The sequence below is a fragment of the Oncorhynchus mykiss genome, chromosome 32, assembly GCF_013265735.2.
Source record: "Oncorhynchus mykiss isolate Arlee chromosome 32, USDA_OmykA_1.1, whole genome shotgun sequence".
NCBI lineage: Eukaryota > Metazoa > Chordata > Actinopteri > Salmoniformes > Salmonidae > Oncorhynchus > Oncorhynchus mykiss.
In genome coordinates, this window is record NC_050572.1 from 5,009,374 (window position 1) to 5,079,793 (window position 70,420).

A 70,420-nucleotide genomic window follows, 5' to 3' on the forward strand; every position below is an offset into this window, starting at 1 on the left:
TGTGCAATCTGAAGTGTCTCTCACTCGCATGGCTCTCCGTCACGTGATCGGGTCTTTCTCACAGGCTACAAGTGAAGACAGACACATCAGGGACGTAACTGTGCGCATCCTTACCCAATTTATATAGATTTTTCTATTGTGTTATCTCGACTGTACGTTTGTTTATGTGTAACTCTGTGTTGTTGTTTGTGTCACACTACTTTGCTCTATCTTGTCCAGGTCGAAGTTGTAAATGAGAACTTGTTCTCAACTGGCCTATCTGGTTTAAATAAAGGTGACATTAAAAAAAAAAATCTGAGGTGAAGATATTGGAAGAAATGTCCACATTTTTCTTTTTGTCAGTCAACAAGCCTAACGAACAACAAAAGCACTAGCTTTTCAATCAATCGTCAATCTACTGTCCCCCATAGTAGTGCTGGGCGGTAATACCGTATTTTAGTATAAAGCATTGATACAGGGACCGGTTTGAGTTCTTACTTTACCTTATTCACCGGTATTTGAATGTTTGGTTTGTTAAATGTGATACGCCATGTGTAATGTCCATTTTTATAGTTTACTTCGCTACCTGAGTCATCTCTCTCCGCTCTTTCTCTCCGTGCCACTTTCCACACAGACCTAGCCACGCACCCTGTCTCTCAATGAGCACATTTGATTATACCCTTGCCGTATTGACTCCATACCCTTCTGTCATAGACTATTGACTCATCACTGGGTTTTTACCAACCAACGTTTTCCCATTCACTAAAGGACATCTGTACTTTTTCAAAGAACATAAATGTACCTGACAGTAACTCTCGAGGATGAGAGAAGAGAAGAAGCATGGTCATTTTCTACAAATCACCTGGTGTGGTTACCAATACAACCCTAATGTTGTCAGCTGTAGACCTGCTGTGAATTCATGTATTTTCTCTCCTGTTTTATACCAGACATGTTTGACAAGACCAAGTCTGGCCGTATCGACCTGTTTGGGTTCTCAGCCCTGTGGGTCTTCATGCAACAGTGGAGACAGCTGTTCCAACAGTACGACCGCGACCGCTCCGGCTGCATCAGTGGCACTGAGCTACACCAAGGTAAGGCGTGTGTGGATGGGGCCTGTGTTCAGTATGAGGTGAATCTTTACTCCCACTTAAATAGAATTTTCATTTTGACGTCCCCAATGACGTGACTTAGTGAAAACTCTCTGTGACGACAATGTAAGCAGAAGACATTTTGATTGATGGAGAAAATGAAATAAAAACATTCTGTTTGTCTTATTCTATTGGTCTTTGTCCTCCGTCTCTCTCCCTCCCTCCAGCCCTGTCCCAGATGGGATATAACCTGAGTCCCCAGTTCACTGAGACGATAGCGGCTAAGTACGCTGTGAGCTCTGGGCGTCCTGGTTCCCTGCAGCTAGACTCGTTCATCCAGGTGTGTACACAGCTACAGAGCATGACGCAGGCCTTCAGGGAGAAGGACTCCGCCATGACAGGAAACATACGCATGAGCTACGAAGACTTCCTCTCCACCACCGTCAACAGGCTCATGTGAGAGGGACAGATGGTGATGTTCACCTCCCAGTGGTGGCTGGTGACATTTTACATGGGGTGGGCACAGGCTTTTATAGTATCATCTTTTTGATTTACTCCATTCCAGTTGTTATTTTGAGCTGTCCTCCCTTCACCAGCCTCCGGTGCCAGCCACCAATAATAGGCAAAAAGGGTCCACCTAAAGCCAACACCCTGAAATCAAGATGGAGGACAAATGAGTCAAACTGAGGATGAGGAAATGGAGGAGACTAGGGGAGAGGAGGAGATACAATTAATCACTCTCTTCGTCTCTCTGTGTGTGTGTGTGTGTATCACACACAAGGGTATGGAGTCATATATATATATATATATATATATATATATTCCTACTGCAGACCTGCTCACAAGCATCCTTAATATGTCAACTCCAGGACTTGATTTGCATGATGGAACTTGATGTGCCATTTTAACCTCATGTGTAGTGTCAATCTCATAGGGCCAGTTTCCTGAACCAAGATTAAGCCTCATCCTGGACTACAAAGCATTTTCAGTACAGATTCCCAATTGCCAATGCTTTTTAGTCCAGGGCGAACTCTTAATCTTGGTCTAGGAAACCGGCTCAAAGTATAGCTGGGTATCAGTTACATTGCATGTATGACACTCGGTACACCCGAATAATGCGCCAGAGCCAATTTTTTAATAATTTTGACAACATAGCTTTACTCCAAACCACTACCGTATCTGCTGGTAGCTGTGATGGTTATGACTGTTGATGATCACCGTTGCACATTGTCGCACAGTTATATTTCAGCCATTGGATAGTTCAGGACCAATCTGTCTTTGAATTATAATTTTTTTTAAATTAAATGTATTGTTTACTGCCATAACTTGAAATTGTATTCTAATAAAGTTTTCAAAACTTGAAATGCAATTTTTTTTTTTTTTTAATGAAATCCCATTGGAGCTAAGGTGCCATTTAATGAAATCCCTTTGGAGCTAAGGCACCATTTACTGAAATCCCTTTGGAGCTAAGGCACCATTTACTGAAATCCCTTTGGAGCTAAGGCGCCATTTAATGAAATCCCTTTCGTATTTCTACTTTTTTTCCTCTTTCCTCCTACGGCTTGGTATGAAACGTAGCCATAATGCCACGGCACTCACTATGCGCTTAAACTATTGATGGTTGCTAGGCAGCGCCCATGAACCAGCCTCCTGCCAGTTCCAAACTTTGCAAGGACACTTTGCCCATTTTTTTATTTATTTTTTTGCATATCCCACCACTAAGCATGCACTGTTTTCTGAATGACCCAAATATTGGAATAAAGTAGGCTAATGCAATTGAAGGCATGTATCAAATGTCATTCAGTCTTTCTGTAATAAATCTGAAGCGATAGCCTATCCGCCCGCGTGTGGTCAACTACACTGATCAAATATATAAAACGCAAAAAATAACGTTTTGGTCCCATGTTTCATGTGCTGAAATACAAGATCCCAGAAATGTTCTATACTAACAAAATGCTTTTTCTCTAAAACGTTGTGCACAAATGTGTTTTCATCCCTGTTAGTGAGCATTTCTCCTTTGCCAAGATAATCCATCCACCTGACAGGTGTGGCATATCAAGAAGCGGATTAAACAGCATGATCATTACACAGGTGCACCTTGTGCTGGGGTCAAAAGGCAATCTAGTGTGCAGTTCGGTTACAAATCAATGCTACAGATGTCTCAAGTTTTGAGGTTTTGAGGTGTCATGCAATTGGCATGCTGACTGCAGGAATGTCCACCAGAACTGTTGCCAGGGAATTTAATGTTAATTTCTCTTTCTTCTGGAAGCTGAACATGTCCCAGTTCTTCCTTGGCCTGCATACTCACCAGACATGTCACCCGTTGAGCATGTTTGGGATGCTCTGGCTCAACATGTACAACAGCGTGTTCCAGTTCCCGCCAATATCCTTCAACTTCGCACAGCCGTTGAAGAAGAGTGGGACAACATTCCACAGGTCACAATCAACATCCCTGATCAACTCTATGTTGCGAAGGAGATGGTTCGCTGCATGAAGAAAAATAGTGGTCACATCAGATACTGACTGGTTTTCTGATCCATGCCCCTTCTGTGACCAACAGATGCATATTTGTATTCCCAGTCATGTAAAATCCATAGATCAGGACCTAATGAATTCATTTCAATTGACTGATTTCCTTATATGAGCTGTGACTCTGTAAAATCTTATGTGGCATGTTTTATTTCTGCTCAGTATAGATAATTTTCTTTTATATTTTTGCTGGGGGCTCCTTTTGATAAATCAATACATGTCAGATTTTTAGTTTAGGCTACAATTTTTAAAAAAGGCTGTGGAAATGTTAGCTAACTTGAGGTGAGTGCTGCTCATGATCATCTTGTCTAGTCGGCTCATTAATTACACGTTGCCATGTTGTGTAGTTTTAACAAGGGTCATTTATTTTTGCTCTTCAGTCACTTAGTAACCGAGGCCCCCGACAAAAACACTTGACTGGTCTGACAATCAATGTGATTTTGTTTTGACGGAATCTCTGTATAGGCCTTAGTTTTCTGTCCGGGCTAATACGCGGAGGTGATGAAAGCTAATCTATTCGTTTGCTCATCTAGCTCTGCTCAGAAACAGTCAGCATGCTATAATGTAGCCTAAATCAAGTATAGGCATATTTTTTGCTTCATCGCGTATATAGGCAACTCCAAACCCCTGCGACAGTTATGAAATATGAAGCGCGTATATAGGCAACTCCAAACCCCCTGCGAAGGTTATGAAATATGAAGCGCGTATATAGGCAACTCCAAACCCCCTGCGAAGGTTATGAAATATGAAGCGCGTATATAGGTAACTCCAAACCCCTGCGAAGGTTATGGAATATGAAGCGCGTATATAGGCAACTCCAAACTCCTGCGAAGGTTATGAAATATGAAGCGGGACACATGCTTTTGAAAACAGGATTGCTATTCTTTTTTTAAATTATTATGATGATGACGGTAAGACCCTATGCCTGCTCCCTAACAAAGTGGAGTGAGGATAGGAAAGAGATGAAACATGGATGACACAAATATAAGCATTGGATTGGGCTCTGTTTTGAAACAACTGTTGTTGTTGTTGACATTGTTCCAGTGACAAGTGAGGGTCAAAATGTTTTTTTTCTTCTGTTTATATTTTATTTTTACTATAAAATACTTTGTGTTGACTATTATTGGGTAGATGAGTCTTGTCTGTTTTAATGAACAATTTCATTTCATTTGGATGTCACAGCCATGGCTGCACAGATCCATAGCATTGGCCTTATTCAACTAAAAATATGCTTTTCTTTTCACAATTATTTTGTTAGTCATAATGTTTCTTAGGACCTGCCTAAGTTAATTAACAATGAATTTATATTTTAATGGGTTTATTCAAATAGAAGCCCACCCACATCTGCGCACCACTACTACCACTTGTCCCCGCCATGCGCATGGGAGATATGAACGATGTGTGCAGTCAAGAAAATGGTTAAAATCGGCCTGTTTGTACGAGGGTCATATAAATATTTCCCAATTGTTTTGTTGTTGAGGCTAAATACCGTAAAATCAGTATCATATTCATATTGCAGGCTTTCAGCAAAAAAACATTTACAGTTTTTCCAATTCTTTTGTTTGTCACTATGACCGCTGAATGACGTCCTAGCTCAAAGGAACGCACAAGTGATAGCGATCTAAGGATTGGATATGAGGTTCCCGTGTAGAGCCAATCACAATCATTTGGAGGCGCGGTTATCAAGCCATACGGAAGTTACTGCGCATTCCACGTTTTCGAAGGTGAGTCAGTTTTATGTTGTTGAACAATGTATTTTTTTTTTTTTTTTTTACAAAAATCACAACGTGAACATGGTCATTTAATGTGCGCAGTAGTTACTGTTTTACCAGTGAATGAAGTGTGAGCTTCAAAAGAAACAAGCGTAGTTTACAAGCTGTAGTTGACAGCTAACTTTAGCTTGCTAGGTCCATTGGTTGACTCCAGTACCTTTTGCATTCTGGATGACATGACGAGTTTTACTGTCATGTAGTTAATCTATGTAACTAGTCGGCTCATATAAAAACGAACTACCTATGTAATCCGAAGTTTTGTAACTAGCTACTATTAACTAGCTATTGAGGCCTATTTGTGGTTGTGACTCAGTCAAGTCGTTAGCTAACTAGCTAGGCTGGATACCCGACCTTGAATTTCTATGTCGGGCATAAATTTACGTAAACGGTCCTGAGAGTAAACAGGGCAGAATGTTTAATATAATTCTATTTTAACTCACTTTAGCAGTTGTATCCGTGTTTGGTCCTTTCACAGGTAGGAATGTGAGATAATATATCCACAGGAAAGAATAATGACATTTTATATTTTCTCAGTGTCTTCAAATGTGTATTACCTGAATCATGCACAGAACCATGTAAACGCGTGAGAAGTCAGTGAGAGGAAACTGTCCTGATCCAAACGCTAATTTATCCCTGCTGTTGAATGTGTATATTTAACCTTTATTTAACTAGGCAAGTCAGTTAAGAGCAAACTCTTATTTTCAATGACGGTCTAGGAACAGTGGGTTAACTGCCTTGTTCAGGGGCAGAACGACAGATTTGTACCTTGTCAGCTCGGGGATTCGATCTTGCAACCTTTCGGTTACTCGTTTTGACGCTCTAACCACTAGGATGCCCCAAATCCAATGTAATTCAACTTTGGATCTACAGGCTACTAACCAGCTAAGTAACTTGCATATATAGCTAGTTTTATTGTGCAGTTTCATTTGATGTCAAGTCTTTTTGTGTGTGTGCCATTCACCAAAAAGTAATTTAGTTTCAATAAAAGGTCAACAAAACAGTCTTGTGTTGATATGTAAAACCTGTGGTGCCATGCTGTCTCTCCTCGTACTACAGGGAAGGGAAGACCCAGGTATTTAAAAAGTCCTTAGTTGAACCCTCTCTGTGTTTTCTCCCAGGCTGAACACATCCTGTCACTGAGCAGTGGCCTTTCTAGATCCTTGAATGAACAAATTAAAAACTGCCACTGCCATCCTCAGTTTGTTTCCTTTTTGTAAACCTGAATTACCACAGCAGCTACTAACTCTCTCACTCTCTCTCACTCTCTCTCACTCTCTCTCACTCTCTCTCACTCTCTCTCACTCTCTCTCACTCTCTCTCACTCTCTCTCTCACTCTCTCACTCCCTCTCACTCTCTCTCACTCTCTCTCACTCTCTCTCACTCTCTCTCTCACTCCCTCTCTCACCCTCTCTCCCTCTCTCCCTCTCTCCCTCTCTCCCTCTCTCCCTCTCTCCCTCTCTCTCTCCCTCTCCCCCTCTCTCCCTCTCTCCCTCTCCCCCTCTCCCCCTCTCCCCCTCTCTCCCTCTCACTCTCTCTCACTCTCTCTCACTCTCTCTCACTCTCTCTCACTCCCTCTCACTCTCTCTCACTCTCTCACTCCCTCTCACTCTCTCTCACTCTCTCTCACTCTCTCTCTCACTCCCTCTCTCACCCTCTCTCCCTCTCTCCCTCTCTCCCTCTCTCACTCTCTCTCACTCTCTCTCACTCTCTCTCACTCTCCCTCTCCCACTCCCTCTCCCTCTCCCACTCTCACTCTCACTCTCTCTCCCCAGTGAGCCAGCCCCAGTTAGGTCCAGTCATTATGTGGCCAGTGTTATGGATGTCCATGCGTACCTACGCCCCCTACATAACCTTCCCGGTGGCCTTCGTGGTGGGGGCGGTGGGGTACCACCTGGAGTGGTTCATCAGGGGGGACACCACCCTTAAACCTGGGGAGGAGAAGAGCATCGTGGAGCTGAGGGAGGATAGGAAGCTGGAGGAGGGGGCAGGACGGGACAGCACCCAGGTCCTCAGTCTCAAAGAGAAGCTGGAGTTTACCCCCAGGGCAGCGTTGGACCGCAACCGACCCGAGAAGAGCTAACCGTGCCTGGGGTTTAGGCTGACTGGTGTCCATCACTCCTAGTCCTGGATCAAGGGGTGAAGGGAGTGGAATGATGGATATAAACCCTGGTTTCCTGATGCTATGTAATGGCCAATGAGAGGCGTTGAAGCCACTGGTCGGCCATATTGGTACTCCCCAGAAGAAGCAGTCCTCTATAGGAGTGAATTCTGCAGTATTTCAATGACATTTTTCAAGGAGAAAATTAAATGTTTTAAAGTATTTTGTTGTTGTAGTGGGGACAGTAACTTTAGAACTTTCCAAAAAAATTATACTTTAAGAAAATTATATTATTTTTTTATTTTGTTTAGTTCACATCATTTGAGAGTGGATTAAGGTGTCTGTAATGGAATACACGTGACGAAAACAAAGGGGATCACAATAAAGGCATTTCTATAGCAACCAAAAATATTTTCTACAATGGTGGAGAAACAGTGCCCCCTGTCAGTCATCTAGGGTGTGTGTAAATCTATCATTGGTGTTGAAGGTGCTTACCAAAGGGGATCGGAGTCATCTTCTCCTCAACATACACACTCCAGCCAATCGTTGTCACTCGTATGCCCAAAAGCACTGGCATCATACTGTACTTGAACATCATTGGCTTGGGCACCTGTGGTGGCACTGTTCTGTTTGAGACTGGAGGATCATGGGAAATGGAGTCTTTTGTTTTAGGGTGCTGAATATCCACGAACCTCATTAATGATTTATGATTCTCTCGCTGTCTCTCATATGTATACACCCACACACAAATATAGGCTACTGGTTATTCAATTTTCATACTTGTGATCATGTCCACCACATAAACCATTGGAGAATGTTGGTCTGTATTTTCAAAGTTTAGTAAATAAGTTTAGTATATAAATCCCTGGGCACTCAATCTGATGACTACCGCTGGGGTAACTCCTGATAAGGCATCGCTCTCTTCTGCTCCTCAGATGCTGATGAAAGAACAAAGAACCCTTATTGTCTGCGTGTGCGTGAGAGACTTTCAATGTGTCTTCATATTTTAAAATATCATGAAAGAGAAGACCGCGTCATAAAATGACTGAATTAAATTTGAATGAACCCGAGTGCCGATGTAGAATAACACAGAAGGGATGAAGAAAGAGAACAAGCTGCTCCTTTCATCCTCCTCCGTTCTCCAGAAATAAAAATAATAATAAAATGCGTTCCAGTCGGCAAGCATGACGAAGGGAGGAGTGTTTGCTCTCATCTGGTCGTTTAACCTCGTTATTTTGACTTTTTCTCCCTCTTCTGTTACTTGGATTCAATAGCGAGAAAGACTAAAAGTCTCTATTAGAGAACTCAAACGGGTATTTTTCCTGTCTTTTCATTTACCTGGTATGCTTTCATTTCGAAAGTCTGTGAAGGTTCACTGGTTCATGTGTTTCATGGATTAAGATATTATATTTAAGGATTTGGATGGGAAGATACAAAACGTGACAGTCTTCGTCGCGTATGACCGACCGACCGCTCATGCTGTAACATGCTTGTATGTTATAAAAATATATAATAAATATGAAATGTGTCTCACAACTGTTGATATTGTATTTCCCTCACACGACAACGTCGACAGACCACAAAAGATCCGAAATAGGGAACGAGCGGAAGTAGACAGCCCAGAACAGAGGATGATGGAGAGGAGACGTCCATGGCCTGTGTTCCTTGGGGATCAACAACAGATGTACAGTGGGGCAAAAAAGTATTTAGTCAGCCACCAATTGTGCAAGTTCTCCCACTTAAAAATATGAGAGAGGCCTTTAATTTTCATCATAGGTACACTTCAACTATGACAGACAAAATGAGAAAATGACAAAATGAGAAAATTAGAAAAAAAATGACAAAATGACAAAATGAGAAAAAAAATCCAGAAAATCACATTGTAGGATTTTTTTCTGATTTGCAAATTATGGTGGAAAATAAGTATTTGGTCAATAACAAAAGTTTATCTCAATACTTTGTTATATACCCTTTGTTGGCAATGACAGCGGTCAAACGTTTTCTGTAAGTCTTCACAAGGTTTTCACACACTGTTGCTGGTATTTTGGCCCATTCCTCCATGCAGATCTCCTCTAGAGCAGTGATGTTTTGGGGCTGTTGCTGGGCAACACGGACTTTCAACTCCCTCCAAAGATTTTCTATGGGGTTGAGTTCTGGAGACTGGCTAGGCCACTCCAGGACCTTGAAATGCTTCTTACGAAGCCACTCCTTCGTTGCCTGGGCGGTGTGTTTGGGATCATTGTCATGCTGAAAGACCCAGCCACGTTTCATCTTCAATGCCCTTGCTGATGGAAGGAGGTGTTCACTCAAAATCTCACGATACATGGCCCCATTCATTCTTTCCTTTACACGAATCAGTCGTCCTGGTCCCTTTGCAGAAAAACAGCCCCAAAGCATGATGTTTCCACCCCCATGCTTCACAGTAGGTATGGTGTTCTTTGGATGCAACTCAGCATTCTTTGTCCTCCAAACACGACGAGTTGAGTTTTTACCAAAAAGTTCTATTTTGTTTTCATCTGACCATATGACATTCTCCCAATCTTCTTCTGGGTCATCCAAATGCTCTAGCAAACTTCAGACGGGCCTGGACATGTACTGGCTTAAGCAGGGGGACACCTCTGGCACTGCAGGATTTGAGTCCCTGGCGGCGTAGTGTGTTACTGATGGTAGGCTTTGTTACTTTGGTCCCAGCTCTCTGCAGGTCATTCACTAGGTCCCCCCGTGTGGTTCTGGGATTTTTGCTCACTGTTCTTGTGATCATTTTGACCCCACGGGGTGAGATCTTGCGTGGAGCCCCAGATCGAGGGAGATTATCAGTGGTCTTGTATGTCTTCCATTTCCTAATAATTGCTCCCACAGTTGATTTCTTCAAGCCAAGCTGCTTACCTATTGCAGATTCAGTCTTCCCAGCCTGGTGCAGGTCTACAATTTTGTTTCTGGTGTCCTTTGACAGCTCTTTGGTCTTGGTCATAGTGGAGTTTGGAGTGTGACTGTTTGAGGTTGTGGACAGGTGTATTTTATACTGATAACAAGTTCAAACAGGTGCCATTAATACAGGTAACGAGTGGAGGACAGAGGAGCCTCTTAAAGAAGAAGTTACTGGTCTGTGAGAGCCAGAAATCTTGCTTGTTTGTAGGTGACCAAATACTTATTTTCCACCATAATTTGCAAATTAATTCATTAAAAATCCTACAATGTGATTTTCTGGATTTTTTTCCCTCATTTTGTCTGTCATAGTTGAAGTGTACCTATGATGAAAATTACAGGCCTCTCTCGTCTTTTTAAGTGGGAGAACTTGCACAATTGGTGGCTGACTAAATACTTTTTTTGCCCCACTGTATACAGTAATGTATGCAGTCACATAACTGAGCCAGATATCCAACCAGAACTAGTTTGAGAAATAATACTATTATCAGATTGATGAAGGACTTGTTTACCATTTATGGTAGGTCATGGGAAAGTATTTTCTTTGGACTGGGCCCATTCATGCCATGGGTCAGGGAAGAGATGACACAGTCTGCTCTCTTCCTAACAGGAAATGAGATTTCCCAGTCGGGTGAAACGGCTGCCAGCACAAAGAAAAAAGACTGAAAAATACTTGACGGGAAAAAAATACCCATTCCTCTCCTTTAATACCAGGTCCTCTCCTTTAATACCAGGTCCTCTCCTTTAATACCAGGTCCTCTCCTTCAATACCAGGTATTCTCCTTTAATACCAGGTCCTCTCCTTTAATACCAGGTCCTCTCCTTTCATACCAGGTCCTCTCCTTTAATACCAGGTCCTCTCCTTTAATACCAGGTCCTCTCCTTTAATTCACATTCCTCTCCTTTAATACCAGGTCTTCTCCTTTAATACCAGGTCCTTTAATACCAGGTCTTCTCCTTTAATACCAGGTCCTCTCCTTTAATACCAGGTCCTCTCCTTTAATACCAGGTCCTCTCCTTTAATTCCCATTCCTCTCCTTTAATACCAGGTCCTCTCCTTTAATACCAGGTCCTCTCCTTTAATACCAGGGCCTCTCCTTTAATACCAGGTCCTCTCCTTTAATACCAGGTCCTCTCCTTTAATACCATGTCTTCTCCTTTAATACAAGGTCCTCTCCTTTTATATCAGGTCTTCTCCTTTAATACCAGGTCCTCTCCTTTAATACCAGGTCCTCTCCTTTAATACCAGGAACTCTCCTTTAATACCAGGTCCTCTCCTTTAATACCAGGTCCTCTCCTTTAATACCATGTCCTCTCCTTTAATACCAGGTCCTCTCCTTTAATACCAGGTCCTCTACTTTAATATCAGGTCCTCTCCTCTAATACCAGGTCCTCTCCTTTAATACCAGGTCCTCTCCTTTAATACCAGGTCCTCTCCTTTAATTCCCATTCCTCTCCTTTAACACTGGGTCTTCTCCTTTAATACCAGGTCCTCTCCTTTAATACCAGGTCCTCTCTTTTAATACCAGGTCCTCTCCTTTTAATACCAGGTCCTCTCCTTTAATACCAGGTCCTCTCCTTTAATACCAGGTCCTCTACTTTAATACCAGGTCCTCTCCTCTAATACCAGGTCCTCTCCTCTAATACCAGGTACTCTCCTTTAATACCAGGTCCTCTCCTCTAATACCAGGTCCTCTCCTTTTATACCAGGTCCTCTCCTTTAATACCAGGTCCTCTCCTTTAATACCAGGTCCTCTCCTTTAATACCAGGTCCTCTCCTTTAATACCAGGTCCTCTCCTTTAATTCCAGGTCCTCTCCTTTAATTCCAGGTCCTCTCCTTTTATACCAGGTCCTCTACTTTAATACCAGGTCCTCTCCTCTAATACCAGGTCCTCTCCTCTAATACCAGGTCCTCTCCTCTAATACCAGGTCCTCTCCTTTAATACCAGGTCCTCTCCTTTAATACCAGGTCCTCTCCTTTAACACCAGGTCCTCTCCTTTAACACCAGGTCCTCTCCTTTAATACCAGGTCCTCTCCTTTAATACCAGGTCTTCTCCTTTAATACCAGGTCCTCTCCTTTTATACCAGGTCTTCTCCTTTAATACCAGGTCCTCTCCTTTAATACCAGGTCCTCTCCTTTAATACCAGGATCTCTCCTTTAATACCAGGTCCTCTCCTTTAATACCAGGTCCTCTCCTTTAATACCAGGTCCTCTCCTTTAATACCAGGTCCTCTCCTTTAATACCAGGGCCTCTACTTTAATACCAGGTCCTCTCCTTTAACACCAGGTCTTCTCCTTTAATACCAGGTCCTCTCCTAGTTTATGACTGCTACATTTAAACTGTGTGTGTGTGTGTGTGTGTGTGTGTTGCAATGGGCTCATTTCGTTCTAAAGTGGTCAGGGGGTACAGAGTTGTGGAAAAGGAAAGATGTTGAATCTCCCTTTAACTTGTAACTAGAGAGAGGCAATGAATGGTGGTCTGGATGGAGGGAGGGAGGTTGTGATTGATGGAGGGAGGGAGGGATGGATGGATGGATGGCATTCTGGTGTGTGGGATTGTCTTCCTCTGTGTGTGTTTACCTCTGTGAGTGTGTGTGTGTGTCTTTACATCTGTGAGTGTGTGTGTGTGTTTACCTCTGTGAGTGTGTGTGTGTGTGTGTGTGTGTGTGTTCACCTCTGTGTAAATGTGTGTTTACCTCTGTGAGTGTGTGTGTGTGTATGTTTACCTCTGTGAGTGTGTGTGTGTGTGTTTACCTGTGTGTGTGTTCAGCTCTGTGAGTGTGTGTGTTCAGCTCTTTGAGAGTGTGTGTTTACCTCTGTGTGTGTTGTGTATAGGAGATATTACAGTATCCTCCCAGCAGACAGGCGGCTCCATTGTTCCTGAGTCAGAGACATAACGTCGTCTCCAACTCTTCCAGTCAGGATGTGGATCGGAGCGCCAGAGTACCGCCCGCCCAAACTACAACAACCACCTTCACCCCATGTTCATTATTCACACACACACACACACACACACACACACACACACAGTCCTGCAGATCAAGCAGCCTAAATGAGTACTGTGTCTGTGTTGACGGTCAGAAACACATTCAAGTAGGCTTTCCAGATCAAGAGAAACGTCTGGCCCTGCCCATATATATATTTTCTCTGAAATGCTTTTGGTAAATGTAATTTATGTTGTTTAGAAATCAGTTCACCACGGCGTGTTTTTAAATAACTAAACTCATCTTTTGTAATTTCATCCCCTAACAGATCACTATGAGATTCTTTATGACAACCATAACCTCTCTGTACCACACACTTTACCTCCACGACCTCAATAATAACCCCCACTTAACACTTTACTTCCACTACCCCAATAATAACCCCCACTTTACACTTTACCTCCACTACCTCAATAATAACCCCCACTTTACCTCCACTACCTCAATAATAACCCCCCCCCTTTACACTTTACCTCCACAACCTCAATAATAACCCCCCCTTTACACTTTACCTCCACGACCTCAATAATAACCCCCACTTTACCTCCACTACCTCAATAATAACCCCCACTTTACACTTTACCTCCACTACCTCAATAATAACCCCCACTTTACACTTTACCTCCACTACCTCAATAATAACCCCCACTTTACACTTTACCTCCACGACCTCAATAACAACCCCCACTTTACCCCCACTACCTCAATAATAACCCCCACTTTACACTTTACCTCCACTACCTCAATAATAACCTACACTTTCCACTTTACCTCCACTACCTCAATAATAACCCCCACTTAACACTTTACCCCCACTACCCCAATAATAACCCCCACTTTACACTTTACCCCCACTACCCCAATAATAACCCCCACTTAACACTTTACCCACACTACCCCAATAATAACCCCCACTTTACACTTTACCTCCACTACCTCAGTAATAACCCCCACTTTACCTCCACTTCTAAAGCACTTCCTGTGATTAATAGGGAAAGAGAGAGAGACAAATCTCTCCATTACCTGAGGACCAGTCCTAATGGAGTTAACTCTTAATGGATCTAACTTAACCACGATAAGCTACAGTCTTCAGCCCTGCCAACCAGCGCTGCCAGAGTTTGACTGCTACATTTAAACTGTAAGTGTGTGTGTATTGCAATGGGTTAATTTCGTTCTAAAGTGGTCAGGGGGTAGAGAGTTGTGGAAAAGGAAAGGTGTTGAATCTCCCTTTCACTGGTAACCTCTAGAGAGAGGCAATGAATGGTGGTCTGGATGGATGGTGGTACGGATGGATGGATGGAGGGAGGGAGGGATGGCATTGTGGTGTGTATGATTGTCTTTACCTCTGTGAGTGTCTTTACACACACACACACACCCACTGTCCCGTAGAACAATGGAGTGTCTCCCTAAATCCTCCCCCTTCCCATTGGCAGGGTGAGTTTGGTTCCCATATCTTCCAAGTACACGTTGCACTGTTCCTAATCTGACCTGTTGTTAGGGGAAGCGTCGACGCTCGCCCATACGTGTCCCCTGGGGTGTGATCAGTGGTGTCTCTCTCTTACACAAACACTTTGTGACACCTCTCAGATCCCACACCTAGAGACCTAGTTCGAATCACCACACACACAAACTTATGGGCATTAATATGGAGTTGGCCCCCTCTTCGCTGCTATAACAGCCTCCACTCTTCTGGGAAGGCTTTCCACTAGATGTTGGAACATTGCTGTTATAACAGCCTCCACTCGTCTGGGAAGGCTTTCCACTAGATGTTGGAACATTGCTGTTATAACAGCCTCCACTCTTCTGGGAAGGCTTTCCACTAGATGTTGGAACATTGCTGCAGGGACTTGCTTCCATTCAAACACGAGCATTAGTGAGTTTCGGCACTGTTGTTGGGCGATTAGGCCTGGCTAGCAGTCAGCGTTCCAATTCATCCCAAAGGTGTTTGATGGGGTTGAGGTCAGGGCTCTGTGCAAGCCAGTCAAGTTCTTCCACACCGATCTCGACAAACCATTTCTGTAATGACCTCACGGGGGCATTGTCCTGCTGAAACAGGAAAGGGCCTTCCTCAATCTCTTCCCCAAACTGTTGCCACAAAGTTGGAAGCATAGAATCGTCTAGAATGTCATTCTTGAGGGCCGATGGCAGTATTCAATATTTCGGATGACTGACGTGCCCAAAGTAACTGCCTGTTACTTAGGCCCAGAAGCTTGGATATGCATATCGTTGGTAGTATTGTATAGAAAACACTCTGACGTTTCTAAAACGTTTACAATAATGTCTGTAAGTATAACAGAACTGATATGGCAGGCGAAAACCCATATAACAGAGAATCCATCAGGATTTTTTTTTTTTTTTAGTTGTCTGCCCGTCCAAATCCTTGTTTATGGGAAATTCAAAGGAATCCCTCCCAGATTGCAGTTCCTAGGGCTTCCACTAGATGTCGACAGTCTTTAGAAAGAGTTTCAGGCTGGTTTTTGGAGAAATGAGCCAGAAATTGTAGTTTTTCTAGGTGGCTCCCATTATGGCTGTAGTGTTGTGGCGTGCGTGGATGAGGGCGCGCACTTCGTTATTAATCTCCGGTAATGAGCATACTATTCTCCGTCTTAAATTGAATCGTTTATTTACATATTAGGGTACCTGAGAATTGATTAGAAACATTGTTTGACTTGTTTGGACGAAGTTTATTGGTAACTTTCGGGACTAATTTGCATTTTGAACGAGGGAAATCGGTGGATTACTGATTCAAGCGCGCCGACTTTTTGGGGAAAGAAGGAGTTTATTGAACAAAAGGACCATTTGTTATGTAGCTGGGACCCTTGGGATTGCAAACAGAGGAAGATCTTCAAAGGTAAGTGATTTATTTTATCGCCATTTCTGACTTAAGTGACTCCTCTGCTTGGTTGGAAGATGTATGTAATGCTTTAATGTGCTGGGCGCTGTCCTCAGATAATCGCATGTTGGCGCTGTCCTCATGTTGTGCTTTCACCGTAAAGCCTTTTTGAAATCTGACAAAGCGGCTGGATTAACAAGAAATTAAGCTTTTAACTGTATTTTCATGAATGTTTAATATTACGAATTTTGTATTTTGAATTTCGCGTTCTGCAATTTCACCGGATGTTGTCGAGCCCGGGCGCTAGCTGGACGCCTATCCCAAAGAGCACTGGCCAACTCCCACCACTGAGCCAGGGAAGCCGTGTCTGTGATATAGCGTAAATCTCATAGTCAACCTTGTTCTGAGACCTGTCTTTTACACTGTTTCCTGTATCCTCACCTTGTTGTTCTGAGACCCGTCTTCACACTGTTTCCTGTATCCTCACCTTGTTGTTCTGAGACCCGTCTTTACACTGTTTCCTGTATCCTCACCTTGTTGAACTGGCTGCTGATGCATCCCTTAATGATATTCAGACAAACACACACGCACGCACACACACACACACACACACACACACACACACACACACACACACACACACACAGCATTTCTACATCACATTGTGCCAGGGTAAGCAGGCCCGGCCAGACTAGAGCGAAGTACGCTGTGCATTGTTGAATACGTCCCAAATGGCACCCTATTCCCTACGTAGTGCACTAATTTCGATCACTGCCCATAAGGCGCTGGTTAAAAGTAGTGCACGATGTAGGGCATAAGGGTGCCATTTTGGGACGTGTTAAACAATGCACAGCGTAACATAGAAGTCGTCTTGTTTCCTGCCAGCTGTAGGGCTGAGAGTCCTTCCCTAGGGATGCTGACATAACAGCCCCAGCTACACAAACACTCACAGGCTGAGGGAATTAAGGACCTACAAATAAAACTGCTGGACTGCATTTGAGTACTGTATTTAGACCAAGATTTAAACATTTTAGAAAGCAGGGACTCTCTTTTACTTACGTGGACTCATAAGTCCATGCAAAGAGAGCCCATGCAAAGAGAGTCCAATCAGAGTCCATAAAAAGAGAGTCCAAACAGAGCCCATACAAAGAGAGTCCAAACAGAGCCCATACAAAGAGAGTCCAAACAGAGCCCATACAAAGAGAGTCCAAACAGAGCCCATACAAAGAGAGTCCAAACAGAGCCCATACAAAGAGAGTCCAAAGAGCCCATACAAAGAGAGTCCAAACAGAGCCCATACAAAGAGAGTCCAAACAGAGCCCATACAAAGAGAGTTAAATTACATTTAATTGAATTAAAAATTATACATTTTACACGTCTAAATGTAGAACGCTGTACAGGAAGTGGGTCTGTTTCTGCTTCCTGTTCCCCCCATTGTTGATCCCCTGGGACTGGCGGGCCGGCAGGGTGGCGGTGTGGGAGGGAGGGATTGTCCACCCAGACAATGGACGAAGTATGGGCTAACGGTTAGGCATTGTTACATTGTTAAGGCATCAGATTCCCATGAGCACCTCAACCCATCTAAGCCACAAGACTGCTGTATAAGATGTAAAATAGTTAACCAATAGCTACACACATTGGAATATTCTGATTCATCACATATCCTGTACCCCTACCTAGAGTATACTGCTGTTACTGTCTATTATCTATCCTTTACCCCTACCTACAGTATACTGCTGTTACTGTCTATTATCTATCCTTTACCCCTACCTACAGTATACTGCTGTTACTGTCTATTTATCCTTTACCCCTACCTACAGTATACTGCTGTCTATTATCTATCCTTTACCCCTACCTACAGTATACTGCTGTTACTGTCTATTATCTATCCTTTACCCCTACCTACAGTATACTGCTGTTACTGTCTATTATCTATCCTTTACCCCTACCTACAGTATACTGCTGTTACTGTCTATTATCTATCCTTTACCCCTACCTACACTATACTGCTGTTACTGTCTATTATCTATCCTTTACCCCTACCTACAGTATACTGCTGTTACTGTCTATTACCTATCCTGTACCCCTACCTACAGTATACTGCTGTTACTGTCTATTATCTATCCTTTACCCCTACCTACAGTATACTGCTGTTACTGTCTATTACCTATCCTTTACCCCTACCTACATTATACTGCTGTTACTGTCTATTATCTATCCTTTACCCTTTCCTACAGTATACTGCTGTTACTGTCTATTATCTATCATTTACCCTACCTACAGCATACTGCTGCTACTGTCTATTATCTATCCTTTACCCCTTAATTGATCATTAGAAAACCCTTTTGCAATTATGTTAGCACAGCTGAGAACCATTGTCCTGATTAAAGAAGCAACACAACTGGCCTACTTTAGACTAGTTCAGTATCTGGAGCATCAGCATTTGTGGGTTCGATTACAGGCTCAAAATGGCCAGAAACAAATACCTTTCTTCTGAAACTCGTCAGTCTATTCTTGTTCTGAGAAATGAAGGCTATTCCATGCGAGAAATTGCCAAGAAACTGAAGATCTCGTACAACGCTGTGTACTACTCCCTTCACAGAACAGCGCAAACTGGCTCTAACCAGAATAGAAAGAGGAGTGGGAGGCCCCGGTGCACAACTGAGCAAGAGGACAAGTACATTAGAGTGTATAGTTTGAGACACAGAATCCTCACAAGTCAACTCAACTGGCAGCTTCATTAAATAGTACCTGCAAAAAAACAGTCTCAATACTCTCTGTACTCTATCGGTCTGACAGTCTCTTCCAGTACTCTATCGGTCTGACAGTTCCTTCCTGTACTCTATCGGTCTGACAGTTCCTTCCTGTACTCTATCGGTCTGACAGTTCCTTCCTGTACTCTATCGGTCTGACAGTTCCTTCCTGTACTCTATCGGTCTGACAGTTCCTTCCTGTACTCTATCGGTCTGACAGTTCCTTCCAGTACTCTATCGGTCTGACAGTTCCTTCCTGTACTCTATCGGTCTGACAGTTCCTTCCAGTACTCTATCGGTCTGACAGTTCCTTCCTGTACTCTATCGGTCTGACAGTTCCTTCCTGTACTCTATCGGTCTGACAGTTCCTTCCTGTACTCTATCGGTCTGACAGTTCCTTCCTGTACTCTATCGGTCTGACAGTTCCTTCCAGTACTCTATCGGTCTGACAGTTCCTTCCTGTACTCTATCGGTCTGACAGTTCCTTCCTGTACTCTATCGGTCTGACAGTTCCTTCCTGTACTCTATCCGTCTGACAGTTCCTTCCTGTACTCTACAGTTCCTTCCTGTACTCTATCGGTCTGACAGTTCCTTCCTGTACTCTACAGTTCCTTCCTGTACTCTATCGGTCTGACAGTTCCTTCCTGTACTCTATCAGTCTGACAGTTCCTTCCTGTACTCTATCGGTCTGACAGTACCTTCCTGTACTCTATCGGTCTGACAGTTCCTTCCTGTACTCTAGCTGTCTGACAGTTCCTTCCTGTACTCTATCTGTCTGACAGTTCCTTCCTGTACTCTATCTGTCTGACAGTACCTTCCTCTACTCTAGCTGTCTGACAGTTCCTTCCTGTACTCTATCGGTCTGACAGTTCCTTCCTGTACTCTATCTGTCTGACAGTTCCTTCCTGTACTCTAGCTGTCTGACAGTTCCTTCCTGTACTCTATCTGCCTGACAGTTCCTTCCTGTACTGTGTGTATGGCTGGCTGCTGTCTCTGTCTACAGTAGGGTGGGGGGGTGTAGACTGCTGTCTCTGTCTACAGTAGGGGGGGGGGGGGGGGGGTGTAGACTGCTGTCTCTGTCTACAGTAGGATGGGGGGGGTGTAGACTGCTGTCTCTGTCTACAGTAGGGGGTTAGTGTAGGCTGCTCCTGCATGCGGTCGGACTATACAGGCCCAGACCAGTTTTCTGCTCCTGTAGGTTTTGGTTGGCAGAGAGTAGGGCCGAAGTGGGTCACCCCTCGCAAGCTGTTCCATGACCCCAACGTTTTGTTAGCGTGCCACCTCCCTCCACACACATTCTCTCTCCCTCTCTCTTTCTCACACACACACACACACACACACACACACACACACACACACACACACACACACACACACACACACACACACACACACACACACACACACACACTTGCTGGCCTGAGATAACACAACAGAGTGAGACTACTGTCCCAGGTGCTTCAGAACAGGCAATGCGTTGGGCAGCCTCACCGGGCCCTGCTTAGCCACTTCACACACCAAATAGAACCCTATTTACTGCATTTCGCACTACTGCAGTACATATTGATTTACACCCTATGTGCCTTGGTCAGAAGTAGTGCACTATATAGGGAATAGGTTGCCATTTGGTACTCACTTCAATACCTGCTGCCAGCTCATCTTTCAGAGAGGGTGGCAGTGAGGAGACAACGCATAACCAAAACACACTGTGCTTTAACACAGTCAAGGAATGGCTTCCTCTTTTTTTATAAATTAAATCATTAAAAACCTAAAACCTGTTGTTTCACTTCAAACCTGTTGTTTCACTTCAAACCTGTTGTTTCACTTCAAACCTGTTGTTTCACTTCAAACCTGTTGTTTCACTTCAAACCTGTTGTTTCACTTCAAACCTGTTGTTCTCATTTTAAACCTGTTATTTAATTTAAAACCTGTTGTTCTCATTTAAACCTGTTATTTAATTTAAAACCTGTTGTTCTCATTTAAACCTGTTATTTAATTTAAACCATGTTGTTTTCATTTGAAACCTGTTGATAGATTTATAGGCTGCTGTTTCACTTCAAACCTGTTGTTTACTTTAAAACCTGTTGTTTTAATTTAAAAACCTGATTCATTTAAAACATGTTGATTCATTTAAAACATGTTGATTCATTTAAAACATGTTGATTCATTTAAAACATGTTGATTCATTTAAAACATCTTGATTCATTTTAAACCTGTTGATTCATTTAGAAACCTATTGATTTCATTTTGAAAAACAGTTGTTTACATTTATAACCTGTTGTTTTCATTTAAAACATGTCGTTTACATTTATAACCTGTTGTTTTCATTTAAAACATGTTGTTTTCATTTAAAACATCTTCAGCGAGAGACGTCAGTGACATTAATCATTTTTTTCTTCCCCAGCTGTTTGTTATTGTTTGTTTTGAGGTCCCAAGGGTTAGACAGGATGTGTCTTTTCTAGACAATTACCCATCAGGTACTATTTCTTGCCACAGATAACTGCTTATCGTCGAGGAGACAGTTCCCTAAATTGCTGGAAATGAACGGTCTTTGTGTAGAGTTCACTGAGGCTAGCATCCTTCACACACCGTCACACGAACACACACACACACACACACACACACAATGGAAAATGATCCAGGACATGTCCCTGTGTGTAGTGTGCAGAGTTCTGGGTGTTATCAGCACCTCACCTTTTTCATGGTCCACATCCCCCCATAACGATATGACATGCGGCCTGTATAAAAGTGCTTTTCCACCTTATATCAACTTTTACTGGCATATTAATATTGCTGTTAGCCCTCTACACCCCGAGACAAAGCAGGGCAGTAAATCATAGTTATTTTCCTGAGATTTTCTTGTGAGGGATATTAGCAGAATATAATATCCTTTAACGTAGTTATATATATTCTGTTCTGTTATTCTTAGCAGGTTAGGATAATAACGTAGCAGGTTAGGATAATTAACGTAGCAGGTTAGGATAATTAACATAGCAGGTTAGGATAATTAACATAGCAGGTTAGGATAATTAACATAGCAGGTTAGGATAATTAACGTAGCAGGTTAGGATAATTAACGTAGCAAGTTAGGATAATTAACATAGCAGTTTAGGATAATTAACATAGTAGGTTAGGATAATTAACATAGCAGGTTAGGATAATTAACATAGCAGGTTAGGATAATTAACATAGCAGGTTAGGATAATTAACATAGCAGGTTCGGATAATTAAAATATCAGGTTAGGATAATTGCTAAAGCAGGTTAGGATAATTAAAATATCAGGTTAGGATAAATGCTAAAGCAGGTTAGGATAATTAAAATATCAGGTTAGGATAATTGCTAAAGCAGGTTAGGATAATTAAAATATCAGGTTAGGATAATTGCTAAAGCAGGTTAGGATAATTAAAATATCAGGTTAGGATAATTGCTAAAGCAGGTTAGGATAATTAAAATATCAGGTTAGGATAATTGCTAAAGCAGGTTCGGATAATTAAAATATCAGGTTAGGTTAATTGCTAAAGCAGGTTAGGATAATTAAAATATCAGGTTAGGATAATTAACATAGCAGGTTAGGATAATTAACATAGCAGGTTAGGATAATTAACATAGCAGGTTAGGATAATTAACATAGCAGGTTAGGATAATTAACATAGCAGGTTAGGATAATTAACATAGCAGGTTAGGATAATTAACGTAGCAGGTTAGGATAATTAACGTAGCAGGTTAGGATAATTAAAATATCAGGTTAGGATAATTAACATAGCAGGTTAGGATAATTAACATAGCAGGTTAGGATAATTAACGTAGCCGGTTAGGATAATTAACATAGCAGGTTAGGATAATTAACGTAGCAGGTTAGGAGAATTAACGTAGCAGGTTAGGATAATTAACATAGCAGGTTAGGATAATTAACATAGCAGGTTAGGATAATTAACATAGCAGGTTAGGATAATTAACATAGCAGGTTAGGATAATTAACATAGCAGGTTAGGATAATTAACATAGCAGGTTAGGATAATTAACATAGCAGGTTTTTTTTCTTATACAGAGGATAGATAGGGTCAGACTAGCAGGTCAGACTTTATCCCCTTCTTTTACAGAGGTATAACTTTAGCTTGTTTCATGTCCATGGGAAAGGTACCTTGTTCAAGAGAGAGAGATTAACGATATGCGTAATACAAGGGCCAATTTGCTCAGCAGAATCTATTAGAAACCTTCCAGGAATATTATCCAGGCCTGTGGCTTTGGAGCATTTAAACTCTGCCAGCTCTTTTGGATGTTGCTTCCTTTGCAAAAGATAAAGAGTTTGGCTGAACCCCTAACTCTACATAATACTTATTGACTTGGTTGCCTCCGTACAAACCAGAACTGGTGGGCAGCTGGCTAACCAGCTTGCTAACCAGCCTGCTAACCAGCTTGCTAACCAGCCTGCTAACCAGCTTGCTAACCAGCTGCTAACCAGCTTGCTAACCAGCCTGTTAACCAGCTGCTAACCAGCTTGCTAACCAGCCTGCGAACCAGCTTGCGAACCAGCTTGCGAACCAGCCTGCTAACCAGCTTGCTAACCAGCTTGCTAACCAGCTGCTAACCAGCTTGCTAACCAGCCTGTTAACCAGCTGCTAACCAGCTTGCTAACCAGCTTGCTAACCAGCCTGCTAACCAGCTTGCTAACCAGCCTGCTAACCAGCCTGCTAACCAGCTTGCTAACCAGCTGCTAACCAGCTTGCTAACCAGCCTGTTAACCAGCTGCTAACCAGCTTGCTAACCAGCCTGCGAACCAGCTTGCTAACCAGCTTGCGAACCAGCCTGCTAACCAGCTTGCTAACCAGCTTGCTAACCAGCCTGCTAACCAGCTTGCTAACCAGCCGCTAACCAGCTTGCTAACCAGCCTGCGAACCAGCTTGCGAACCAGCTTGCGAACCAGCCTGCTAACCAGCTTGCTAACCAGCCTGTTAACCAGCTGCTAACCAGCTTGCTAACCAGCTTGCTAACCAGCCTGCTAACCAGCTTGCTAACCAGCCTGCTAACCAGCTTGCTAACCAGCTGCTAACCAGCTTGCTAACCAGCCTGTTAACCAGCTGCTAACCAGCTTGCTAACCAGCCTGCGAACCAGCTTGCTAACCAGCTTGCGAACCAGCCTGCTAACCAGCTTGCTAACCAGCTTGCTAACCAGCTTGCTAACCAGCTGCTAACCAGCTTGCTAACCAGCCTGTTAACCAGCTGCTAACCAGCTTGCTAACCAGCCTGCGAACCAGCTTGCGAACCAGCTTGCTAACCAGCTTGCTAACCAGCCTGCTAACCAGCTTGCTAACCAGCCTGCTAACCAGCTTGCTAACCAGCTTGCTAACCAGCCTGCTAACCAGCTTGCTAACCAGCTTGCTAACCAGCTTGCTAACCAGCCTGCTAACCAGCTTGCTGGCAACAGAAGTAAAAAAAAAAAAGAAAAAAGAGTTGAATTCATTGGCAACCTCTGCTTTTTCATGTACCATCTCCCCCTTGGATGTTCAGCCTAATACTGTTGAGTTTGTTTTTGGTAGTACTACTACAGCCTAATTCCTTAAATGATTTCCAAAGCTTTTTAGGGTCATTTTTGTTCTCAATTATTTTCTCATCAAAGTAACCCCTCTTAGCTTCATCCATCCTGCTCTGTGCTTCATTTATGTGATGTTTATATTGGACAAAATCAGGCTGCTCTTGAGAGTTCTTACATTTTTAAATGCCTTATTACTTGCCTGGATAGATTCTAGAATCTCATGATTAAACCAAGTTCTAGATCTCTGCTTTACCCTGACCAGTCTAATGGGAGCCATCACATTCACCACATCAAGGAATCTACATTTAAAGACTTCCCAGGCACTGTCTACCCCCACACTATCTAGCACAGGTGACCAGTCTAATGGGAGCCATCACATTCACCACATCAAGGAATCTACATTTAAAGACTTCCCAGGCACTGTCTACACCTACACTATCTAGCACAGGTGACCAGTCAATTTTACCCACTTCCTCCCTAAACTTTTAAACTCTTCACAGTATTTTTTGAGTCCTCTGTTTCTAACGGTTTTGTGACACTGACAGTTGAAGTCGGAAGTTTACATACACCTTAGCCAAATACATTTAAACTCAGTTTTTCACAATTCCTGACATTTAATCCTAGTAAAAATCCCCTGTCTTAGGTCAGTTACGATCACCACTTTATTTTAAGAATGTGAAATGTCAGAATAATAGTAGAGAGAATGATTTATTTCAGCTTTTATTTCTTTCATCACATTCCCAGTGGGTCAGAAGTTTACATACACTCAATTAGTAATTGGTAGAATTGCTTTTAAATAGCCTTCCACAAGCTTCCCACAATAAGTTGGGTGAATTGTGGCCCATTCCTCCTGACAGAGCTGGTGTAACAGAGTCAGGTTTGTAGGCCTCCTTGCTCGCACACGCTTTTTCAGTTCTGCCCACAAATGTTATATAGGGTTGAGGTCAGGGCTTTGTCATGGCCACCCCAATATCTTGACTTTGTTGTCCTTAATTAAGCCATTTTCCACAACTTTGGTAGTATGCTTGGGGTCATTGTCCATTTGGAAGACCCATTTGCCACCAAGCTTTAACTTCCTGACTGATATCTTGAGATGTTGCTTCAATATATCCACATAATGTCCCTTCCTCATGATGCCATCTATTTTGTGAAGGGCACCAGGCCCTCCTGCAGCAAAGCACCCCCCACATCATGATGCTGCCACCTCCGTGCTTCACGGTTGGGATGGTGTTCTTCGGGTTGCCATCCTCCCCCTTTTTCCTCCAAACAACGATGGTCATTATGGGTAAACAGTTATATTTTTGTTTTATCAGACCAGAGGACATTTCTCCAAAAAGTACGATCTCTGTTTCCATGTGCAGTTGCAAACCATAGTCTGGCTTTTTTTATGGCGGTTTTGGAGCAGTGGCTTCTTCCTTGCTGAGCAGCCTTTCAGGTTATGTCGATATAGGACTCATTTTACTGTGGATATAGATACTTGTGTACCCATTTCCTCCAGCATCTTCACAAGGTCTTTTGCTGTTGTTCTGGGATTGATTTGAACTTTTCGCACCAAAGTACGTTCATCTCTAGGAGACAGAAAGCATCTCCTTCCTGAGTGGTATGACGGCTGTGTGGTCCCATGGTGTTTATACTTGCGTACTTTTGTTTGTACAGGTGAACGTGGTACCTTCAGGCGTTTGGAAATTGCTCCCAAGGATGTCCCGGACTTGTGGAGGTCTACAATTGGCTGCTTTCTTTTGATTTTCCCATGATGTCAAGCAAAGTGGCACTGAGTTTGAAGGTAGGCCTTGAAATACATCCGCAGGTACACCTCCAATTAACTAAAATTATGTCAATCAGCCTTTCAGAAGCTTCTAAAGCCATGACATAATTTTCTGGAATTTTCCAAGCTGTTTAAAGGCACAGTCGACCTAGTGTATGTAAACTTCTGACCCACTGGAATTGTGATACAGTGAATTATAAGTGAAGTAATCTGTCTGTAACAATTGTTGGACAAATTACTTGTGTCATGCACGAAGTAGATGTCCCAACCGACTTGCCAAAACTATAGTTTGTGAACAAGAAATGTGTGGAGTGGGTGAAAAACGAGTTTTAATGACTCCAACGTAAGTGTATGTAAACTTCCGACTTCAACTGTAAATATATCTTTAAAAATCCTCCTTGTGCAAAATGTAATAAAATGATTCCATATTTTATAATACTCCCCTCTGCGATATTTTAGATCAGACACCGATATTAAGTCAATCGTACTTTCCACCGTTTCACATATCCTGGTGGGATCTTTTATCATTTGGGTCAGAGCAAGTGATCTACAAAAGTGTAGAAATACATTGTGGGCTATTCTTTTTGCAGACATCAGTATTGAAATCCACTAACAAAATGATTTCCTTCAACAGGGAATCATTACAGTTTGACTACACAATTTCAAGACTTTCATAGAATGCATTCTGATTGGGCGGCCTATAACCCCCCCCCCCCCCCAAAAAAAACCAACAACAATCGGCTTGGTTAGGAGAATTAGGATAATGTTAGGAGAATTAGGATAATGTTAGGAGAATTAGGATAATGTTAGGAGAATTAGGATAATGTTAGGAGAATTAGGATAATGTTAGGAGAATTAGGATAATGTTAGGAGAATTAGGATAATGTTAGGAGAATTAGGACAATGTTAGGAGAATTAGGACAATGTTAGGAGAATTAGGATAATGTTAGGAGAATTAGGATAATGTTAGGAGAATTAGGACAATGTTAGGAGAATTAGGATAATGTTAGGAGAATTAGGATAATGTTAGGAGAATTAGGACAATGTTAGGAGAATTAGGATAATGTTAGGAGAATTAGGATAATGTTAGGAGAATTAGGACAATGTTAGGAGAATTAGGATAATGTTAGGAGAATTAGGATAATGTTAGGAGAATTAGGACAATGTTAGGAGAATTAGGATAATGTTAGGAGAATTAGGTGTCTTATCTAAAATGCTGTTCTCCATCGAGCCATAACTTGTGGAAGCCATTAATTCACAGCTCTAGTCAATGAAGTGGGTAAACAAAGAGGACATTTAATAATTAAAAGAGATTAAAATAAAGAGCTTTATTAACATGTAGCTACTAAATATAAACATTGACAATCTCTGTACAAAACCAAATTAAATATATACTATTGAAGTACTCTCCTTTTCTTATTAAAAGGAATCACTTTCTCAATGATTCAGCTGTCTAATTCGTGTCAGGCGATGATTACGCTCACGGATCCGGGTTTGAGAGTCACAAGAAGTTTTAGAAGGAATCACTTTCTCAATGATTCAGCTGTACCGCTTTCATTCACAGGGAATTAACTTAAAAACATTCAGAAACAGTCACTTTAATTGAACATACCCATTCTCTGTGTTTCCATTGCTCTCTCCATATCCACTCCCTCTCCCTCCCCCCCAGTCTCTTTCTCTCCATACCCACTCCCTCTCCCTCCCTCCCCCCAGTCTCTTTCTCTCCATCCCTCATTCTTCATGTTTTGGATACTGGCAACCATCCCAGAACACCATGGTTCTAGCTCCCCTCTCCTGACTCCAAGCCAACGTTGGAGAGGGGATAAGGGTGTATGTAGTTTATGTGTGTGTGTATGTGTGTGTGTTTGTCTATATGTGTGTGTGTGTGTGCATGCCTGTTTATGTGTGTGCCTTTGTGTGCATGATTGCCAGTGTGTGTGCTTGTACACATCTGTGTGTCAGTGTGTTTGGCCACTAGTCTCCAGGGAGACAGAATAGTCCAGAGATCCCAGTACACTAGTCTCCAGGGAGACAGAATAGTCCAGAGATCCCGGTACACTAGTCTCCAGGGAGACAGAATAGTCCAGAGGTCCCGGTACACTAGTCTCCAGGGAGACAGAATAGTCCAGAGATCCCGGTACACTAGTCTCCGGGGAGACAGAATAGTCCAGAGATCCCAGTACACTAGTCTCCCTGGAGACAGAATAGTCCAGAGATCCAGGTACACTAGTCTCCAGGGAGACAGAATAGTCCAGAGGTCCCGGTACACTAGTCTCCAGGGAGACAGAATAGTCCAGAGATCCCGGTACACTAGTCTCCGGGGAGACAGAATAGTCCAGAGATCCCAGTACACTAGTCTCCCTGGAGACAGAATAGTCCAGAGATCCAGGTACACTAGTCTCCAGGGAGACAGAATAGTCCAGAGATCCCAGTACACTAGTCTCCAGGGAGACAGAATAGTCCAGAGATCCCGGTACACTAGTCTCCAGGGAGACAGAATAGTCCAGAGATCCCAGTACACTAGTCTCCCTGGAGACAGAATAGTCCAGAGATCCCGGTACACTAGTCTCCAGGGAGACAGAATAGTCCAGAGATCCCAGTACACTAGTCTCCAGGGAAACAGAATAGTCCAGAGATCCCAGTACACTAGTCTCCAGGGAGACAGAATAGTCCAGTACATTCCACTGGCTCTAGCAGCATTATGAGGTCACATTAATCCTTTAGGGAACATGCTTAATTCAGAACATAAAGGATACCTCCCAAATGGCACCCTAGTCCCTACATCGTGCACTACTGTTGACTAGGGTCCATGAGGCTCTGGTCTAAAGTAGTGCACTATGTAGGGAATACGGTGCCATTTGGGACACAGTCATATTCCCCCCCCCATGCTTTCTCACAAGACCTCACTGCACTGCATGGGCTCTGTAGGCTGTTTTCCCTGTGGAATCCCAAGTTATTCTATTGTCACAATCAGCCACTGCATAGGCTTATCCCATTCCCATTGGAATAGAAGGATTCCTGAAGTCATAAACGGCTAAATTATACTGCATCCTTTTACTGTTCCATTATTCCTCGTTTCCTATTCTCTGGTGTTCCATGATCAAGGATCGTACCTCCTCTGAGGGAGGTTTCTCTGGTGTTCCATGATCAAGGATCGTACCTCCTCTGAGGGAGGTTTCTCTGGTGTTCCATGATCAAGGATCGTACCTCCTCTGAGGGAGGTTTCTCTGGTGTTCCATGATCAAGGATCGTACCTCCCCCGAGGGAGGTTTCTCTGGTGTTCCATGATCAAGGATCGTACCTCCCCTGAGGGAGGTTTCTCATGTTCCCATTCTCTAGTGTTCAAGGATCGTACCTCCCCTGAGGGAGGTTTCTCATGTTCCCATTCTCTAGTGTTCCATGATCAAGGATCGTACCTCCCCTTGAGGGAGGGTTCTCTGGTTCCCATTTGAATGAGGAAGATCTAATCTAGTCTCCACTACATAGTCTTTGCCTTCAAGGTATATGTTGCGCAATTACAATCAGTAACATGTAATAACACGGTCATAACAGCTGACATAACTAGTCATAACCTGTCATAATATGGTTATAACACTGCCATGACCCATATATTTACACCTGTTGTGACATAGTGTGTTATTTTATGGCTGGTTATAACACCTACATAAGAGTGTCACAACCCACATTTATTCAAATAATATTTTTCCCTGCCAAGAAGTTTCCTTTCATTTGAAAGTTTGTTTCTTAAGTCCTTTGTTGTTGTTGTTGTAATGAATTCTTTACAGTATTTTGTTCATCATATTTTAAATAGCTAATAGAAAGTATACTTCATGCCAATGTCAAGAAGCATTTCGACCATCGTAATCACATCAGGCAGAGAGTCCTATCATGTCCTTTTATCAGTCCTCAGTCTAATAGAGGGTGGCTTGTCCTGCTCCTGAAATCTGCTCCTACATTCATCCCAGTCATCAGTCTAATAGAGGTTGTCCTGCTCCTGAAATCTGCTCCTACATTCATCCCAGTCATCAGTCTAATAGAGGGTGGCTTGTCCTGCTCCTGAAATCTGCTCCTACATTCATCCCAGTCCTCAGTCTAATAGAGGGTGTCTTGTCCTGCTCCTGAAATCTGCTCCTACATTCATCCCAGTCATCAGTCTAATAGAGGGTGTCTTGTCCTGCTCCTGAAATCTGCTCCTACATTCATCCCAGTCCTCAGTCTAATAGAGGGTGGCTTGTCCTGAAATCTGCTCCTACATTCATCCCAGTAATCAGTCTAATAGAGGGTGTCTTGTCCTGCTCCTGAAATCTGCTCCTACATTCATCCCAGTCCTCAGTCTAATAGAGGGTGTCTTGATCTGCTCCTGAAATCTGCTCCAACATTCATCCCAGTCATCAGTCTAATAGAGGGTGTCTTGATCTGCTCCTGAAATCTGCTCCTACATTCATCCCAGTCATCAGTCTAATAGAGGGTGTCTTGTCCTGCTCCTGAAATCTGCTCCTACATTCATCCCAGTCCTCAGTCTAATAGAGGGTGTCTTGTCCTGCTCCTGAAATCTGCTCCTACATTCATCCCAGTCCTCAGTCTAATAGAGGGTGTCTTGTCCTGCTCCTGAAATCTGCTCCTACATTCATCCCAGTCCTCAGTCTAATAGAGGGTGTCTTGTCCTGCTCCTGAAATCTGCTCCTACATTCATCCCAGTCCTCAGTCTAATAGAGGGTGTCTTGTCCTGCTCCTGAAATCTGCTCCTACATTCATCCCAGTCATCAGTCTAATAGCGGGTGTCTTGTCCTGCTCCTGAAATCTGCTCCTACATTCATCCCAGTCATCAGTCTAATAGAGGGTGTCTTGTCCTGATCCTGAAATCTGCTCCTACATTCATCCCAGTCATCAGTCTAATAGAGGGTGTCTTGTCCTGCTCCTGAAATCTGCTCCTACATTCATCCCAGTCATCAGTCTAATAGAGGGTGGCTTGTCCTGCTCCTGAAATCTGCTCCTACATTCATCCCAGTCATCAGTCTAATAGCGGGTGTCTTGTCCTGATCCTGAAATCTGCTCCTACATTCATCCCAGTCATCAGTCTAATAGAGGGTGTCTTGTCCTGCTCCTGAAATCTGCTCCTACATTCATCCCAGTCATCAGTCTAATAGAGGGTGGCTTGTCCTGCTCCTGAAATCTGCTCCTACATTCATCCCAGTCATCAGTCTAATAGCGGGTGTCTTGTCCTGCTCCTGAAATCTGCTCCTACATTCATCCCAGTCATCAGTCTAATAGGGGGTGTCTTGTCCTGCTCCTGAAATCTGCTCCTACATTCATCCCAGTCATCAGTCTAATAGAGGGTGTCTTGTCCTGCTCCTGAAATCTGCTCCTACATTCATCCCAGTCCTCAGAAACAGAGCACTGAGGCAGGTGCATGTCTGACATCAATGTGTGCACAATAACAATGATAATTTTAATATGGTCAATTAAAAAAAATACATGTAATATTAACATAAACATACTGTTGACAAGGAGGCTGTGATGTAATGGAATGTTTTTCCTTGTGTGGTGTGTTTTGACACTTTATAATAGGTTGTGACAAGGTAATGTCAGCTGTTATGACCATATTATGACAGGTTAATGTCAGCTGTTATGACCATATTCTGACAAGGTAATGTCAGCTGTTATGACCATATTATGACAGGTTAATGTCAGCTGTTATGACCATATTATGACAGGTTAATGTCAGCTGTTATGGCCATATTATGACAGGTTAATGTCAGCTGTTATGGCCATATTATGACAGGTTAATGTCAGCTGTTATGGCCATATTATGACAGGGTAATGTCAGCTGTTATGCCCATATTATGACAGGTTATAACAGGTTAATGTCAGCTGTTATGACCATATTATGACAGGTTAATGTCAGCTGTTATGACCATATTATGACAGGTTATAACAGGTTAATGTCAGCTGTTATGACCATATTATGACAGGTTAATGTCAGCTGTTATGACATATTATGACAGTGTTATAATGCCTGTATCAGTCTGTGGTGGACATATGGCTTCCTTCTATTCACAGAACCAAACCTCTCTGGTTTCCTCATACATAATGCTTAGTGTGTTTGTTGCTGTGTCCCTTCTGGGCACCCTTACTGTGTGTGTGTTGTGTGCTGTATTTCTTATGGTGAGCTCTCCCTGAAGAGTGTGTAGTCCTTATCGCTCCCAAACAGTTCAAGTAACTGGGGAGAATGTCACCACCAGGATCCATCCCTGCTCTGGACCCCAGGTCCAGATAACTCTCACTGGGCTTGGTGTAGCCGGCCTCCCCCAGGTCCAGATAACTCTCACTGGGCTTGGTGTAGCCGGCCTCCCCCAGGTCCAGATAACTCTCACTGGGCGTGGCGTAGCCGGCCTCCCCCATGGGTAAATACAGATGGCCCTTCTCCTGGTAAGGCGAAATTTGCTGCATCTCCATCTCCAGGCTTGGAGCACCAGGCCGGACTCGGACCCCGGCTATGCCAGGAAAGGTGTACTGCTCCTGGGCGTAGCGTTGTTCTAGGTGGTGGGTGATGGCCAGCTGGAGGAGGTAGAGGAGCTCTGCTAGGTTGAGAAAGAGAGAGACTCCAGCGATGGTCTGGGTGTAGATGGTGAAGATGGTCTTCTCCGTGGGTCTGGAGACGAAGCAGTCCACCGTGTGAGGACAGGGGTCCCGGACACACTCGAACCGGGCCGGGATCACGAAGCCGTAGAGGTACCATAGCCCCACGATGAAGCCGACCTCCAGGAGGACCTTGAGGAGGATGCTGGCGGCGTAGGCACAGAGGAGACGGCCCTTCAGCTTAGGAGCCTCTGGGAGAGCTTTCACCACCTTTCTCCCTCCTTTCTCCTCCTCTAGTTCTTCTATCTCTTCCCCCTTTCTCACCTCCCTCTTCTTCTTTACTCCTCCCCTCTCTCGTCCCTCACCAGCCCCACCCTCCTCCGTCCTCTCCTCCTCCTCCTTTTTCTTCTCCTTTGCAGCCCTCATGGCCACATATCCGAAGTAAAAAATAGTTGGCGTGGAAACAAAAATCACCTGGAGGACAAAATAGCGGTAATGTGATATGGGGAAAGCTTTGTCGTAACACACGGCGGTACATCCAGGTTGCTTGGTATTACAGACGAAGTCGTCCTGTTCGTCGTCCCAGGCTGACTCTGCGGCGGTGCCCAGGACCAGCATGCGGAACAGGAAGAGGACAGTGAGCCAGACACGGCCCACCCCGGTGCTGTACTCCTGCCCCTCCTCCAACAGCTGCTCCAGGAAGGACCAGTCAGCTCTGGACATCCTCTGTCACCTGCAGGGGGAGACAGGTGAACTCATGTTAACACGACGTACCATACAGGACGTACCATACAGGACGTACCATACAGGACGTACCATACAGGACGTACCATACACAACATACCATACCGGATGTAACATACAGGACGTATCATACAGGACGTATCATACAGGACGTACCATACAGGACGTACCATACAGGACGTATCATACAGGACGTACCATACAGGATGTACCATACAGGACGTACCATACAGGACGTACCATACAGGACATACCATACAGGACGTACCATACAGGACGTACCATACAGGACGTACCATACAGGACGTACCATACATAACGTACCATACAGGACGTACCATACAGAACGTACCATACACAACGTACCATACAGGACATACCATACACAGCGTACCATACCGGATGTACCATACAGGACGTACCATACAGGACGTACCATACAGGACGTACCATACAGGACATCCCATACAGGACGTACCATACAGGACGTACCATACGCAATGTACCATACAGGACGTACCATACAGGACGTACCATACAGGACGTACCATACAGGGCGTACCATACAGGGCGTACCATACAGGACGTACCATACAGGGCGTCCCATACAGGACGTACCATACAGGACGTACCATACAGGACGTACCATACAGGGCGTCCCATACGCGACGTACCATACAGGACCTACCATACAGGACGTACCATACAGGGCGTACCATACACGACGTACCATACACGACGTACCATACAGGACGTACCATACAGGACGTACCATACAGGACGTACCATACAGGACGTACCATACAGGACGTATCATACAGGACGTACCATACAGGACGTACCATACAGGACGTACCATACAGGACATACCATACACAACGTACCATACCGGATGTACCATACAGGACGTACCATACAGGACGTACCATACAGGACGTACCATACAGGACGTACCATACAGGACGTACCATACAGGACGTATCATACAGGACGTACCATACAGGACGTACCATACAGGACGTACCATACAGGACGTACCATACAGGACGTACCATACAGGACGTACCATACAGGACGTATCATACAGGACGTACCATACAGGACGTACCATACAGGACGTACCATTCACAACCTACCATACAGGACGTACCATACAGGACGTACCATACAGGGCGTACCATACAGGACCTACCATACAGGACGTACCATACAGGGCGTACCATACACGACGTACCATACACGACGTACCATACAGGACGTACCATACAGGACGTACCATACAGGACGTACCATACGCGACGTACCATACAGGACGTACCATACAGGACGTACCATACAGGACGTATCATACAGGACGTATCATACAGGACGTACCATACAGGACGTATCATACAGGACGTACCATACAGGACGTACCATACAGGACGTACCATACAGGACGTACCATACAGGGCGTACCATACAGGACGTACCATACAGGGCGTACCATACAGGACGTACCATACAGGACGTACCATACAGGACGTACCATACAGGGCGTACCATACAGGGCGTACCATACAGGACGTACCATACAGGACGTACCATACAGGACGTACCATACAGGGCGTACCATACAGGACGTACCATACAGGACGTACCATACAGGACGTACCATACAGGACGTACCATACAGGGCGTACCATACAGGACGTACCATACAGGATGTACCATACAGGACGTACCATACGCGAAGTACCATACAGGACGTACCATACACGACGTACCATACACGACGTACCATACAGGACGTACCATACACGACGTATCATACAGGACGTACCATACAGGACGTACCATACAGGACGTACCATACAGGACGTACCATACAGGACGTACCATTCACAACCTACCATACAGGACGTACCATACAGGACGTACCATACAGGGCGTACCATACAGGACCTACCATACAGGACGTACCATACAGGGCGTACCATACACGACGTACCATACACGACGTACCATACAGGACGTACCATACAGGACGTACCATACAGGACGTACCATACGCGACGTACCATACAGGACGTACCATACAGGACGTACCATACAGGACGTATCATACAGGACGTATCATACAGGACGTACCATACAGGACGTACCATACAGGACGTACCATACAGGACGTACCATACAGGACGTACCATACACGACGTACCATACAGGGCGTACCATACAGGATGTACCATACAGGACGTACCATACAGGACGTACCATACAGGACGTACCATACAGGACGTACCATACAGGGCGTACCATACAGGGCGTACCATACAGGACGTACCATACAGGACGTACCATACAGGACGTACCATACAGGGCGTACCATACAGGACGTACCATACAGGACGTACCATACAGGACGTACCATACAGGACGTACCATACAGGACGTACCATACAGGACGTACCATACAGGACGTACCATACAGGGCGTACCATACAGGACGTACCATACAGGACGTACCATACAGGACGTACCATACAGGACGTACCATACGCGAAGTACCATACAGGACGTACCATACACGACGTACCATACAGGACGTACCATACAGGACGTACCATACACGACGTATCATACAGGACGTACCATACAGGACGTACCATACAGGACGTACCATACAGGACGTACCATACACGACGTAACATACAGGACGTACCATACAGGACGTACCATACAGGACGTACCATACAGGACGTACCATACACAACGTAACATACGCAACGTAAAAACATTAGATAATGTATATCAGCACACACACTCACACACAGACAGACACACACTACAAACAGACTCTCTCTTACTCACACACACACACACACACAAAGACTCTCTCTCTCACTCACTCACTCACACACACACACACACACACACACACACACTACAAACAGACTATCTCTTACTCACACACACACAAAGACTCTCTCTCTCACACACACACACACACACACACACACACTACAAACAGACTCTCTCTTACTCACACACACACACACACACACACACACATACACACACACACACACACACACACACACACACACACACACACACACACACACACACACACTACAAACAGACTCTCTCTTACTCACACACACAAAGACTCTCTCTCTCACACACACACACACACACACTACAAACAGACTCTCTCTTACACACACACACACACACACACACACATACACACACACACACACACACACACACACACACACACACACACACACACACACACACACACACACACACACACACACACACACACACACACCGGTGAAACTAGGTGAAACATGCTCCTGGATGTTTTCTAGAATACCTCCTTTTACTAGAGGTCATGTGTGTCAGAACACAACATAACCCACCTAATAAATAACCCTGTTTCCATGAGCTCACCACCCAAACCAATGTGCTTAGGGGGTTTTTCCACCTTCATGTTTTGGTTTAAAGAAACATTAAATAAAACAACGAAACCTTTCGGAATAGTATTACAAATAAAGTAATTTTAGGCTTTTTTGACTGTATCATTTTACGCAACACTGTAGTCGTTCTCAGCATACTTCACCGAGTGTTATATATGATGCTGATTTAATTACACTTATGGAATGTTCAGAATGAGATTCATGTTTCTCTGTCTCAGTGACGTACACAATACTGTGTCTCTTCCAGTCTACGTTCCCCTGGGGGACTGTTGTTATGCTGTCCCCTGAAATGTCCACATGATTCGCACACACGCACGCACGCACGCACGCAGGCACGCACACACACACACACACAAACATCCTGTGAACTCTTGACTTTCATCTGTTTGTTTGTTATCTCTCTTTTACTATTATTACATTATATACTTTCCTCAAAGTGGAGAAGAGAGAGGGAACTAATGGAAGGGAGAAGAGAGAGGGAACTAATGGAAGGGAGAAGAGAGAGGGAACTAATGGAAGGGAGAAGAGAGAGGGAACTAATGGAAGGGAGAAGAGAGAGGGAACTAAGGGAAGGGAGGAGAGAGAGGGAACTAATGGAAGGGAGAAGAGAGAGGGAACTAATGGAAGGGAGAAGAGAGAGGGAACTAATGGAAGGGAGAAGAGAGAGGGAACTAATGGAAGGGAGAAGAGAGAGGGAACTAATGGAAGGGAGAAGAGAGAGGGAACTAATGGAAGGGAGAAGAGAGAGGGAACTAATGGAAGGGAGAAGAGAGAGGGAACTAATGGAAGGGAGAAGAGAGAGGGAACTAATGGAAGGGAGAAGAGAGAGGGAACTAATGGAAGGGAGGAGAGAGGGAACTAATGGAAGGGAGGAGAGAGAGGGAACTAATGGAAGGGAGAAGAGAGAGGGAACTAATGGAAGGGAGAAGAGAGAGGGAACTAATGGAAGGGAGAAGAGAGAGGGAACTAAGGGAAGGGAGGAGAGAGAGGGAACTAATGGAAGGGAGAAGAGAGAGGGAACTAATGGAAGGGAGAAGAGAGAGGGAACTAATGGAAGGGAGAAGAGAGAGGGAACTAATGGAAGGGAGAAGAGAGAGGGAACTAAGGGAAGGGAGGAGAGAGAGGGAACTAATGGAAGGGAGAAGAGAGAGGGAACTAAGGGAAGGGAGGAGAGAGAGGGAACTAAGGGAAGGGAGGAGAGAGAGGGAACTAAGGGAAGGGAGGAGAGAGAGGGAACTAAGGGAAGGGAGGGAGAAGAGAGAGAGAGGGAACTAAGGGAAGGGAGGGGGGAGAGAGAGGGAACTAATGGAAGGGAGAAGAGAGAGGGAACTAATGGAAGGGAGAAGAGAGAGGGAACTAATGGAAGGGAGAAGAGAGAGGGAACTAATGGAAGGGAGAAGAGAGAGGGAACTAATGGAAGGGAGAAGAGAGAGGGAACTAATGGAAGGGAGGAGAGAGAGGGAACTAATGGAAGGGAGAAGAGAGAGGGAACTAATGGAAGGGAGAAGAGAGAGGGAACTAATGGAAGGGAGAAGAGAGAGGGAACTAATGGAAGGGAGAAGAGAGAGGGAACTAATGGAAGGGAGAAGAGAGAGGGAACTAATGGAAGGGAGAAGAGAGAGGGAACTAATGGAAGGGAGAAGAGAGAGGGAACTAATGGAAGGGAGAAGAGAGAGGGAACTAATGGAAGGGAGGAGAGAGAGGGAACTAATGGAAGGGAGAAGAGAGAGGGAACTAATGGAAGGGAGAAGAGAGAGGGAACTAATGGAAGGGAGAAGAGAGAGGGAACTAATGGAAGGGAGAAGAGAGAGGGAACTAATGGAAGGGAGGAGAGAGAGGGAACTAATGGAAGGGAGAAGAGAGAGGGAACTAATGGAAGGGAGAAGAGAGAGGGAACTAATGGAAGGGAGAAGAGAGAGGGAACTAATGGAAGGGAGAAGAGAGAGGGAACTAAGGGAAGGGAGGAGAGAGAGGGAACTAATGGAAGGGAGAAGAGAGAGGGAACTAAGGGAAGGGAGGAGAGAGAGGGAACTAAGGGAAGGGAGGAGAGAGAGGGAACTAAGGGAAGGGAGGAGAGAGAGGGAACTAAGGGAAGGGAGGGAGAAGAGAGAGAGAGGGAACTAAGGGAAGGGAGGGGGGAGAGAGAGGGAACTAATGGAAGGGAGAAGAGAGAGGGAACTAATGGAAGGGAGAAGAGAGAGGGAACTAATGGAAGGGAGAAGAGAGAGGGAACTAATGGAAGGGAGAAGAGAGAGGGAACTAATGGAAGGGAGAAGAGAGAGGGAACTAATGGAAGGGAGAAGAGAGAGGGAACTAATGGAAGGGAGGAGAGAGAGGGAACTAATGGAAGGGAGAAGAGAGAGGGAACTAATGGAAGGGAGAAGAGAGAGGGAACTAAGGGAAGGGAGAAGAGAGAGGGAACTAATGGAAGGGAGAAGAGAGAGGGAACTAATGGAAGGGAGAAGAGAGAGGGAACTAATGGAAGGGAGAAGAGAGAGGGAACTAATGGAAGGGAGAAGAGAGAGGGAACTAAGGGAAGGGAGAAGAGAGAGGGAACTAATGGAAGGGAGAAGAGAGAGGGAACTAATGGAAGGGAGAAGAGAGAGGGAACTAATGGAAGGGAGAAGAGAGAGGGAACTAATGGAAGGGAGAAGAGAGAGGGAACTAATGGAAGGGAGGAGAGAGAGGGAACTAATGGAAGGGAGAAGAGAGAGGGAACTAATGGAAGGGAGGAGAGAGAGGGAACTAATGGAAGGGAGAAGAGAGAGGGAACTAATGGAAGGGAGAAGAGAGAGGGAACTAATGGAAGGGAGAAGAGAGAGGGAACTAATGGAAGGGAGGAGAGAGAGGGAACTAATGGAAGGGAGAAGAGAGAGGGAACTAATGGAAGGGAGAAGAGAGAGGGAACTAATGGAAGGGAGAAGAGAGAGGGAACTAATGGAAGGGAGAAGAGAGAGGGAACTAATGGAAGGGAGAAGAGAGAGGGAACTAATGGAAGGGAGAAGAGAGAGGGAACTAATGGAAGGGAGAAGAGAGAGGGAACTAATGGAAGGGAGAAGAGAGAGGGAACTAATGGAAGGGAGAAGAGAGAGGGAACTAAGGGAAGGGAGAAGAGAGAGGGAACTAATGGAAGGGAGGAGAGAGAGGGAACTAATGGAAGGGAGAAGAGAGAGGGAACTAATGGAAGGGAGAAGAGAGAGGGAACTAATGGAAGGGAGAAGAGAGAGGGAACTAATGGAAGGGAGAAGAGAGAGGGAACTAAGGGAAGGGAGAAGAGAGAGGGAACTAATGGAAGGGAGAAGAGAGAGGGAACTAAGGGAAGGGAGGAGAGAGAGGGAACTAAGGGAAGGGAGAAGAGAGAGGGAACTAATGGAAGGGAGAAGAGAGAGGGAACTAATGGAAGGGAGAAGAGAGAGGGAACTAAGGGAAGGGAGAAGAGAGAGGGAACTAATGGAAGGGAGAAGAGAGAGGGAACTAAGGGAAGGGAGGAGAGAGAGAGAACTAAGGGAAGGGAGGAGAGAGAGGGAACTAAGGGAAGGGAGGAGAGAGAGGGAACTAAGGGAAGGGAGGGGGGGAGAGAGAGAGGGAACTAAGGGAAGGGAGGGAGGAGAGAGAGAGAGGGAACTAAGGGAAGGGATGAGAGAGAGGGATCTAAGGGAAGGGAGGGAGGAGAGAGAGGGAACTAAGGGAAGGGAGGAGAGAGAGGGAACTAAGGGAATGGAGGGAGAAGAGAGAGAGAGGGAACTAAGGAAAGGGAGGGAGGAGAGAGAGGGAACTAAGGGAAGGGAGGGAGGAGAGAGAGGGAACTAAGGGAAGGGAGGAGAGAGAGGGAACTAAGGGAAGGGAGGGAGAAGAGAGAGAGAGGGAACTAAGGAAAGGGAGGGAGGAGAGAGGGAACTAAGGGAATGGAGGGAGAAGAGAGAGAGAGGGAACTAAGGAAAGGGAGGGAGAAGAGAGAGAGAGGGAACTAAGGGAAGGGAGGGAGAAGAGAGAGAGTGGGAACTAAGGGAAGGGAGGAGAGAGAGGGAACTAAGGGAAGGGAGGGAGAAGAGAGAGGGAACTAAGGAAAGGGAGGGAGGAGAGAGGGAACTAAGGGAATGGAGGGAGAAGAGAGAGAGAGGGAACTAAGGAAAGGGAGGGAGAAGAGAGAGAGAGGGAACTAAGGGAAGGGAGGGAGGAGAGAGGGAACTAAGGGAATGGAGGGAGAAGAGAGAGAGAGGGAACTAAGGAAAGGGAGGGAGAAGAGAGAGAGAGGGAACTAAGGGAAGGGAGGGAGAAGAGAGAGAGAGGGAACTAAGGGAAGGGAGGGAGGAGAGAGAGAGGGAACTAAGGGAAGGGAGGGAGGAGAGAGAGGGAACTAAGGGAAGGGAGGAGAGAGAGGGAACTAAGGGAAGGGAGGGAGAAGAGAGAGAGAGGGAACTAAGGAAAGGGAGGGAGAAGAGAGAGAGAGGGAACTAAGGGAAGGGAGGGAGAAGAGAGAGAGAGGGAACTAAGGGAAGGGAGGGAGGAGAGAGAGGGAACTAAGGGAAGGGAGGAAGAAGAGAGAGGGAATAAAAGGAATGGAGGGAGAAGAGAGAGGGAACTAAGGGAATGGAGGGAGGAGAGAGGGAACTAAGGGAAGGGAGGGAGGAGAGAGAGGGAACTAAGGGAATGGAGGGAGGAGAGAGAGGGAACTAAGGGAATGGAGGGAGGAGAGAGGGAACTAAGGGAAGGGAGGGAGGAGAGAGAGGGAACTAAGGGAATGGAGGGAGGAGAGAGAGGGAACTAAGGGAAGGGAGGGGGGAAAGAGAGGGAACTACGGGAAGGGAGGGAGAAGAGAGAGAGAGGGAACTAAGGGAAGGGAGGGGGGAAAGAGAGGGAACTAAGGGAAGGGAGGAGAGAGAGAGGGAACTAAGGGAAGGGAGGAGGGGAGAGAGAGGGAACTAAGGGAAGGGAGGTATTTTTTGTATTTCATTTCATTGACTTCATCTCTACTTGTATTTGTGAGAGGTATGAATGCACTGAGCTGTCTGTTTGAACTACTGGCACACAGCTCAGACACCCATGGATACCGTACAAGACATGACACCAGAGGTCTCTTCACAGTCCCCAAGTCCAGAACAGACTGTTGGAGGCACACAGTACTACATAGAGCAATGACCACATGGAACTCTATTCCACAGTACTACATAGAGCCATGACTACATGGACCTCTATTCCACAGTACTACATAGAGACATGACTACATGGAACTCTATTCCACAGTACTACATAGAGACATGACTACATGGAACTCTATTCCACACTACTACATAGAGACATGACTACATGGAACTCTATTCCACAGTACTACATAGAGCCATGACTACATGGATCTCTATTCCACATCAGGTAACTGATGCAGCTGGAGAATCAGATTTAAAAAACAGATAGAAATACACCTTGTGGAACAGCAGGGACTGTGAAGAGACACAAACAAAGACACATAGACATGCAAACACACACATGGTAACACACACACTACACACACACACACACACACACACACACACACACACACACACACACACGATAACACAAACACTATACACACACGTGATAATATACACACTATAACATACACACTATACACACACACACACACATGATAACATACACACTATACACACACACTATAACATACACATAATACACACACATGATAACATACACACTATAACATACACACTATACACACACATGATAACATACACACTATACACACACATAATAACATACACACTATACACACACACATGATGACATACACACACACATGATAACATACACACTATGCACACATACACGTTAACATACACGCTATACACACACATGATAACATACACACAAGATAACATACACACTATACACACACACACGATAACATTCACACACATGGATTTAGTACTGTAGATATGTGGTAGTGATGGAGTAGGGGCCTGGGGGCACACACTTAATATGTTGTGAAATCTGTTGTGAATTTATTGTCACGTTTTTTCAACTGTACAACTGCCTTAATTTTGCTTGACTCCAGGAAGAGTAGCTGCTGCCATGGCAGGAACTAATGGGGATCCATAATAAACACCAGGAAGAGTAGCTGCTGCTATGGCAGGAACTAATGGGGATCCATAATAAACCCCAGGAAGAGTAGCTGCTGCCTTGGCAGGAACTAATGGGGATCCCTAATAAACCCCAGGAAGAGGAGCTGCTGCCTTGGCAGGAACTAATGGGGATCCATAATAAACCCCAGGAAGAGTAGCTGCTGCCTTGGCAGGAACTAATGGGGATTCATAATAAACCCCAGGAAGAGTAGCTGCTGCATTGGCAGGAACTAATGGGGATCCATAATAAACACCAGGAAGAGTAGCTGCTGCCTTGGCAGGAACTAATGGGGATCCATAATAAACCCCAGGAAGAGTAGCTGCTGCCTTGGCAGGAACTAATGAGGATCCATAATAAACCCCAGGAACAGTAGCTGCTGCCTTGGCAGGAACTAATGGGGATCCATAATAAACCCCAGGAAGAGTAGCTGCTGCCTTGGCAGGAACTAATGGGGATCCATAATAAACCCCAGGAAGAGTAGCTGCTGCCTTGGCAGGAACTAATGGGGATCCATAATAAACCCCAGGAAGAGTAGCTGCTGCCTTGGCAGGAACTAATGGGGATCCATAATAAACCCCAGGAAGAGTAGCTGCTGCCTTGGCAGGAACTAATGGGAATCCATAATAAACACCAGGAAGAGTAGCTGCTGCCTTGGCAGGAACTAATGGGGATCCCTAATAAACCCCAGGAAGAGTAGCTGCTGCCTTGGCAGGAACTAATGGGGATCCCTAATAAACCCCAGGAAGAGTAGCTGCTGCCTTGGCAGGAACTAATGGGGATCCATAATAAACCCCAGGAAGAGTAGCTGCTGCCTTGGCAGGAACTAATGGGGATCCATAATAAACCCCAGGAAGAGTAGCTGCTGCCTTGGCAGGAACTAATGAGGATCCATAATAAACCCCAGGAAGAGTAGCTGCTGCCTTGGCAGGAACTAATGGGGATCCATAATAAACCCCAGGAAGAGTAGCTGCTGCCTTGGCAGGAACTAACGGGGATCCCTAATAAACCCCAGGAAGAGTAGCTGCTGCCTTGGCAGGAACTAATGGGGATCCATAATAAACCCCAGGAAGAGTAGCTGCTGCCTTGGCAGGAACTAATGGGGATCCATAATAAAACCCCAGGAAGAGTAGCTGCTGCCTTGGCAGGAACTAATGGGGATCCATAATAAACCCCAGGAAGAGAAGCTGCTGCCTTGGCAGGAACTAATGGGGATCCATAATAAACCCCAGGAAGAGTAGATGCTGCCTTGGCAGGAACTAATGGGGATCCATAATAAACTCCAGGAAGAGTAGCTGCTGCCTTGGCAGGAACTAATGGGGATCCATAATAAACCCCAGGAAGAGTAGCTGCTGCCTTGGCAGGAACTAATGGGGATCCATAATAAACCCCAGGAAGAGTAGCTGCTGCCTTGGCAGGAACTAATGGGGATCCATAATAAACCCCAGGAAGAGTAGCTGCTGCCTTGGCAGGAACTAATGGGGATCCATAATAAAACCCAGGAAGAGTAGCTGCTGCCTTGGCAGGAACTAATGGGGATCCATAATAAACCCCAGGAAGAGTAGCTGCTGCCTTGGCAGGAACTAATGGGGATCCATAATAAACCCCAGGAAGTGTAGCTGCTGCATTGGCAGGAACTAATGGGGATCCATAATACAACCCAGGAAGAGTAGCTGCTGCCTTGGCAGGAACTAATGAGGATCCATAATAAACCCCAGGAAGAGTAGCTGCTGCCTTGACAGGAACTAATGGGGATCCATAATAAACCCCAGGAAGAGTAGCTGCTGCCTTGACAGGAACTAATGGGGATCCATAATAAACCCCAGGAAGAGTAGCTGCTGCCTTGGCAGGAACTAATGGGGATCCCTAATAAACCCCAGGAAGAGTAGCTGCTGCCTTGGCAGGAACTAATGGGGATCCATAATAAACCCCAGGAAGAGTAGCTGCTGCCTTGGCAGGAACTAATGGGGATGCATAATAAACCCCAGGAAGAGTAGCTGCTGCCTTGGCAGGAACTAATGGGGATCCATAATAAACCCCAGGAAGAGTAGCTGCTGCCTTGACAGGAACTAATGGGGATCCCTAATAAACCCCAGGAAGAGTAGCTGCTGCCTTGACAGGAACTAATGGGGATCCCTAATAAACCCCAGGAAGAGTAGCTGCTGCCTTGGCAGGAACTAATGGGGATCCATAATAAACCCCAGGAAGAGTAGCTGCTTCCTTGGCAGGAACTAATGGGGATGCATAATAAACCCCAGGAAGAGTAGCTGCTGCCTTGGCAGGAACTAATGGGGATCCATAATAAACCCCAGGAAGAGTAGCTGCTGCCTTGACAGGAACTAATGGGGATCCCTAATAAACCCCAGGAAGAGTAGCTGCTGCCTTGGCAGGAACTAATGGGGATCCATAATAAACCCCAGGAAGAGTAGCTGCTTCCTTGGCAGGAACTAATGGGGATGCATAATAAACCCCAGGAAGAGTAGCTGCTGCCTTGGCAGGAACTAATGGGGATCCATAATAAACCCCAGGAAGAGTAGCTGCTGCCTTGACAGGAACTAATGGGGATCCCTAATAAACCCCAGGAAGAGTAGCTGCTGCCTTGGCAGGAACTAATGAGGATCCATAATAAACCCCAGGAAGAGTAGCTGCTGCCTTGACAGGAACTAATGGGGATCCATAATAAACCCCAGGAAGAGTAGCTGCTGCCTTGGCAGGAACTAATGGGGATCCATAATAAACCCCAGGAAGAGTAGCTGCTGCCTTGGCAGGAACTAATGGGGATCCATAATAAACCCCAGGAAGAGTAGCTGCTGCCTTGGCAGGAACTAATGGGGATCCATAATGAATACAAATACTAACACAGCATTTCATACGCACACAAAAATGCCAGTCCTGTTTAGCTGTTTTACTGTTAGTGTTTCCCCACGCTGATCCTCCAGTATTCCCCAACACCCTGGTCCTCCAGTACCCCCCAACACCCTGGTCCTCCAGTATTCCCCAACACCCTGGTCCTCCAGTACCCCCCAACACCCTGGTCCTCCAGTACCCCCCAACACCCTGGTCCTCCAGTACCCCCCAACACCCTGGTCCTCCAGTACCCCCCAACACCCTGGTCCTCCAGTACCCCCCAACACCCTGGTCCTCCAGTACCCCCCAACACCCTGGTCCTCCAGTACCCCCCAACACCCTGGTCCTCCAGTACCCCCCAACACCCTGGTCCTCCAGTACCCCCCAACACCCTGGTCCTCCAGTACCCCCCAACACCCTGGTCCTCCAGTACCCCCCAACACCCTGGTCCTCCAGTACCCCCCAACACCCTGGTCCTCCAGTACCCCCCAAAACCCTGGTCCTCCAGTACCCCCAACACCCTGGTCCTCCAGTACTCCCCAACACCCTGGTCCTCCAGTACCCCCCAACACCCTGGTCCTCCAGTACCCCCCAACACCCTGGTCCTCCAGTACCCCCCAACACCCTGGTCCTCCAGTACCCCCCAACACCCTGGTCCTCCAGTACCCCCAACACCCTGGTCCTCCAGTACCCCCCAACACCCTGGTCCTCCAGTACCCCCCAACACCCTGGTCCTCCAGGACCCCCAACACCCTGGTCCTCCAGGACCCCCAACACCCTGGTCCTCCAGTACCCCCCAACACCCTGGTCCTCCAGTACTCCAGTACCCCCAACACCCTGGTCCTCCAGTACCCCCCAACACCCTGGTCCTCCAGTACCCCCCAACACCCTGGTCCTCCAGGACCCCCAACACCCTGGTCCTCCAGTACTCCCCAACACCCTGGTCCTCCAGTACCCCCCAACACCCTGGTCCTCCAGTACCCCCAACACCCTGGTCCTCCAGTACCCCCCAAAACCCTGGTCCTCCAGTACCCCCCAACACCCTGGTCCTCCAGTACCCCCAACACCCTGGTCCTCCAGTACCCCCAACACCCTGGTCCTACAGTACCCCCCAACACCCTGGTCCTCCAGGACCCCCAACACCCTGGTCCTCCAGGACCCCCAACACCCTGGTCCTCCAGTACCCCCCAACACCCTGGTCCTCCAGTACTCCAGTACCCCCAACACCCTGGTCCTCCAGTACCCCCCAACACCCTGGTCCTCCAGTACCCCCCAACACCCTGGTCCTCCAGGACCCCCAACACCCTGGTCCTCCAGTACTCCCCAACACCCTGGTCCTCCAGTACCCCACAACACCCTGATCCTCCAGTACCCCCAACACCCTGGTCCTCCAGTACACACAACACCCTGGTCCTCCAGTACCCACAACACCCTGTTCCTCCGGTACCACCCAACACCCTGTTCCTCCAGTACCCCACAACACCCTGGTCCTCCAGTACCCCCAACACCCTGGTCCTCCAGTACCCCCCAACACCCTGGTCCTCCAGTACCCCCCAACACCCTGGTCCTCCAGTAATCCCCTGGTCCTCCAGTAAACCCAACACCCTGCACCTCCAATACCCCCTCCAGTAACCCCCAACACCCTGGTCCTCCAGTACACCCCAACACACTGGTCCTCCAGTACCCCCCCCCCCCCCCCAACACCCTGGTCCTCCAGTACTCCCCAACACCTTGGTCCTCCAGTACCCCCCAACACCCTGGTCCTTCAGGACCCCCACACCCTGATCCTCCAGTACCTCCCAACACCCTGGCCCTCCAGTACCTCCCAACACCCTGGTCCTCCAGTACCCACTACACCATGGTCATCCAGTACCCCCCAACACCCTGATCCTCCAGTACCCCCATCACTCTGGTCCTCCAGTACCCCCAACACCCTGGTCCTCCAGTACCCCCAACACCCTGGTCCTCCAGTACCCCCCAACACCATGGTCCTCCAGTACTCCCCAACACCCTGATCCTCCAGTACCCCCCAACACCCTGATCCTCCAGTACCCCCAACACCCTGGTCCTCCGGTACCCCCAACACCCTGGTCCTCCGGTACCCCCCAACACCCTGGTCCTCCGGTACCCCACAACACCCTGTAACTCCAGTACCCCCAACACCCTGGTCCTCCAGTACCCCCAACACCATGGTCATCCAGTACCCACAACACCCTGATCCTCCAGTACCCCCATCACTCTGGTCCTCCAGTACCCCCAACACCCTGGTCCTCCAGTACCCCCAACACCCTGGTCCTCCAGTACCCCCAACACCCTGGTCCTCCAGTAACCCCCCCCCCCCAACACCCTGGTCCTCCAGTACTCCCCAACACCTTGATCCTCCAGTACCCCCCAACACCCTGGTCCTTCAGGACCCCCACACCCTGATCCTCCAGTACCTCCCAACACCCTGATCCTCCAGTACCTCCCAATACCCTGGTCCTCCAGTACCCCCCCAACACCCTGGACCTCCAGTACCCCCAAACACCCTGGTCCTCCAGTACCCCCAAACACCCTGGTCCTCCAGTACTTCCCAACACCCTGATCCTCCAGCACTCCCCAACACCCTGATCCTCCAGTACCCCCAACACCCTTGTCCTCCAGTACCCCCAAACACCCATGTCCTCCAGTACTCCCCAACACCCTGATCCTCCAGTACCCCCCAACACCCTGGTCCTCCAGTACCCCCCAACACCCTGGTCCTCCAGTACCTCCCAATACCCTGGTCCTCCAGTACCCCCCCAACACCCTGGACCTCCAGTACCCCCAAACACCCTGATCCTCCAGTACCCCCAACACCCTGGTCCTCCAGTACCCCCAACACCCTGGTCCTCCGGTACCCACCAACACCCTGGTCCTCCGGTACCCCACAACACCCTGTAACTCCAGTACCCCCAACACCCTGGTCCTCCAGTACCCCCAACACCCTGGTCCTCCAGTAACCCCCCCCCCCAACACCCTGGTCCTCCAGTACTCCCCAACACCTTGATCCTCCAGTACCCCCCAACACCCTGGTCCTTCAGGACCCCCACACCCTGATCCTCCAGTACCTCCCAACACCCTGATCCTCCAGTACCTCCCAATACCCTGGTCCTCCAGTACCCCCCCAACACCCTGGACCTCCAGTACCCCCAAACACCCTGGTCCTCCAGTACCCCCAACACCCTGGTCCTCCAGTACCCCCCAACACCATGGTCCTCCAGTACCCCCCAACACCCTGATCCTCCAGTACCCCCAACACCCTGGTCCTCCAGTACCCCCAACACCCTGGTCCTCCGGTACCCACCAACACCCTGGTCCTCCGGTACCCCACAACACCCTGTAACTCCAGTACCCCCAACACCCTGGTCCTCCAGTACCCCCAACACCCTGGTCCTCCAGTAACCCCCCCCCCAACACCCTGGTCCTCCAGTACTCCCCAACACCTTGATCCTCCAGTACCCCCCAACACCCTGGTCCTTCAGGACCCCCACACCCTGATCCTCCAGTACCTCCCAACACCCTGATCCTCCAGTACCTCCCAATACCCTGGTCCTCCAGTACCCCCCCAACACCCTGGACCTCCAGTACCCCCAAACACCCTGATCCTCCAGTACCCCCAACACCCTGGTCCTCCAGTACCCCCAACACCCTGGTCCTCCGGTACCCACCAACACCCTGGTCCTCCGGTACCCCACAACACCCTGTAACTCCAGTACCCCCAACACCCTGGTCCTCCAGTACCCCCAACACCCTGGTCCTCCAGTAACCCCCCCCCCCCCAATACCCTGGTCCTCCAGTACTCCCCAACACCTTGATCCTCCAGTACCCCCCAACACCCTGGTCCTTCAGGACCCCCACACCCTGATCCTCCAGTACCTCCCAACACCCTGATCCTCCAGTACCTCCCAATACCCTGGTCCTCCAGTACCCCCCCAACACCCTGGACCTCCAGTACCCCCAAACACCCTGGTCCTCCAGTACCCCCAAACACCCTGGTCCTCCAGTACTTCCCAACACCCTGATCCTCCAGCACTCCCCAACACCCTGATCCTCCAGTACCCCCAACACCCTTGTCCTCCAGTACCCCCAAACACCCATGTCCTCCAGTACTCCCCAACACCCTGATCCTCCAGTACCCCCCAACACCCTGGTCCTCCAGTACCCCCCAACACCCTGGTCCTCCAGTACCCCCCACACCCTGGTCCTCCAGTACCCCCAACACCCTGCACCTCCAATAGCCCCTCCAGTAACCCCCAAAACCCTGGTCCTCCAGTACCCCCCAACACACTGGTCCTCCAGTAACCCCCCCTCCCTCCCCAACACCCTGGTCCTCCAGTACTCCCCAACACCTTGATCCTCCAGTACCCCCCAACACCCTGGTACTTCAGGACCCCCACACCCTGATCCTCCAGTACCTCCCAACACCCTGATCCTCCAGTACTCCCCAACACCCTGGTCCTCCAGTACCCCCCAACACCATGGTCCTCCAGTACTCCCCAACACCCTGATCCTCCAGTACCCCCCAACACCCTGATCCTCCAGTACCCCCGACACCCTGGTCCTCCGGTACCCCCCAACACCCTGGTCCTCCGGTACCCCACAACACCCTGTAACTCCAGTACCCCCAACACCCTGGTCCTCCAGTACCCCCAACACCCTGGTCCTCCAGTAACACCCCCCCCCCCAACACCCTGGTCCTCCAGTACTCCCCAACACCCTGATCCTCCAGTACCCCCCAACACCCTGATCCTCCAGTACCCCCGACACCCTGGTCCTCCGGTACCCCCCAACACCCTGGTCCTCCGGTACCCCACAACACCCTGTAACTCCAGTACCCCCAACACCCTGGTCCTCCAGTACCCCCAACACCCTGGTCCTCCAGTAACACCCCCCCCCCCAACACCCTGGTCCTCCAGTACTCCCCACCACCTTGATCCTCCAGTACCCCCCAACACCCTGGTCCTTCAGGACCCCCACACCCTGATCCTCCAGTACCTCCCAACACCCTGATCCTCCAGTACCTCCCAATACCCTGGTCCTCCAGTACCCCCCCAACACCCTGGACCTCCAGTACCCCCAAACACCCATGTCCTCCAGTACCCCCAAACACCCATGTCCTCCAGTACCCCCAAACACCCTGGTCCTCCAGTACTTCCCAACACCCTGATCCTCCAGCACTCCCCAACACCCTGATCCTCCAGTACCCCCAACACCCTTGTCCTCCAGTACCCCCAAACACCCATGTCCTCCAGTACTCCCCAACACCCTGATCCTCCAGTACCCCCCAACACCATGGTCCTCCAGTACCCCCCAACACCCTGATCCTCCAGTACCCCCCAACACCCTGGTCCTCCAGTACCCCCGACACCCTGGTCCTCCGGTACCCCCCGACACCCTGGTCCTCCGGTACTCCCCAACACCCTGGTCCTTCGGTACCCCACAACACCCTGTAACTCCAGTACCCCCAACACCCTGGTCCTCCAGTAACACCCCCCCCCCCCAACACCCTGGTCCTCCAGTACTCCCCAACACCTTGATCCTCCAGTACCCCCCAACACCCTGGTCCTTCAGGACCCCCACACCCTGATCCTCCAGTACCTCCCAACACCCTGATCCTCCAGTACCTCCCAATACCCTGGTCCTCCAGTACCCCCCCAACACCCTGGACCTCCAGTACCCCCAAACACCCATGTCCTCCAGTACCCCCAAACACCCATGTCCTCCAGTACCCCCAAACACCCATGTCCTCCAGTACCCCCAAACACCCTGGTCCTCCAGTACTTCCCAACACCCTGATCCTCCAGCACTCCCCAACACCCTGATCCTCCAGTACCCCCAACACCCTTGTCCTCCAGTACCCCCAAACACCCATGTCCTCCAGTACTCCCCAACACCCTGATCCTCCAGTACCCCCCAACACCCTGGTCCTCCAGTACCCCCCAACACCCTGGTCCTCCAGTACCCCCCAACACCCTGGTCCTCCAGTACCCCCCACACCCTGGTCCTCCAGTACCCCCAACACCCTGCACCTCCAATACCCCCTCCAGTAACCCCCAAAACCCTGGTCCTCCAGTACTCCCCAACACCTTGATCCTCCAGTACCCCACAACACCCTGGTACTTCAGGACCCCCACACCCTGATCCTCCAGTACCTCCCAACACCCTGATCCTCCAGTACTTCCCAACACCCTGGTCCTCCAGTACCCCACAACACCCTGGTCCTCCAGTACCCCCAACACCCTTGTCCTCCAGTACCCCCCCAACACCCTGGTCCTCCAGTACTTCCCAACACCCAGGTCCTCCAGTACCCCCAAACACCCATGTCCTCCAGTACTCCCCAACACCCTGATCCTCCAGTACTCCCCAACACCCTGATCCTCCAGTACCCCCAACACCCTGGTCCTCCAGTATCCCCAACACCCATGTCCTCCAGTACTCCCCAACACCCTGATCCTCCAGTACCCCCCAACACCCTGGTCCTCCAGTACCCCCAACACCCTGGTCCTCCAGTACTCCCCAACACCCTTATCCTCCAGTACCCCCCAACACCCTGGTCCTCCAGTACCCCCAACACCCTGGTCCTCCAGTACCCCCAACACCTTGGTCCTCCAGTACCCCCCAACACCCTGGTCCTCCAGTACCCCCCAACAACCTGGAGGACCAGGGTGTTGGGGGTACAGGGTGTTCTGACCAGGGTGTTGGGGGTACTGGAGGACAAGGGTTGGAAACCACTGCTGCATGTACTGTAAGTGGACCACAGCTTCCCCCCTCCTCAATCACTACAGCACGCTAACAATCCTCTTTTAAAACCATGTTATGTGAGGCAAGAACGAATAACAATGTCTCCCTGTCCATCCGTCCACCTGTGTCCCTGTCCATCCGTCCACCTGTGTCGCTGTCCATCCATCCACCTGTGTCCCTGTCCATACATCCACCTGTGTCCCTGTCCATACATCCACCTGTGTCCCTGTCCATCCGTCCAACTGTGTCCCTGTCCATAAATCCACCTGTGTCCCTGTCCATCCGTCCACCTGTCTCCCTGTCCATACATCCACCTGTGTCCCTGTCCATACATCCACCTGTGTCCCTGTCCATCCATCCACCTGTGTCCCTGTCCATACATCCACCTGTGTCCCTGTCCATACATCCACCTGTGTCCCTGTCCATCCGTCCAACTGTGTCCCTGTCCATAAATCCACCTGTGTCCCTGTCCATCCGTCCACCTGTCTCCCTGTCCATACATCCACCTGTGTCCCTGTCCATACATCCACCTGTGTCCCTGTCCATACATCCACCTGTGTCCCTGTCCATCCGTCCAACTGTGTCCCTGTCCATACATCCACCTGTGTCCCTGTCCATACATCCACCTGTGTCCCTGTCCATACATCCACCTGTGTCCCTGTCCATACGTCCACCTGTTTCCCTGTCCATACATCCACCTGTGTCCTTGTCCATACATCCACCTGTGTCCCTGTCCATTCATCCACCTGTGTCCCTGTCCATCCGTCCACCTGTCTCCCTGTCCATACATCCACCTGTCTCTCTGTCCATACATCCACCTGTGTCCCTGTCCATACATCCACCTGTGTCCCTGTCCATACATCCACCTGTGTCCCTGTCCATACATCCACCTGTGTCCCTGTCCATACATCCACCTGTGTCCCTGTCCATCCGTCCACCTGTGTCCCTGTCCATACGTCCACCTGTGTCCCTGTCCATACATCCACCTGTGTCCCTGTCCATCCGTCCACTTGTGTCCCTGTCCATAAGTCCACCTGTGTCCCTGTCCATACCTCCACCTGTGTCCCTGTCCATACGTCCACCTGTGTCCCTGTCCATACGTCCACCTGTTTCTCTGTCCATACATCCACCTGTGTCCTTGTCCATACATCCACCTGTGTCCCTGTCCATACATCCACCTGTGTCCCTGTCCATCCGTCCACCTGTCTCCCTGTCCATACATCCACCTGTCTCCCTGTCCATACATCCACCTGTGTCCCTGTCCATACATCCACCTGTCTCCCTGTCCATACATCCACCTGTGTCCCTGTCCATCCGTCCACCTGTCTCCCTGTCCATCCGTCCACCTGTCTCCCTGTCCATACATCCACCTGTGTCCCTGTCCATACATCCACCTGTGTCCCTGTCCATACATCCACCGGTCTCCCTGTCCATACATCCACCTGTGTCCCTGTCCATACATCCACCTGTGTCCCTGTCCATCCGTCCACCTGTCTCCCTGTCCATACATCCACCTGTCTCCCTGTCCATACATCCACCTGTGTCCCTGTCCATACATCCACCTGTGTCCCTGTCCATACATCCACCTGTGTCCCTGTCCATACATCCACCTGTGTCCCTGTCCATACATCCACCTGTGTCCCTGTCCATACATCCACCTGTGTCCCTGTCCATACATCCACCTGTGTCCCTGTCCATACATCCACCTGTGTCCCTGTCCATACATCCACCTGTGTCCCTGTCCATCCGTCCACCTGTCTCCCTGTCCATACATCCACCTGTCTCCCTGTCCATACATCCACCTGTGTCCCTGTCCATACATCCACCTGTGTCCCTGTCCATACATCCACCTGTGTCCCTGTCCATACATCCACTTGTGTCCCTGTCCATACATCCACTTGTGTCCCTGTCCATACATCCACTTGTGTCCCTGTCCATCCGTCCACCTGTCTCCCTGTCCATACGTCCACCTGTCTCCCTGTCCATACATCCACCTGTCTCCCTGTCCATACATCCACCTGTGTCCCTGTCCATACATCCACCTGTGTCCCTGTCCATACATCCACCTGTGTCCCTGTCCATCCGTCCACCTGTGTCCCTGTCCATAAGTCCACCTGTGTCCCTGTCCATACATCCACCTGTGTCCCTGTCCATACGTCCACCTGTGTCCCTGTCCATACGTCCACCTGTTTCCCTGTCCATACATCCACCTGTGTCCTTGTCCATACATCCACCTGTGTCCCTGTCCATACATCCACCTGTGTCCCTGTCCATCCGTCCACCTGTCTCCCTGTCCATACATCCACCTGTCTCCCTGTCCATACATCCACCTGTGTCCCTGTCCATACATCCACCTGTCTCCCTGTCCATACATCCACTTGTGTCCCTGTCCATACATCCACCTGTGTCCCTGTCCATACATCCACCTGTGTCCCTGTCCATCCGTCCACCTGTCTCCCTGTCCATACATCCACCTGTCTCCCTGTCCATACATCCACCTGTGTCCCTGTCCATACATCCACCTGTGTCCCTGTCCATACATCCACTTGTGTCCCTGTCCATACATCCACTTGTGTCCCTGTCCATCCGTCCACCTGTCTCCCTGTCCATACGTCCACCTGTCTCCCTGTCCATACATCCACCTGTCTCCCTGTCCATACATCCACCTGTGTCCCTGTCCATACATCCACCTGTGTCCCTGTCCATACATCCACCTGTGTCCCTGTCCATCCGTCCACCTGTGTCCCTGTCCATAAGTCCACCTGTGTCCCTGTCCATACATCCACCTGTGTCCCTGTCCATACGTCCACCTGTGTCCCTGTCCATACGTCCACCTGTTTCCCTGTCCATACATCCACCTGTGTCCTTGTCCATACATCCACCTGTGTCTCTGTCCATACATCCACCTGTGTCCCTGTCCATCCGTCCACCTGTCTCCCTGTCCATACATCCACCTGTCTCCCTGTCCATACATCCACCTGTGTCCCTGTCCATACATCCACCTGTCTCCCTGTCCATACATCCACCTGTGTCCCTGTCCATCTGTCCACCTGTCTCCCTGTCCATTCGTCCACCTGTCTCCCTGTCCATACATCCACCTGTGTCCCTGTCCATACATCCACCTGTGTCCCTGTCCATACATCCACCGGTCTCCCTGTCCATACATCCACCTGTGTCCCTGTCCATACATCCACCTGTGTCCCTGTCCATCCGTCCACCTGTCTCCCTGTCCATACATCCACCTGTCTCCCTGTCCATACATCCACCTGTGTCCCTGTCCATACATCCACCTGTGTCCCTGTCCATACATCCACCTGTGTCCCTGTCCATACATCCACCTGTGTCCCTGTCCATACATCCACCTGTGTCCCTGTCCATACATCCACCTGTGTCCCTGTCCATCCGTCCACCTGTCTCCCTGTCCATACATCCACCTGTCTCCCTGTCCATACATCCACCTGTGTCCCTGTCCATACATCCACCTGTGTCCCTGTCCATACATCCACCTGTGTCCCTGTCCATACATCCACCTGTGTCCCTGTCCATACATCCACCTGTGTCCCTGTCCATACATCCACCTGTGTCCCTGTCCATCCGTCCACCTGTCTCCCTGTCCATACATCCACCTGTCTCCCTGTCCATACATCCACCTGTGTCCCTGTCCATACATCCACCTGTGTCCCTGTCCATACATCCACCTGTGTCCCTGTCCATCCGTCCACCTGTCTCCCTGTCCATACGTCCACCTGTCCCCCTGTCCATACATCCACCTGTCTCCCTGTCCATACATCCACCTGTCTCCCTGTCCATACATCCACCTGTGTCCCTGTCCATACATCCACTTGTGTCCCTGTCCATACATCCACCTGTGTCCCTGTCCATACATCCACCTGTGTCCCTGTCCATACATCCACCTGTGTCCCTGTCCATACATCCACCTGTGTCCCTGTCCATACATCCACCTGTGTCCCTGTCCATCCGTCCACCTGTCTCCCTGTCCATACATCCACCTGTCTCCCTGTCCATACATCCACCTGTGTCCCTGTCCATACATCCACCTGTGTCCCTGTCCATACATCCACCTGTGTCCCTGTCCATCCGTCCACCTGTCTCCCTGTCCATACGTCCACCTGTCCCCCTGTCCATACATCCACCTGTCTCCCTGTCCATACATCCACCTGTCTCCCTGTCCATACATCCACCTGTGTCCCTGTCCATACATCCACTTGTGTCCCTGTCCATACATCCACTTGTGTCCCTGTCCATACATCCACCTGTGTCCCTGTCCATCCGTCCACCTGTGTCCCTGTCCATACGTCCACCTGTCCCCCTGTCCATACATCCACCTGTCTCCCTGTCCATACATCCACCTGTGTCCCTGTCCATACATCCACCTGTGTCCCTGTCCATACATCCACCTGTGTCCCTGTCCATCCGTCCACCTGTCTCCCTGTCCATACGTCCACCTGTCCCCCTGTCCATACATCCACCTGTCTCCCTGTCCATACATCCACCTGTCTCCCTGTCCATACATCCACCTGTGTCCCTGTCCATACATCCACTTGTGTCCCTGTCCATACATCCACTTGTGTCCCTGTCCATACATCCACCTGTGTCCCTGTCCATACGTCCACTTGTGTATCCATCCTGTGTTACACCATATGTTTCTTTGTTGTAGTTTAATGCCATTTCAGAAACATATATTCTTCCTGTATTTTGCAGGCCTATTTACCATCCAAATGTATGAAATATATTTCCCAATAGTTTGTATGACGAAGGCTGTGTGGTCGATTCGTAGAGCTTGTTGTTAAAGAGCAGTGATACACTATCAAGAGCGGTGCGCGTGTTTCTTATTTTTCCCCCCACAATAATTCGTATACAATGTTATGTTCTTGAGACACGTTTGACCGAACTTGATGGATTTTTCAACTGTTGAGGCAGTTGGGGCAAACTATTTTATACATTTTTGTTGTTGTTGTATACTCTTAAAATGTGAGCAAACCCTACGTTAATTGACTCTGTCATTTTAACTTTGCTATACCAGATAATTTACAATCCCATACGCATGCAATCACTTTGTATGTTATGCTTTCATCATCACAGTCGTAACTCACAGATAATTCTACGAAGACGAAAAGTAAAAGTTATGGGCGACCAACATGTTATAAGAATAGCCTACATTTTTTTTTTTAAAAGCTCGGTTTAAGATAAAAGCGAAGCATCCGTACCTGTCAGTCGTAAAGTTGGGTTCTTCTGTTGGTTGACTTCTCCTCAGTACTCCGTCGTTCTACCACTCTGCGGTATGTTCGGCAGGCGTCCCCGCGTGCTTTCTTTTAATAACCAGCCCTGTAAATGGAAAAAGTGGGGAGAATTTTCCCACGCTTTTTATTGGTCTTTCCAAAAGGAAATTGGTCCAGGAAAAGGGGATGGATGAATTCTAAAATAGTTCTCTAGAGCTGTTCACTGCGCTCTGCAACGCCCGCGACTTCAGAGATGACCTGTCGATAATGAAGGATTTGTTTAGCCTAAGTAGGCTATTAGCTAGAATAAGTGAAAGTGCCAAAGTTATCAACTTGAAGGCATATCGTATCAACGTTGACCAATCGGTGTAGAAAGTGAAGTCTATAGCGTAATTGTCAACCTGTGCGTAACCATAAAGGTGTGAAACAATATGTCAATAGGATCTGTTCAACAGTAGATGTAACACGTAGCCTATAATGAAATTCATTGTCGTTTAAGTTTGCTGATTGATTGGACTCCTATGAATTGGAGTTTTCAACTCTTTTGGTGTTATTTTCCGTAAAGCCACACAATGGCGCCAGTCACCGTTTTTCCGAGAAGAAACTCCATGACGCACCAACAGAGTGTATGAAGCGCCAGCGGATTGTATGACCAGGGCCGGTTAAATGCAGGGGCCTATCGGTGCTGAAGCCCCTGGGCCCAGGCCCGTGGGGGGCCCAAGAGGAAGCAACATTTTTTATAATATGTTGCTGTCAACAGTTTGGACACACCTACTCATTAAAGGTGTTTTCTTTAGTTTTATTATTTTCTACATTGTAGAATAATAGTGAAGACATCAAAACTATGAAATAACACATATGGAATCATGTAGTAACCAAAAAAGTGTTCAACAAATCAAACTAGATTTTAGATTTCTCGAAGAAGACACCCTTTGCCTCGATGACAGCTTTGCACACTATTGACACTCTTGCATCTCACAAAGACATGGTGGTTGGAACCAAACATCTCAAATTTGGATTCATCAGACCAAAGGACAGATTTCCACTGGTCTAATGTCCATTGCTCGTGTTTCTTGGCCCAAGGAAGTCTCTTCTTATTGGTGTCCTTTAGTGGTGGTTTCTTTGAAGCAATTTGACCATGAAGGCCTGATTTCACGCAGTCTCCTCTGAACAGTTGATGTTGTCTGTTACTTGAACTCTATGAAGTATTTATTTGGGCTGCAATTTGTGAGGATGGTAACTCTAATGAACTTATCCTCTGAAGCAGAGGTAACTCTGGGTCTTCCTTTCCTGTGGCGGTCCTCATGAGAGCCAGTTTTATCATAGCGCTTGATGGTTTTTGTGACAGCACTTGAAGAAACTTTCTTGGAATTTTCCAGATTGACTGACCTTTATGTCTTAAAGTAATGTCATGACTGTCATTTCTTTTTGCTTATTTGAGCTGTTCTTGCCATAACGTGGACTTGGTCTTTTACCAAATAGGACTATATTCTGTATACAATTCTACAATGTAGAAAATAGTAAAAATAAAGAAAAATCCTCGAATGAGGTATGTGTGTTCAAAATGTTGACTATTACCATTCCATTGGTGTTGTTCAATGAGCACATTATAGTCAAATATCTTACCAGCATCAATGATACAACATCGTCTTCTGTCTCAAGATATCTATCTATTCTTTGGGACTGATTTAATCCAGGATAAATTATTGGAAGTGTGTCCTTGTCAGCATCAATGATTTAAATAAATCAATGTTTTAGTGATTGGTCCCACAGCCAACTTTAGCCTAATGCAAGTCATCACTATTTATTTTGTCTTTCTAAACTCTAAACATCCATTTATCAAAAAGTTTGAAATATGTAGATGTAAGCCTAGCAAATTAGGAGTTGGCTGAAGACCAAATGGATACAAGGCCTAGCTTTCACTTTGTGTATGTAACATCGATTTAAAAAAAAAACTACAATCCCCATGGTCAATCGCTAGTTGACTACAAAGAATGATCAACCTTAACCAACACGATTGGTGTTGTATGTATGGTATAATGAATCTAAGCGTAATGAATTCAGCCATGAGGGATGGCAACATTTCCTTTGCCCATGATAAGGACCAGTCAAGCGCGTGATGCAGAGTTCTAAAGATTCTATACGCCCTACAGCCGAATTGAAAAGAGACAGAGAGAGCAGAGAAATGGAAATGGAATCGTGAGATGCCTAGACGATTATCTAATCGATCATTAAATAAAAATAGCTGCTACAGTGCTTTGTGACTGACTGGCTGGCTGGCTGGCTGACTGACTGACTGGCTGGTTGGCTGACTGACTGACTGGCTGGTTGGCTGACTGACTGACTGGCTGGTTGGCTGACTGGCTGGCTGTATATAGCCTCCACATTGACTCTGTACCGTAATACCCTGTATATAGCCTCCACATTGACTCTGTACCGTAATACCCTGTATATAGCCTCCACATTGACTCTGTACCGTAATACCCTGTATATAGCCTCCACATTGACTCTGTACCGTAATACCCTGTATATAGCCTCCACATTGAGTCTGTACCGTAATACCCTGTATATAGCCTCCACATTTACTCTGTACAGGTACACCCTGTATATAGCCTCCACATTGACTCTGTACCGTAATACCCTGTATATAGCCTCCACATTGACTCTGTACCGTAATACCCTGTATATAGCCTCCACCCCCCTGTATATATTGTTATTTTTTTCTTCTCCTCTTAAATTACTGTTTTACTTTTATCTCTTATTCTTATCCATATTTTTTTTAAACTGAATTTTAAAACTGCATTGTTGGTTAGGGGCTCGTAAGTAAGCTTTTCACTGTAAGGTCTACTACACCTGTTGTATTCAGCATTTCACTGTTAGGTCTACTACACCTGTTGTATTCAGCATTTCACTGTGAGGTCTACTACACCTGTTGTATTCAGCATTTCACTGTGAGGTCTACTACACCTGTTGTATTCAGCATTTCACTGTGAGGTCTACTACACCTGTTGTATTCAGCATTTCACTGTAAGGTCTACTACACCTGTTGTATTCAGCATTTCACTGTGAGGTCTACTACACCTGTTGTATTCAGCATTTCACTGTAAGGTCTACTACACCTGTTGTATTCAGCATTTCACTGTAAGGTCTACTACACCTGTTGTATTCAGCATTTCACTGTAAGGTCTACTACACCTGTTGTATTCAGCATTTCACTGTGAGGTCTACTACACCTGTTGTATTCAGCATTTCACTGTGAGGTCTACTACACCTGTTGTATTCAGCATTTCACTGTGCGGTCTACTACACCTGTTGTATTCAGCATTTCACTGTAAGGTCTACTACACCTGTTGCATTCGGCGCATGTGACTAAAACAATCAGATTTTATTTTATTTGTAAATGCCTTGGTAGGTTGACTGATTGCAGGTTGCAGGCACTGGTTACAGTTTGAAAGGGCAGCTTGATGAGAGCCCGTCAATATTTAAATCACCCAGAAAATATACTTCTCTGTTGATCACATACATTATCAACCATTTCCACACACACTGCATTATCCAGATACTGACTGTCTATAGCAGCTTCCCACCAGAATGGGCTTTAGGTGAGGCAGATGAACCTGTAGCCATATTACAAAGGAGGTGATAGTGGACTACAGGAAAAAGAGGACCGAGTACGTTCCCATTCTCATTGACGGGGCTGTAGTGGAGCAGGTTGAGAGCTTCAAGTTCCTTGGTGTCCACATCACCAACAAACATGGTCCAAGCACATGAAGACAGTCGTGAAGAGGGCACGACAAAACCTAATACCCCTCAGGAGACTGAAAAGATTTGGTATGGGTCCTCAGATCCTCAAAAGGTTTTACAGCTGCACCGTCGAGAGCATCTTGACTGGTTGCATCATTGCATGGTATGACAACTGCTCGGCCCCCAATGCAAGGCTCTACAGAGGGTAGTGCGTACAGCCCAGTAGAGCACCAGGACCAGGACCTCTATACCAGGCGGTGTCGGAGGAAGGCCCTAAAACTGGTCATAGACTCCAGCCATCCTAGTGATGGACTGTTCTCTCTGCTACCGCACTGCAAGCGGTACCGGAGCGCCAAAGTCTAGGTCCAAGAGGCTTCTAAACAGCTTCCATCCCCAAGCCATAAGACTCCTGAACAGCTAATCAAATGGCTACCCAGACTCTTGCATTGCCCCCCCCCCCCCACCACCCACACACTGCTGCTACTCTCTGTTATTATCTATGCATAGTCACTTTAATAACTTTACCTACATGTACATAATTACCTCAATTACCTCGACACCGGTGCCCCCGCACATTGACATTGACTCTGTACTGGTACCCCCTGTATATAGCTTCCACATTGACTATGTACCGTAACACCCTGTATATAGCCTCCACATTGACTCTGTACCGTAACACCCTGTATATAGCCTCCACATTGACTCTGTACCGTAACACCCTGTATATAGCCTCCACATTGACTCTGTACCGTAATACCCTGTATATAGCCTCCACATTGACTCTGTACCGTAACACCCTGTATATAGCCTCCACATTGACTCTGTACCATAACACCCTGTATATAGCCTCCACATTGACTCTGTACCGTAACACCCTGTATATAGCCTCCACATTGACTCTGTACCGGTACCCCCTGTATATAGCCTCCACATTGACTCTGTACCGGTACCCCCTGTATATAGCCTCCACATTGATTCTGTACCGTAACACCCTGTATATAGCCTACACATTGACTCTGTACCATAACACCCTGTATATAGCCTCCACATTGACTCTGTACCGTAACACCCTGTATATAGCCTCCACATTGACTCTGTACCGTAATACCCTGTATATAGCCTCCACATTGACTCTGTACCGTAACACCCTGTATATAGCCTCCACATTGACTCTGTACCATAACACCCTGTACATAGCATCCACATTGACTCTGTACCGTAACTCCCTGTATATAGCCTCCACATTGACTCTGTACCGTAACACCCTGTATATAGCCTCCACATTGACTCTGTACCGTAACACCCTGTATATAGCCTCCACATTGACTCTGTACCGTAACACCCAGTATATAGCCTCCACATTGACTCAGTACCGGTACCCCCTGTATATAGCCTCCACATTGACTCTGTACCATAACACCTTGTATATAGCCTCCACATTGACTCTGTACCGTAACTCCCTGTATATAGCCTCCACATTGACTCTGTACCGTAACACCCTGTATATAGCCTCCACATTGACTCTGTATCATTACACCTTGTATATAGCCTCCACATTGACTCTGTACCGTAACTCCCTGTATATAGCCTCCACATTGACTCTGTACCGTAACACCTTGTATATAGCCTCCACATTGACTCTGTACCATAACACCCTGTATATAGCCTCCACATTGACTCTGTACCGTAACTCCCTGTATATAGCCTCCACATTGACTCTGTACCATAACACCCTGTATATAGCCTCCACATTGACTCTGTACCGTAACACCCTGTATATAGCCTCCACATTGACTCTGTACCGTAACACCCTGTATATAGCCTCCACATTGACTCAGTACCGGTACCCCCTGTATATAGCCTCCACATTGACTCTGTACCGGTACCCCCCCTGTATATAGCCTCCACATTGACTCTGTACCGTAACACCCTGTATATAGCCTCCACATTGACTCTGTACCGTAACACCCTGTATACAGCCTCCACATTGACTCTGTACCGTAACACCCTGTATATAGCCTCCACATTGACTCTGTACCGTAACACCCTGTATATAGCCTCCACATTGACTCTGTACCGTAATACCCTGTATATAGCCTCCACATTGACTCTGTACCGTAACACCCTGTATATAGCCTCCACATTGACTCTGTACCATAACACCCTGTATATAGCCTCCACATTGACTCTGTACCGTAACACCCTGTATATAGCCTCCACATTGACTCTGTACCATAACACCCTGTATATAGCCTCCACATTGACTCTGTACCGTAACACCCTGTATATAGCCTCCACATTGACTCTGTACCGTAATACCCTGTATATAGCCTCCACATTGACTCTGTACCGTAACACCCTGTATATAGCCTCCACATTGACTCTGTACCATAACACCCTGTACATAGCCTCCACATTGACTCTGTACCGTAACTCCCTGTATATAGCCTCCACATTGACTCTGTACCGTAACACCCTGTATATAGCCTCCACATTGACTCTGTACCGTAACACCCTGTATATAGCCTCCACATTGACTCTGTACCGTAACAGCCAGTATATAGCCTCCACATTGACTCTGTACCGTAACTCCCTGTATATAGCCTCCACATTGACTCTGTACCGTAACACCCTGTATATAGCCTCCACATTGACTCTGTACCGTAATACCCTGTATATAGCCTCCACATTGACTCTGTACCGTAACACCCTGTATATAGCCTCCACATTGACTCTGTACCGGTAAGGTGTGTGTTGGGTATGTTTAAGGGAATGTGGGCCCACTGTTAGTTTACTTCAACCAGAAAGGTCTGAGTTGGGTATGTTTAAGGGAATGTGGGCCCACTGTTAGTTTACTTCAACCATAAAAGGTGTGAGTTGGGTATGTTTAAGGGAATGTGGGCCCACTGTTAGTTTACTTCAACCAGAAAGGTGTGAGTTGGGTATGTTTAAGGGAATGTGGGCCCACTGTTAGTTTACTTCAACCAGAAAGGTGTGAGTTGGGTATGTTTAAGGGAATGTGGGCCCACTGTTAGTTTACTTCAACCAGAAAGGTGTGAGTTGGGCATGTTTAAGGGAATGTGGGCCCACTGTTAGTTTACTTCAACCAGAAAGGTCTGAGTTGGGTATGTTTAAGGGAATGTGGGCCCACTGTTAGTTTACTTCAACCAGAAAGGTCTGAGTTGGGTCTGTTTAAGGGAATGTGGGCCCACTGTTAGTTTACTTCAACCAGAAAGGTGTGAGTTGGGTATGTTTAAGGGAATGTGGGCCCACTGTTAGTTTACTTCAACCAGAAAGGTCTGAGTTGGGTATGTTTAAGGGAATGTGGGCCCACTGTTAGTTTACTTCAACCAGAAAGGTGTGAGTTGGGTATGTTTAAGGGAATGTGGGCCCACTGTTAGTTTACTTCAACCAGAAAGGTGTGTTGGGTATGTTTAAGGGAATGTGGGCCCACTGTTAGTTTACTTCAACCAGAAAGGTGTGAGTTGGGTATGTTTAAGGGAATGTGGGCCCACTGTTAGTTTACTTCAACCAGAAAGGTGTGAGTTGGGTATGTTTAAGGGAATGTGGGCCCACTGTTAGTTTACTTCAACCAGAAAGGTATGAGTTGGGCATGTTTAAGGGAATGTGGGCCCACTGTTAGTTTACTTCAACCAGAAAGGTGTGAGTTGGGTATGTTTAAGGGAATGTGGGCCCATTGTTAGTTTACTTCAACCAGAAAGGTGTGAGTTGGGTATGTTTAAGGGAATGTGGGCCCACTGTTAGTTTACTTCAACCAGAAAGGTGTGAGTTGGGTATGTTTAAGGGAATGTGGGCCCACTGTTAGTTTACTTCAACCAGAAAGGTGTGAGTTGGGTATGTTTAAGGGAATGTGGGCCCACTGTTAGTTTACTTCAACCAGAAAGGTGTGAGTTGGGTATGTTTAAGGGAATGTGGGCCCACTGTTAGTTTACTTCAACCAGAAAGGTGTGAGTTGGGTATGTTTAAGGGAATGTGGGCCCACTGTTAGTTTACTTCAACCAGAAAGGTGTGAGTTGGGTAAGTTTAAGGGAATGTGGGCCCACTGTTAGTTTACTTCAACCAGAAAGGTGTGAGTTGGGTAAGTTTAAGGGAATGTGGGCCCACTGTTAGTTTACTTCAACCAGAAAGGTGTGAGTTGGGCATGTTTAAGGGAATGTGGGCCCATTGTTAGTTTACTTCAACCAGAAAGGTGTGAGTTGGGTATGTTTAAGGGAATGTGGGCCCACTGTTAGTTTACTTCAACCAGAAAGGTGTGAGTTGGGTATGTTTAAGGGAATGTGGGCCCACTGTTAGTTTACTTCAACCAGAAAGGTGTGAGTTGGGTATGTTTAAGGGAATGTGGGCCCACTGTTAGTTTACTTCAACCAGAAAGGTCTGAGTTGGGTATGTTTAAGGGAATGTGGGCCCACTGTTAGTTTACTTCAACCATAAAAGGTGTGAGTTGGGTATGTTTAAGGGAATGTGGGCCCACTGTTAGTTTACTTCAACCAGAAAGGTGTGAGTTGGGTATGTTTAAGGGAATGTGGGCCCACTGTTAGTTTACTTCAACCAGAAAGGTATGAGTTGGGCATGTTTAAGGGAATGTGGGCCCACTGTTAGTTTACTTCAACCAGAAAGGTCTGAGTTGGGTATGTTTAAGGGAATGTGGGCCCATTGTTAGTTTACTTCAACCAGAAAGGTGTGAGTTGGGTATGTTTAAGGGAATGTGGGCCCACTGTTAGTTTACTTCAACCAGAAAGGTGTGAGTTGGGTATGTTTAAGGGAATGTGGGCCCACTGTTAGTTTACTTCAACCAGAAAGGTGTGAGTTGGGTATGTTTAAGGGAATGTGGGCCCACTGTTAGTTTACTTCAACCAGAAAGGTGTGAGTTGGGTATGTTTAAGGGAATGTGGGCCCACTGTTAGTTTACTTCAACCAGAAAGGTGTGAGTTGGGTATGTTTAAGGGAATGTGGGCCCACTGTTAGTTTACTTCAACCAGAAAGGTGTGAGTTGGGTATGTTTAAGGGAATGTGGGCCCACTGTTAGTTTACTTCAACCAGAAAGGTGTGAGTTGGGTATGTTTAAGGGAATGTGGGCCCACTGTTAGTTTACTTCAACCAGAAAGGTATGAGTTGGGCATGTTTAAGGGAATGTGGGCCCACTGTTAGTTTACTTCAACCAGAAAGGTGTGAGTTGGGTATGTTTAAGGGAATGTGGGCCCACTGTTAGTTTACTTCAACCAGAAAGGTCTGAGTTGGATATGTTTAAGGGAATGTGGGCCCACTGTTAGTTTACTTCAACCAGAAAGGTGTGAGTTGGGTATGTTTAAGGGAATGTGGGCCCACTGTTAGTTTACTTCAACCAGAAAGGTGTGAGTTGGGTATGTTTAAGGGAATGTGGGCCCACTGTTAGTGGTCTGTTTCTTTGACACGTTCATGGTGACATAAAGGTTCGCAAGAACACGTCATTAATATTCACTGATGCATGAGTTCCATGCAGAACTAGACTGAGATTCTATTCGAATGGTTCCATGTAGAACGACAATGAGATTCTATTCTAATGGTTCCATGTAGAACTGGAATGAGATTCTATTTTTATGGTTCCATGTAGAACTAGAATGAGATTCTATTCTAATGGTTCCATGTAGAACTAGAATGAGATTCTATTCTAATGGTTCCATGTAGAACTGGAATGAGATTCTATTCTAATGGTTCCATGTAGAACTAGAATGCCATTCTATTCTTATGGTTCCATGTAGAACTAGAATGAGATTCTGTTCTTAGCAGATGCCATGCCATCAGGCCCTGTGATTACATTGCGACACACGTTGACAGTCCGTACATCAGGCCCTGTGATTACATTGAGACACACGTTGACGGTCCGTACATCGGGCCCTTAGCGGCTATTCACATCACTAATGTCCTTCCCACTCTCGCTACACGACCGGACAACTTAACATCTCCTCACAGACTTATCCAATCAGTGCCGAGCCTTAAAAAGTGTCAATATGTGGATTACCCAAAAGGAGCTGCATTTAATCTAGCAGGGCAGGTTATGTTTGTGCATGTGGACAGCAGAAAGTTTATGAAAGCAGGCTAAATTGATAGGCCATGTCCAAAATGGTGACCTATTCTCTTATAGTCAATTTGTGGTTGTGTGCAGAAACATGTTGTGAACCCATGCTCTGCTATGAATGTCAGTAACCTTACTCATGTCCTCCAACATCTCTTCCAGCAGCATCTGGTCTTCCATCCAGGGACCGAACCTGCTTAGCTTTATAAGCAAGCCAGTAGTGAGATGCTGGGATGGCATGCTGCTGTAAATAGCAATCTCCTGAAAGACAAGACAGATGGATCAATATACAGACAGGAGAATAGAGGTGTGAGGCCCAGCTAGGGGTCTTTCAACTGGGATTTCTGGGAAAACATGGGGAAATTTGAGAAAATGACCTTTTGTTTGGTGCTGACGCTCTTCAGTCCAGTGTGTTTATTGTCTTCAGTCAAGGCTCTGAGTTGAATCTTTTCTGGAGATGGTGCTGTACACTGAGTGGTGAGAGTCTCTTTGAAGGCCAGTGTTGTCATCCCCGTCCTGTATGTTGTCATCATCATCAGGGTCTACGTACATATCGTCAGGTTCATTAATGGTTTCAGCGACAGAGCTCCATCCCCAGTATTGTAGCCAGAAAGACCCAACTCCAGTATAGTAGCCAGGAAAGCCCCCAGCTTCAGTATAGTAGCCAGGAAAGCCCCATCTCCAGTACAGTAGCCAGGAAAGCCCCCAACTCCAGTATAGTAGCCAGGAAAGCCCCCAACTCCAGTATAGTAGCCAGGAAAGCCCCCAGCTCCAGTACAGTAGCCAGGAAAGCCCCCAGCTTCAGTACAGTAGCCAGTGAAGCCCCCATCCTCAGTATAGTAGCCAGGAAAGCCCCCAGCTTCAGTACAGTAGCCAGGAAAGCCCCAACTTCAGTACAGTAGCCAGGAATGCCCCAGCTTCAGTACAGTAGCCAGGAAAGCTCCAACTTCAGTACAGTAGCCAGGGAAGACGAGGTGAAAAACACTTGTCCATCAGTTTTGAGGTCTACGTCAGTTCTGAGCATCGATCCAATTCTCAACCCCACTCCAGCAATGGACAAAGTTTCCAGGACTGCGCTGGGGAAGTTATAGTAAGTTCCTGCACCTGTCTGTTTGACACTCACTTCAGTTCCATCCCTTCTGTTACCAGGTGAACCAGTGGGATCACTGCTGCAGAGTCATCAAACTACCCTCCACTATTTCCCCAGAGGGACTTCTTGTCACCTTGGATCATATTTCACAGTAAGAGTACCTTCAATGTGGGGGAGATGCTTGTGGCCAAAGCAAAGCAGTAGGTGCCCGTATCCTTACTTTTTGAATGAGAGGACATCGATTACCCCGCGTCTGCCCGGGACAGGTTTTCAATTCTTATCAAATATGAAGTCAGCTGGAATAATAAAGGACGTGCTGATTCTGTCTCTCTCTCTCTGTCTCCCCCTCTGTCTCCCTCTGTCTCCCTCTGTCTCCCCCTCTGTCTCCCTCTGTCTCCCTCTGTCTCCCTCTGTCTCCCTCTCTCTCTCTCTCTCTCTCTCTCTCTCTGTCTCCCCCTCTGTCTCCCTCTGTCTCCCTCTGTCTCCCCCTCTGTCTCCCTCTGTCTCCCTCTGTCTCTCTCTCTCTCTGTAGTGAAGTCAGGATATTAGGATAAACCTCTCCATGTGCTTCTGGGACTAGTAGATTGACCCCAAATGGATGATGATATGTCCTGTCTGGTGTTTCGAACATGAATGTGTACTGAGCCTGAGCCACTCACTCCTATAGATCTGTGAATCCTTGGGTGCATTATGTATTTACAATTTTGATCTTATCTCATCACTGCAACTCCCCAACGGGAGCTTTCCTCGGGAGAGGTGAGGGTGGAGTCGTGCGTCCTCCGAAACATGACCGGCCAAACTGCACTTCTTAACACCCACCTGCTTAGTCCAGAAGCCAGCTGCACCAATGTGTCGGAGGAAACACTGTTCAACTGACAACGCGGTCAGCCTGCAGGTGCCCGGCCCGCCACAAGGAGTCACCAGAGTGCGATGAGTCAAGTAAAGCCTCCCCGGCCAAACCCTGCCCTAGCATGGACGACGCTGGGCCAAACCCTGCCCTAACACGGACGACGCTGGGCCAAACCCTGCCCTATCACGGATGACGCTGGGTCAAACCCTGCCCTAACACGGACGACGCTGGGTCAAACCCTGCCCTAACACGGACGACGTTGTGCCAAACCCTGCCCTAACACGGACGACGCTGGGCCAATTGTGCGCCGCCCTATGGGACTCAAAATCACGGTCAGTTGTAATACAGCCCGGGATCGAACCCGGGTCTGTAGTGATACCTTTAGTGCCTTAGACGGCTGCACCATTCGAGTACATGTGTAGACTTTACCCTGAAATTTACCCTGAAATACTTGCAACTGGTACAGAGTCAATGTGGAGGCTATATACAGGGGGTACCGGTACAGAGTCAATGTGGAGGCTATATTACAGGGGGTACCAGTACAGAGTCAATGTGGAGGCTATATACAGGGTGTTACGGTACAGAGTCAATGTGGAGGCTATATACAGGGTGTTACTGTACAGAGTCAATGTGGAGGTTATAT

General features: G+C 47.0%; 3 protein-coding genes across 3 annotated transcripts in view; 2 read left to right on the forward strand and 1 right to left on the reverse strand.

Annotated features, from left to right (window-relative positions):
• Window positions 1–2,431, forward strand: part of pef1 (penta-EF-hand domain containing 1) — an 8,827-nt gene extending 6,396 nt beyond the window's left edge. The window contains exons 5-6 of the mRNA XM_021559746.2: window positions 927–1,070; window positions 1,295–2,431. Coding sequence (XP_021415421.1) covers window positions 927–1,070; window positions 1,295–1,527 — 377 coding nt within the window. The 3' untranslated portion in view covers window positions 1,528–2,431. The remainder of the gene's footprint in view (window positions 1–926; window positions 1,071–1,294) is intronic.
• A 2,744-nt stretch (window positions 2,432–5,175) lies between these two features.
• Window positions 5,176–8,575, forward strand: smim12 (small integral membrane protein 12). The gene is made up of 2 exons (XM_036971384.1): window positions 5,176–5,320; window positions 7,142–8,575. Exon 2 carries the CDS (start codon window positions 7,171–7,173, stop codon window positions 7,447–7,449), a length of 279 nt encoding a protein of 92 aa, XP_036827279.1. The 5' UTR covers window positions 5,176–5,320; window positions 7,142–7,170; the 3' UTR covers window positions 7,450–8,575.
• Window positions 8,576–31,506: 22,931 nt separating this feature from the next.
• Window positions 31,507–58,165, reverse strand: gja4 (gap junction protein alpha 4). The gene is made up of 2 exons (XM_036971669.1): window positions 58,009–58,165; window positions 31,507–33,576 (listed from the first exon to the last, which is right to left on the reverse strand). Exon 2 carries the CDS (start codon window positions 33,564–33,566, stop codon window positions 32,346–32,348), a length of 1,221 nt encoding a protein of 406 aa, XP_036827564.1. The 5' UTR covers window positions 33,567–33,576; window positions 58,009–58,165; the 3' UTR covers window positions 31,507–32,345.
• Between the last annotated feature and the right edge of the window lie 12,255 nt (window positions 58,166–70,420).

Coding starts and splice junctions, on each gene's coding strand:
- gja4 (XM_036971669.1), bottom strand. CDS start 33,566: ATGTCCAGAGCTGACTGGTCCTTCCTGGAGCAGCTGTTGGAGGAGGGG.
- smim12 (XM_036971384.1), top strand. CDS start 7,171: ATGTGGCCAGTGTTATGGATGTCCATGCGTACCTACGCCCCCTACATA.